Source organism: Taudactylus pleione, unplaced genomic scaffold, assembly GCF_031769625.1.
Source record: "Taudactylus pleione unplaced genomic scaffold, aTauple2 ptg000093l, whole genome shotgun sequence".
In the NCBI taxonomy this organism is placed as follows: domain Eukaryota; kingdom Metazoa; phylum Chordata; class Amphibia; order Anura; family Myobatrachidae; genus Taudactylus; species Taudactylus pleione.
Window position 1 is genome coordinate 36,949,675 of NW_028284495.1, and position 72,089 is coordinate 37,021,763.

Sequence of the window (72,089 nt, forward strand, 5' to 3'; positions counted from 1 at the left end):
CTGCAACTTCAGTGTGTGTGGGTGCCCGCATTCTCCACCATATTGTGACACAGTTAGGTTAGGGGGTCCCTCTCCTGGGTAGAGGACTCTTTCCTTACACACACACACAGCAGCAGGGAAGCAGCACACCAGTCTGGAGGCAAGTACAAGCTGGTCGGCGCCAGTCTTTATTGTACAATGTCAGAAATAACACAAAGAAAACATAAACGTAAATCCTAGCCCTGTCGGGGCACTAACTTCACAGGTAGTTCCCTCACTACCAGAACCTGGCAGGGCCTAATGCCCTCACCAGCAACAAAAGCACAGCACAACACTTACAGTTAGGTTTTCAAGTGTCTCTGAGCAAACTCCCTGTCTGCTCTCCCAGGTGAGACAATCAGCCCTAAACAAACTAGGCTTATATTGGCCATTCTCAGGTGGAAAACTAACAATCCTGTTACCAGGCTGCGAGAACCAAAACCTGGAGTGGCCGTGGGTGGAGCCCTCCCTCTCCTCTCACCCACAACCCCCAGGTCCCAAACCGGCTTTTCAAAAAGCCGAAACTCAAGCCTGCTACACTGCAGACTTTCTCCTGGGGGTTTAAAACACATAAGACAGGAATCTGGGACAAATGTACCTGCCACAGACCACTTTACCAGTGATCCTATCACAATATATATATTTATTTATATATTAGGGATGTGCAGGCTCGGACAGGTTCGAGTTTGCACGCCGAGTTCGGATTTTTCCCTCCAAAAAACGGGACTCAGAAAGAGCCAAAACATCATCTTGCATGGACAAACATCATCATTCCTGGACAAAAGTCCAGAAATGATGATGTTTGTCGATGCAAGATGACGGTTTGCCTCTTTCTGACTCCCGTTTTGGAAGAAAAATCCGAACTCGGCAGTCCAGGAATGATGAGGTTTGTCCATGCAAGATAACCTTTTGCCTCTTTCTGAGTCCCGTTTTTTGGAGGGAAAAATCCGAACTCGGCGTGCAAACTCGAACCTATCCGAGCCTGCACATCCCTAATATATATATATATATATATATATATATATACAAAAGAGAGAAAATCGCACTACACATCAGTGTCCAAATGTAGGTGCAAGGCCAATCCTTGAATACCCATATCCATCCACTGTTCAATGCTCCAATAGGGGCTCAAGCAGAGATGAGGCCAGCACTCTTTCTCCAAAAAATCATGTTTAATGATAGTCTATATAGACACAATGCATGGCAGCATGTCTGGCAATCACTTCAGCATATCATACATTACTTGAACCAAATGAGTCAGCATAACTGGGGTCCCAAGTCATTCCCAGTGCCTGATCCCAACAGCTGTTTCGGTTAGTACCGTCGTCAGGGGAAAAGTCAAACTTGAAGTACATATGCAGCCTATAAGTACCCACATTAATTAAACACAATTCCGCTCACCTGTCAGGTCAGCAACAGTGAATTCCCATCGTAGCCGCCAGACCAGCGTGCAGTCGTGGTACACGTGGTCCATCTCTGATGACGTTAGCCGGTCACACCAGCCCACCGTCATCAGCCTCCACATGACCAAACAACCGCACCACCTGACCAGCGCACACGAGGCATCCCCTCCATGAATCACAGGCTCATGTGTGTGCATCATCACAGCAGACAGCCACTAATCAAATCAGTAGCGACTGTGTGACTAAGCAACCACACCGCTAGCCAAGTGTCCGTGTCAGGGCATACTATCACCATGGTGACCCGAGTGTAAACATACTCTATACAAAATACAAAAACAGCGTATTATTGACACCACTTATTCTATAACTATCCATAAATAACTACACTCTGTGTCTATCCACTGCATCCCAGTGCATTAAGAAACATGGTATCCCAAAACAGCCCAACCAAGGAAAGGCCATATAGGGACCCAGGTCACACAATGCACAAGTTGGGTCAATACTGTTACCAGGCTAAGAGAACCAAAACTTGGAGTGGCCGTGGGTGGAGCCCTCCCTCTCCTCTCACCCACAACCCCCAGGTCCCAAACCGGCTTTTCAAAAGGCAGAGACTCAAGCCTGCTACACTGCAGACTTTCTCCTGGAGGTTTAAAACACATAAGACAGGAATCTGGGACAAATGTACCTGCCACAGATCACTTTACCAATTATCCTATCACATATTCCCCCCCTTTGTTTCGACCTGTGGGGCGGAACAACTGAAGCCCCCAAACAATGAACGCGTGACAATGCGTCAGCATTGGCCAGCTGGCTTCCTGGCCTGTGTTCCACTGAAAATTTAAAAGTTTGTAACGCCAAGAACCATCTCGTAATTCTCGCATTACTGTCTTTATTTTCGGACATCCACTTCAAAGGGGCATGGTCAGTGATCAATTTGAACTTTCTTCCAACCAAGTAGCACCTGAGAGCCTCTAACGCCCACTTTATGGCCAACGCCTCCTTCTCCACTGTGGCATAGTTTCTTTCATGTACATTCAACTTTCTGCTTAGATAGAAAATAGGGTGTTCCTCACCCTCCTTGTTCTGGGACAGGACCGCTCCTATACCTACTTCTGATGCATCGGTTTGTACTATGAATTCCCATTCAAAATTAGGAGTCATCAGGACTGGTTGGGAACACAACGCTACTTTCAACTCCTGAAAAGCTTTCTCCGCCTCAGGACTCCATTCTACCATGACTTTTTGTTTGCCTTTGGTCAGGTCAGTCAGTGGGACTGCCATGGTGGCAAAGTTGGGTATAAACCTCCTGTAGTACCCCGTAATTCCCAAGAAGGCTCTCACCTGCTTCTTATTCAGAGGCTGTGGCCAGTTTTGTATGGCATCAACTTTATTGAGCTGAGGCTTTATCAGGCCTCTGCCAATGGTGTATCCCAGATATTTTACTTCCTCCATGCCTAGACAACACTTTTTTGGGTTGGCTGTCAAACCTGCCTTATAGATGGAGTCCAAAACTGCTTGTACCCTGGGTAAGTGAGACTGCCATTCAGGACTATGAATGACCACGTCATCCAGATAAGCAGCCGCATACCGTCTATGGGGCCTTAGAATCCTGTCCATCATTCTTTGGAAGGTAGCAGGTGCCCCATGTAGCCCGAAGGGCAACATCTTGTACTGAAACAAGCCCTCTGGCGCTGAAAAAGCTGTCTTTTGTTTGGCGCTCTCGGTTAACGGTACTTGCCAATACCCTTTGGTTAGGTCAAGAGTGGTTAAATACCTTGCCGTCCCTAGTCTCTCAATCAATTCATCCACTCTTGGCATCGAATTTTGAAACACTGTTCAACTTTCGGAAGTCATTGAAGAAACGCACACTCCCGTCGGGCTTTGGAATCAACACAATGGGACTTGACCATTCACTATGAGATTCTTCAATAACCCGTAACTCTAGCATATTTTTAATTTCTTTCAACACCGATTCTCTTTGTACTTCTGGCAACCTATAGGGCTTTAGATTAACTTTAACCCCTGGGTCAGTGATGATGTCATGTTTAATGACCGAGGTTTTCCCAGGTACGTCAGAGAACAGCACCCTATTTCTGATCAGAAACTCCTTGACCTCTTGTTGTTGAATTGCCGACAGGGTTTTTGTCACTGTCACTTCGGGAACTAAGGGCCCTGGATTTACTGGAGGCGCTCGGACGGCCGACAGTGCCGTTCTATCTTTCCAGGGCTTTAACAGATTTATATGGTATATCTGTTCCGGCTTTCTTTTCCCCGGCTGGTAAACTGTGTAATTGACCTGCCCCACTCTTTCTAAGATTTCAAAGGGCCCTTGCCATTTAGCCAAAAATGTATTTTCCACAGTGGGAACCAATACTAACACTCTGTCCCCAGGAGCAAAGCTGCGTAACAGAGCATTGCGGTTGTATACCCTCTGCTGTGCCTGTTGAGCCTGTTCCAGGTGCTCTCTCACTATCGGCACTACCGCAGCAATTCTCTCCTGCATTTGAGAAACATACTCAATCACGGTTTTGTAAGGACTAGACTGCCCCTCCCATGTCTCTTTGGCAATGTCTAGTCACCCCCTTGGGTGTCTCCCATACAACAAGTCGAAGGGTGAAAACCCGGTGGAGGACTGGGGAACTTCTCTTATGGCCAACAATAAATACGGCAATAAGTAATCCCAATCCCTACCATCCTTGTCGACCACTTTCCTAAGCATGTGTTTTAACATCTTGTTAAACCTCTCGACCAGCCCATCGGTTTGGGGGTGATAAACTGAAGTTCTTAACTGTTCAATTTTGAACAGGCGACATAATTCTTTCATGACTTTTGACATAAACGGTGTACCCTGGTCAGTTAGTATCTCCTTGGGTATACCCAGCCTGCTAAAGACATGAACTAGCTCTCTGGCAATGGTCTTGGTTGACGTATTGCGCAACGGGATCGCTTCCGGGTACCTGGTAGCGTAATCCATTATGACCAGAATATACTGGTGTCCCCTGGCAGACTTCATTAAGGGTCCAACTAAATCCATCGCTATTCTTTCAAACGGCACCTCTATAATAGGCAATGGAACTAGTGGACCCTTAAAATGTGGCCTGGGAGCATGATACTGACACTCAGGGCAGGATGCGCAAAAGTCAGACACCTCTTTATGAAGCCCGGGCCAGAAAAACCTCTGCATTATTCGCTCAGTGGTTTTCTCTACCCCTAGATGGCCTGCCGTTATATGACCATGGGCCAGATCCAACACTGTTCTTCTGTAGGCTTTGGGAACTATTAGTTGTTCCACAATATCTTCCCCCTTCTTAGTCACCTGATATAACAAATCCTGCCACATTGCCATGTGGGGATAGGACAAAGGACTATCAGGGTCTACGGGTTTACCATCAACTACTTTTACATTCTCCCTGGCTTTTACCAAAGTAGGGTCATTCAACTGCTCCACGGCAAAGACCTCTCTTCTGACCTCTAAATCAGGCAGATGATCACCTGGCCCAACAACACTTCCCACCTCAATGGGAGGCACATCAGTTGGCGGGCCACCGTCACGTTCCGCATTCTCTAGTTCGCCAACCATAGTACAAAAAGGGAATAACTCTGACTCAGAAGAAACTCCCTCCTCCACTACATTGACAACTTTCTCAAATGGATCGGGGTTGTTCACTTCTGGAACAAAACGGCTTTCCCACAACTTCCAGAAGTGAGCAAAGTCTCTCCCCAATATTGCATCGTACACCAGACCATGCACCAAACCCACAGAAACTATAGCAGAGCCACATGGTGTCTCGATGTTCACCTCGGCCGTAACATAATATCGAGTATCCCCATGTATGCAGGTCACACCAACAGTTTTCCCTGTATGCCTCAAGGGGTTCACCAGCTCAGCTTTTATAAGTGTCACCAAGCTACCAGAGTCTAACAGTGCCTCTACTCGGTTGCCATCTACAGTGAGTACACACATGTGCTTATCAGTCTCAGCCTGCCGGTCAGCCGTACAGGCTGTCTGTGCAAAGAAAAACCCCCTGCAGTAGACATGAGCAGTATCACATTGCATAGGTTCAGTTGTAAGTGAACAATTAGCGGCAATATGGCCGAAGCCACCACATCGGAAACACTGAGTCATATTAATGTCTAGTCGTTTACGGGGCAAGAACCTTCCTGGCCTGGCATGCCTGTCTCCAGGTTCTACACCCTCAGTCTTAGGTACATTCCACCGCCCAGCACCCTTCTCCCCTGGAACAGTCTTACCAGTGTCTCTGGGAGTTCGCCAGTGCGCCATTGGGGCTCGGTGGGGCATACTCATCAGCTCCTCAGCCGCCACGTACCTCTCCACCAGCTCGACCAACTGGTCCGCGGACTTAGGGTCTGCATGGCTCACCCACTTGGGCAGAGTCGCAGGTAACGATCGCAGGTACCGGTCCATCACGACCCTTTCCACGATCTGTGGTCCCATCAGCGTCTCGGGCTGTAGACATTTTGAGGACAGATGGACGAGGTCATGCATCTGTGAACGTGGAGGCTTGTCCATATGGAACTCCCAGCGGTGGACCCGTTAGGCACGAACAAAGGTGGTGACTCCCAAGCGAGTTAGGATCTCCTGTTTTAGTTTTTTATAGTCCTTGGCATCAGCCAGGCATAAGTCGAAATAGGCCTTTTGTGGCTCCCCAGACAAAAAAGGGGCCACCAGACTTGCCCACTGCTCCTTGGGCCAACTCTCCCTTTCGGCCGTTCTTTCAAATGCGGCGAGATAGGCCTCCACATCATCGCCCGAAGTCATCTTTTGGAGGAAGTGACTGGCTCGTACGGAGTGAGTGGTGGTGGGAGGACCAGTAGCAACATCTCTGGGCTGGGCGACCAGGTGCTGTACCACTTCTTTTATGGCCTGGCTGTTTTCCGCTAAGGCCTGGCGGGTTTCCTCGATGGCGACCTGTTGTTGCCTCTGGGCTGTCTCCAAGGCCAACAGTTGCACCCTGGTGGATTCCTGCTGAGCCCAGGTAGATTCCTGCTGAAGTTTGTTCGTCTCCTGCTGAGCTCTGGTAGATTCCTGCTGAGCTGCTGTAGCTTGGAGCAAGGCCTTAATCATGTCCTCCATTTTGTCCTGGGGTGTAGGTTGGAAGCTGAACATTGCCTCTCTGAGCATTGGCTGACGCCTCCTCTATGGGACTCCAAGGACAAAGTGTTATTTCCACACTCACAAATTGGGTGTCTGTCCCTTTAATTTTTAAACGGAAAGTTTTCCTCTTGCTGCAACTTCAGTGCGTGTGGTTGCCCGCATTCTCCACCATATTGTGACACAGTTAGGTTAGGGGGTCCCTCTCCTGGGTAGAGGACTCCTTCCTTTCACACACAGCAGCTGGGAAACAGTACGCCAGACTGGATGCAAGTACAAGCTGGTCGGCGCCAGTCTTTATTGTACAATGTCAGAAACAAACATAAAGAAAACATAAACATAAATCCTAGCCCTGTCGGGGCACTAACTTCACAGGTAGTTCCCTCACTACCAGAACCTGGCAGGGCCTAATGCCCTCACCAGCAACAAGGGCACAGCACAACACTTACAGTTAGGTTTTCAAGTGTCTCTGAGCAAACTCCCTGTCTGCTCTCCCAGGTGAGACAATCAGCCCTCAACACACTAGGCTTATATTGGCCACTCTCAGGTGGAAACCCTAACAAGCCTGTTACCAGGCTGCGAGAACCAAAACCTGGAGTGGCCGTGGGTGGAGCCCTCCCTCACCTCTCACCCACAACCCCCAGGTCCCAAACCGGCTTTTCAAAAAGCCGAGACTCAAGCCTGCTACACTGCAGACTTTCTCCTGGAGGTTTAAAACACATAAGACAGGAATCTGGGACAAATGTACCAGCCACAGACCACTTTACCAATGATCCTATCACAATATATATATTTTGCAGTAGATGAGGTTTAATAGGGATAGGAATAGGACATACTGTACAGTGCGATGCAGTTCAGGGATTACATTGGCGTACGCGTGTCCATTATATTAGTAGTTAAGATGCGGTAGAATTCAGTTCAATGATTACACCACTGTGTATACAGGCGTATAGCAGTGTATAATGTATAATAATAGTATACGCTATAACATTTCATGGCTCAATTAAGGTATATATACATATATTTATATATTTGTTCCGATGAATCGCACACATTACATTAGTCAATTTTTACGGGTGCCAGGCCACAAAAATAGTAATAGCTCTCCATCCACTTTTTGTTTTCACAAGGCAGAAACTTCAGCCAGTACACCATTTAAATAGTGTAAACGACATTTAATAATATTGTCCCATTCCAGGGTGAAAACTCATCTCAATAAACACTGACAGGGAAAAAACATCCAATACTTAGCGTATACATTCCCATGTAATCACTGGTGAGTCATGTTCTGAACCCAGCCATACTCGTCCCAACAGCTGTTTCGGTTCCTCCTTCCTCAGGGGACTGCTGTCAATTACCACCTACAAGAACTGGCTTATAAACCCCCACTACTTGAACAAGTAACAGGACTCACCTGTGTGACAATCAACCGCCAAATACGTCACCCAGTAGACTCGGAATCCAGCTTCCCAGGGCAGCACGTCGTAACCACACTGTCCTCTGGTTGCCAAGCAACATGCCGGCATGCGGAACTATTGTGGCCACTCGCGCTCCCAGTGGAAGACAACAAGTATCCCAGCCACCGGAAGTGACGTAACGCTACTATCGTGATGGGGAAGACGTTCACACATTCGATCAATGGGACAGCATACCATCTTAGACACCATATGTGTTGTGAAATGCGGTTTGTGACATATGTGATCATATGCTCATGAAAAAAGCTTTATGTTGGTAAAACGATTAGGGGGCCCTTCGAGTACACTTTGGAATCACACAGGAAGGGGGAGCTAAAGAATGTCAATATAAAAATAAAAAAATAAAAGGTCAGGAGAGTAAAACTTTGCTACATGGGGCGTAGAGGTCAGCTTTGGGAAGCGCAGGACAGAATTGTTTACATAATTAATCAGGTCGTGAAGCGGCAGTAAAATCTTAGGGCACATACATTAACCCTTAGTCATGTGAATTTTGCCTCGCAGTGCAGAAGCCTGGGGAGCAGGTTCCATCACTGTCCTAACAAAGTTTATTCAGTAGTCGTGCCACAGTTATAAAGCGAGACGAAGTGCGACCGGGAGGGAAATGGGAATCGGGTGCGTGATTCAGCTGCAAGGTTGGGAAGTAAGGCGGATCCAGCTTGGGAAGCTTTCAAACCCAAGGGGCCACCCATGTGCCACTGAGGGTGTTGCGGAAGTGCAACAAAAAGAGGGGATTAACTTTCTCATAAGCAGAGAAAGGCCCACCCTAAGCAGGTGGATTAGTCCCCTGGATTGGTAGCAGGCATAGGTGGTGGCCCTGAGCAAGGAGAGCTGTTCGTTAAGACGAAAAGTTGACAGGTCAAGCTCCAGTCATTGGGAATTGCAGCTACGAGGCCCGACCGGGTAAGCTAAAATCTCTTATCCTGCTTAGCTGCATGTGTGAGGGTTTGATGAGACAGTAAGGCTGTGGAGCTGTGCTCACAATATAGATCAACATAATCAGGAGATTCCCAAGGGGCTTGAGAGGTCTGGTATCAAGACAGCTGGAAAGAATGTTGAGGTAGCTAAAGGGGAAACTAGACAACCCCGGCGAGGCAACCGTCATCCAGCAAACTGACATTACGGTACGAAGCAAGTGGGTAGCCAGTCCAACGGAGTGCCCCTAGTTGGCAGATGGATAGTTAGTAGGCAAATGCCTCTCAGGAGGCCCTTGAGTGTTGGTGAGGTTGGAGGTCGCAGGGTGGGACTTTGGTCCCCAGCACGCTGGAGTCCTCGTGTGACGGGGAAAGTGGTGAGCAAGGCATGGAATGGAATCATATGTAGGGGGATTTCAGAATGCCAGGCATATTCATATTGGTGCCAGCTTGTGGCGGTTGGGCCTTACGGGCTTGCGTGCCAAGTGAGGGTAATATGGCGCATGGTAGCTGGTCCCCAGGCTGGAAAATGGGGGGATGGTTTGTTGCATGTCCGCAAGATCGGCCGAGCACGCCCTCACCCATATGTTGTGAAGTGGGGTGGGTTATTGCATGTCTGCAAGGTCAGCCGAGCATGCCCCCCCACAGAGAGCCTTGACACTAATTCTTTCCTTGCCCTGAAATCTCTGGTGTTGGTATTTGTGTGATATGTGAATAAAGCTGTGACCGATTTTGCCCAAAAATGTGTGTGGACTAAATTATTTGGGCAGAGCCAAGACAAAAAGGGGGTCCCAGAGAGTCAGCCTCTCCCTCTTATGGGGGCAGAGGATGCCAACATGGTGACGGTGCCCGGTAAGGGTGAGCGGTGCGAGGCAGCTCCGCAGGCCTGCGACAAAAAAATCTGCGGGGATGGGCAAGAGGGTCCGTCCCCGTTTCAACACCTCAGGCAACCCATGGGCCAGTGAGACAGTGTGGCTGACATAGAGGGGGAAGGAGCAGGGAGACAGTTATAAAGTGCAGCAGGGAAGAAGGGGTAGTACTCTCATGCAGAAGATCCCCGTCCACCCATCCCTTTAGACAGTTGCATACAGTTGTAGTTTTGAGGGAGCAGCAGTAGAGATAGACAGATGCAGTGGCGTAACTAGGGCAGGGCGAGCGGGGTGCGTGCCCTGGCCACCGTTGCACCGGCGGTGCGGGGGGGTGCCGCCGGCCACGGCTCGCCCGCCCTAGTTAGTCAGTGTAGCGCCGACCACAGTGAGTGCGGTCAGCGCTACACATTTACACAGGACCGGCGCTAGGCTTCCAGCGCCGGTCCTGTGCTTCACACCTGAGCCCGTTCCCTCCCCCTGAGCACTTGCCCAATAGCGCTAGGAGGCGGGCTCAGGCTGTGCATAACACACGCATCGCCGCCATCGCTGGCGGCGATGCGTGTGTTAAACAGCAGCCAATGAGAGTCAGATAGACTCTCATTGACTGCTGCAGCACCCACTGCAAGAGCCGGACTTCCGTCCGTCTCCTGCAGTGGGTAATGGGACTGACGTCATGACGTCTGTCCCATAATGCTGAGCGCGCCAGCCCGGGCGGGAGCGGCGTCGCGAGCAGGACCAGGAGCAGAGATTCAGGTAAGTATATTTTTAGATATATATATATATATATACATTATTATTTTTTTTACCTATCTGCACAACAGGGGAGGGGGGTGGCTACTACTGGAGGGACCTCTACTGGGGGAGGGGTGGCTACTACTGGGGGCGCCATTGGGAGGACCTCTACTGGGGGGGGCTACTCTACTGGGGACTACTACTTGGGGGGGAACTACCACTGGGGGCATTATAAAAGGGGCCTACTACTAGAGGCACTGCACTCGGGGGACCACTACTGGGGGCAATAATAGGAAGGGCCACTACAGGGGGCACTGGATAGGGGGGATCACTACAGGGTGCCTGCATAAGGGGGACCACTACTGGGAAAACTGCATGGGGGGGATGGACTACTGCTGGGGGCACTATATAAAGGGCACTGCATAGAGGGGGGACTACTACTGGGGGCACCATATAAAGGGCACTGCATAAGGGGATACCGCTACTGGGCGCACTGCATTGTGGGGACTGCTACTGGGGGCACTGCATAAGGGGGAACACTACGTGGGGCACTGCATTTGGGGGGGGCACTACTGGGGGTACTGAGTAAGGGGAACTAATTGGGGGCTGTATAAGGGGGACCACTACTGAGGATACTGTATAAGGGGCACTACTTTGGGCCTGCATAAGAGGGACCACAACTGCATACTGGGGGTACTACTGGGGTTAAGGTGCATATGGATAGGAATGTTCAGCTCCCTTTTCAAATTTGCTCTGGGCTCCAAATACCCTAGTTACGCCACTGGACAGATGTGTTGTCTGCATTTGCTCTGTGTTCTTTTATGTTTGCAAAAATTTGATCATGCCATTGTATGTTTTGAATATAAAGGAAAAAAACTATTAATAAAACAAAATTGATAAATAAATGAGTACCTAAATATTACAGTTGGCAAACATGGTTATGTGGGTAGAGCGATGATGTGGTCATTTTAGGAATGTCACAGTTAACAAGCAGTGAGGGAAAGTGGTGAGCAAGGCATAGAATGTAATCGTATGTAGCGTGATTTCAGAACGCCAGACATATTCACCAGGAAATAGGCCGCACGCCTGGCGCCAGCTTGTGGCGGTTGGGCCATAGGGGCTGCGTGCCAAGTGAGGGTGATATGGTGCATGGTAGCTGGTCCCCAGGTTGGAAAAGGGGGGGACGGCTTGCTGCGTGTCCGCGAGGTTGGCCGAGCACGCCCTCACCCATATGGTGCGGAAGAGGGGTTGTTGTTACGTGTCTGCAAGGTCAGCCGAGAACGCCCCCCCACATAGAGCCTTGTCCACTAAGGCCCTCATTCAGATCTGCTCGTGTATCGATGGTGGGGCACTGCGCATGAGAAATTCACTCGCTCCAGGGCTCGCTACAAACGGGGCGGCTGTCGATGTTGATCGACAGTTCGCCCCTTTCTGTAGGCGGGGAGGGGAGGTGGCTGGACAAACGGAGGCGTTCCTGATGGAACGCCTGCCGTTTGTGGGCGGTCCTACAGACATCACTTGTGAGCTTCTTTCTATTAGAGCAGGAAGCTCACTGGGGCTTGCGGCAGACGAGACCCTACCACAAGGGTCTCATCGCAAGCCCGATGGTCGCGACCATAACCTGGCCGCTCGCAAAAGCTGCGGGTGGTCACCCACCAGCTTAGCGAGCGGCCAGGAGGCCGGCTAACAAAAAAAAAGCGGCTGCCCTCATTCAGAGCGAGCGCTCGCTTTTTGCGAGTGGCACTGAATGAGGTCCTAATTCTTTCCTTGTCCTGCATTCTCTGGTGTTGGTATTTGTGTGATATGTGAATAAATAAAGCTGTGACCGATTTTGCCCAAAAATGTGTGTGGAGTCAATTATTTGGGCAGAGCCAAGCAAAAAGGGGGTGCCAGAGAGTCAGCCTCTCCCTCTTATTATGACCCTCTCTGCCTCTCCCACAGCAGCAGTATAGTGTATTATGGAGGAACATGCGAGTCTTCCAGATCCATAGAGGGAGCTTCCTATCTGGCAGACAGCTCCTTCCTCTGAGCAGCAGCAGAGATTGCCTTGTGTGGTGTAGTAGTGTGTACAGCAGGATCCAGCCCCTGTGAAACTAGTACTGTACTGCTGCCAGGACGCACCGGCTGCTCTCCCGACTCTACCCCCGGCCAGGACCGACCCCCGACCGGCCTCGCACTGACGTGACGGCGCGGATGTGTTAATGGATTCCAGGCCCGGATACCATCGGGGACTGGGAGGAGGCGGTGGGAGCAACAACGTCTCCTTCGACGGGTCGACCTCCAACTCCCCGGCGCTAACGGGCGCTCAGGGCCGCAGGCGGAAGCAGCCCCCCAGGCCGGCAGACTTTAAGCTGCAGGTCATTATCATCGGCTCCCGGGGAGTGGGTAAGACCAGCCTGATGGAGAGGTTCACAGACGACACGTTCTGCGAGGCATGCAAGTCCACAGTGGGTAAGGCTCGAGCTGTGGGGGTCATTTTCTACCCACATTGTGTTATCAGTCACCCCCGGGACCCTCTCTGTGCTGGAGATGGAGCCAATAAGATCTCTACTTCTGTTTTGCCATCCATAGACCTTCCTCTACTTTGTACAGTTATTATTATAGCCGTCTAACGGTATGTGGGTGGAAGCTGTGACTGTAATTACATTGTTGTTTTGTCATTGCAAACACTGGAATGTGTTATCTATACTAACTACAGTATACAAAGCTGTATACCACAGCCTGTGCCTCATATTTGCAGGACACCATTATATGGAATAGTTTTAGTTGAAGGTCACATTCCACACTTTTATTACTGAGCTCCTGTTGTAATTTGGTACAATAATCTGAGACTTCTATTAATGAGGGCACAAACAAGGCCAGGGGTTTTTAGAAGTACGTGCCCAGCTGGCCTGGTACTCTCCTCCCCCAGTGTCACAACACAACATGAGCAATGCATTGCTGGCCTGCACAGCAGTGCCCTGTTATATGCCTATATCATCGTGCCATGATAAAAATTATATACACAATAACATTTTTGTGAGTAGAAACTTAGGAGCTGATTCAGACCCGCTCGCTATGATGCGTTAGCTCGTAGCTGGCCGATTTTTACATTCTGTGTATGTATCGCAGTGCGTGAACCAGTGCGAGAGACCGGGAAGTGCTCGCTCGCTGCGCATAGACAGCCCAGCAGAGTGAGTGACAGGAGAAGCCGTTTGTGGGTGGTGGCGGGCTGGCCGCTAGAAACGGGAGTGGAGGTGCGAATGCAGGCGTGCCTGAGCGTCCTAACGACATTTGAGCGACATGCATAATTAGCAGGCAGTGTCATAGTACACGTCACCCAGTTGATTTTCACACTGAAGTGATCGTAGTGCTTGCAGTACGGTATGGTCTGCCTCAAGTGCTGCGATCACATTTGATGGTACCCGATGTACCGATGGTTGCATAAACTTCCTGGAGATGACGTGAGCAAGTGGGCGTCTGCATACACAAAGTGATCCCACGCCAAGACATAGTGGGCGTGCTTATGCATTGCCGTGCGATCGCCTGCCTTGCTGGGTGTGTGCCGGATTTGTATATGCTGGCTGCGAGTGTACGCATCTAGCGAGCGGGTCTGAATGAGCTCCTTAAATCATTAAAATATGTATTTAGGAAGAAGAACTGGTTGTGGAAAAACAAATGCCAAAACGGAATATTACCTGCTGGTGTGAAAAAAATAACCTAGCTGATACTGTGTTAATGAAAGGTGTGATTTACAGATCACAATGCAATGTGTGAAAATGTGGATCAAGGAATCACCTCTTCTGTACATTGTACTAAACTGGCACGTGTACTAGCATCATTTTGTGATGTCATACTGGGTGCTACCAAGAGATATGTAATAACCATGTGATGAGATACACAGACAAACTGTCCACTAAAGCCATTACATAATTTTGTTCATGATGTGATTGTTATATCCCTGGAGCGTAGGGAATGTTTGTTGGAGACCAGGCCCATTCTGCATTTGTGGCAGGTCAGATGATGTGGAGGAGAGGTGCCGAATGCAGTGCACATAATAAACACTGTGAGCAGAACTCTTCTGATTCCAGGGGCCAAATGTTTCTCACCCTCCCTGCAATTCGCAATGGCAAAACTCACATTCAGATGTTTTGCCATTGTGAGAATACAATTTGCAATGTAATCGTTACTCGCACACTATTACTTGCCTAAAACTTGCTAAATGATATACCTGCTTCAGGCTAGCAAGTTACACAGAAACATGCCCAAATCTGTGAGATCTGTGAGATCTGTGAATGCTTCTGTGTGTAAAAACCCTGAAAGTGTAAAAAAATAAAAAAAATGACATGGGGTCCCCCCCTAAAAGCTCAACCAGCACCGGGCTTTTCTGAGCCAGTTTTGGTTGTCAACATACAGGGGGGAGGAAGACGTAGGGTTCCCCCATATTTTCATTAACCAGCACCGGTCAGTGAGCCAGTTCTGGTTGTGAAAATATAGGAGACAAAATGATTGGTGGTCCCTGCACTCCGGACTCTTTCTAGCAGGAGTGTAATCCCGCAGCCGTAGGACCTTTTCACCGAGTCCTCCTGGCCCAAGTATTCATCGCCTCTCGCTAATCAGCCCAGGCTAGTGATCCCTAGGGAGGTGGGGACCTGCCAAATAAAGGGGTTTTCTCTCTCAATCGCACCCCAGGCCTGGGCCGATACTTGGCGGTGGGTACCTGCCTGGGCGGTGGGCACTCGGTTGATTGTGTCAAAAAATAGTTTAAATAAAATTGTTTTTTACAAGAATAATAGAGGTCCCAGCAAGCCTCCCCCGCATGCTGGTACATGAGAACTACAAGTACCAGTATGTGGGGCAATAAGGACCCATTGGTACCTTTTTAGTTCACCTGCAAAAGAAATAAAAAATGTAAAAAAAACCACAGGACAAGGACACTGACGGTTGTGCTTTTGGGGGGGCACACATCATTTTTTGGGGGGGATTTTACACTTTTAAAAGTTTTTTTTTTATTTTCAACACACAAACATGCACGGATCTCACTGTGTAACTCGCACCTTGTAATGAAAGTCACATTACAAGGTGGAGGTTTCCCGCAGTTTTAACTTGCATGTGAGTCAAAACGGGACCCTAAAGCTTGCACCCTATTACATTTGCTCAATGTACGAGAATGCACGAGTTTGCCTCACACAGAAAAACTTGCACCCTATTACATTTGTCTCCAAGTCTGTTTACTAATGTGAGTGTCTTTCCCTCAGCAAACTGTCCAGTCCCTAAGGTGGGTTATGTTGCTTTTCAATAAAATATTTATTAATAATAGTTTGTAGCAACTGCAGACCATTACGAAATCAGATGCAATGGGACAGAAAAAATAAAATCTTTGTGGGGGCACTTTTATTTAAGAGGTAATAAAAAATAAAACCGCAAATGACAACATAACACACACATATACACACATGTATGTAAATATAAATCAAATGACCATAATGACCAAGGCAACAAGTCTATTCACTATTTAAAGTTATACAGTTTTTCCTTGCTGCTCATGGATAATTGTATATTGTGTAAATATTTTGTATTTACAAATGTTTATTGTTTGCAATAAATAAATTTATACATGTAGAGTTATTTTTCTGTCCCATTGTATTTGCCTTCAAACTCTAGGGAAGCACCACCAGATAAACAATTATTACCCTTTCATTAGGGATATCCCATTATAGGACCAATATACCTGTTAAATTCTGGTTTAATTATCATATAGCCTGTGCAGGAACTTGTGCTTTGTTACATTACAGAATCAAAACATCAATGATATCTGAATGATCAAAATATAATTGTAGGCAACACTGTCAGTGTGTATATAATTATAGCATATAAACTCCTAACAATCTAATTTTAGTACTTGAGGAATTTGAAGAGTGACAGTGGGTCACATGTTGCAGTAGTGACTGAACATGATACAGTATCATGTTGTGTTGTACTATCTTTTTCATGAAGTCTTTTCTAAAAGGCAAGGCCAACTATTAGTGCTGTGATCCTAACAAATAAGCAAACAAATGCCAGGGCTGTACCAGTCATGAAAGGGATCATACAGCAGGGTTTTTGAACTGTTGTGTGAATTAGAGTAACCAATTAAGGCCTGTATTGAATTTGAGGCGAAAAGTCAGTTTCCGCGATACTTTTTCGCCGATGATGTCATTTTCGCCTGTTTTGCTATTACCCCGTACTCTATTTGAAAGACTTTCCGCCTAGGCGGAAAGTCAATGCAATGTACTAGGCGACAAAGCTTCACCTATGAATAGCAGGCGGAAAAAAGTGCAGATTTGGGGTTTTGGGGTGCAACGTTGCAGGAACCCGCGTGCAGCCTTCAGACAGTCAAGGTAAACTGTGTCAAAATAAAAAAAAAACACTTAACGACACCCCAAAAAATGACTTTGAAAAAGGGGTCGAAAAAAAAAAGTTGGGGTACAAAGTTAAAAACTAGCAAACTTGACTCTGGGGGGGTCCCCAAGTATGCCCCAGGTGTTTTTTTGATTGCAGGTGATTGCGGCAGGTGAATTTTTCACGATTTTTTTTCAACTTCACTTTAGCAACTTTTAAATATGCTGACCCCCATTTTCAAGTACCCCAAATTTGCTGGGATAAGTTATTTTCAGGGAAAAATACTCCTGAATACTATTCTTCACCACGTATAGAAAAACGCTATTTAGCAGCTATTGAGCCCGTTTAAAAACACCAAATACCTTCAGCAAGCCAAATCAGGGGTTACTATAGGGAACCCCCATGTCAGAGCATCTTTTGGGGGGTGTCGGGCTGATTTCCCCAAATTTGACAGGACTTTCCGCCTGTTCAAGTTTGTACGGGTCTCGTTTTCTCGTACTTTCAAATTGAATACGGGGTAAAGCGGGGACGCGCGTGATACTTTTCCGCTTACAAAACAGGCGAAGTGGGCGAAAAGTCCGGGCCGCGAAAAAGTATCGTGGCTTGGCTCAAATTGAATACTGCTCTAAAGCTGCATACATACGTAAATATTTTTTGTCCAACCATCCAACTAGTTGATTGGTTGGAATGAAAATCTGCTAACGTATGGGAGTAAATGATGATCAGCAATTTGCTCCTAAATGCCAGAAAACAGATGAGAATGGTCGTCAGACAAGTTTGTTAAATGTTTGATCTAAACAATTTGTTCAAACAACAGTTTTTATCCATTTTCTGGCATCTGGGAACAAATTGCTGATTATCAGTTACTCCCATACCTTACCAGATTTTCATTCCAAATAAAATCAACTAGTTGGATAGTTGGACAGAAAATCTTTACGTGTGTATGCAGCTTTAGTGTTCATTATAACCTGGACAATATAAAAAAGTCAGCTAGATTTTGGCTGGTGCTGTGGATCGTTTTCATGTCCATTAATAAGGGTTATGGCTAAGCTAAATAGTGGGTACAGGTTGAAACTGGCCATACACCTAAAGATTATCTTTCCAATCACCCAACAAGTTGACTGCTTGGGTACACACTATACAGATATATCTGCAGATGATGGTTGTTCGTACACACTGAACAACCATCATCTGTGCCTGCCGGCAAGTCCCGGCGCCCAGGGGACGTGTTCCGGCCGGCGGGGGGCGTGTCCTGCCCTCCTCCCCACGGCTGGCGCTGTGTGTGTACGGGCGGTCTGCAGACATATCTGTCCATTGGCTGTGCAGCACAGCCAATGCAATATGTCTGTGAACGCTGACGTTCACCGACATATCGCGGGTACACACTGCCCGACAGGCAGCAGATACATTAGGCGATCATTGATCGGCCAATGTATCTGTCAGTGTGTACCCAGCATTAGTAAAAAAAATCTGATAATGTATGGGTGCAAATGACAATAGACCATTTTCTCACAAACACTTGAAAATGGACAAAAACAGACATTCAGACAAATTGGATAAAACCGTTGCCTAGTTTACAATCTAAATTATTAGTTAATTATAATTAATTTGCTTGTGTAGAATGCAATCCGATTACAAGTAATTAACTTTTTCTATTTCTCACTAGCATCTAAATTGAGATCCATGCTTTTCTTTCTTGTATGAGTTGGATTTTATTCAGACGCTTTTAAAGTAATTTCCTCTGGCGTATAGTAGTTCTTCGTCTGACATTTCACTCCTACTCTTTCCATTGTCCCTATTTTACTGCCTAATCACAGTGCTAATTACTCCTAGTTTAGTATAAAGTAATGTAGTGGAAGCATTTTTGTCTGTAGTTCTTTCTCTGTCTCATATTGACACAGGAAGCTGTATAAATATTGGTGTTGCTAACAATAAGGACAGTTTCTTATTTTATATATTTTTTTTTATTATTATTTTTAATTGCCAAAAATAAAAATCAGTCCTTCCACAATCCTGATGTGTGCTTTTTAATATTTACTTTTTTTTGTAGTGACTGGATTAAGTAGGAGCAAGTTTTCCCTAAGCAGAACACATAGGGCTCAATCCTATTAGTTGTGAGTTTGAGATGTGAGTTTGTTTTATGAAACCCAAATACAGATGTGTCCTTTCATCGAGCCTCAATACACCATGCAGCGTGGTATGCAGCTTGGCTGTTTGTTTTTTTGGTATGCTAGCGCCTGGCTTTTTTTTTTTTTTTTTAATGCAGAAAATGCATTGAAGTCACGATGCGACTAGGACGCACCAGGAGACTGTGCTGATTCATTTGATATACGACACAAATTTTTATATATATATATATATATATATATATATATATATATATATATATATATATACACATATACACCAGAAGGTGCGGCACTCACGGACCATAAGCATATACAGAGGTGATTCAAGCAGAATGATGTTTCAGTTTTTTATAATTGTCTTCAGAAAATGCCTTTTCTGAAGACAGTTATAAAAACCTGAAACGTCATTCTGCTTGAATCACCTCTGTGTATGCTTATGGTCCGTGAGTGCCGCACCTTCTGCTCTATATCTACTTTCGTTGTGGGGGCACACGGCAAAGATAACTTGCATTGTGATGAGTGCCGGTCCTGTGCTGCATTATGCTGCAGCAGAGACGAGTGAGGACACATCTGTACAGCACACGAATGTGCACACCCAAGACATGCGAGATCCAATTAAAAATGGAAAAAATGCAAACAAGAGGCAACTGAGTTAGAAGGCTGTTAGTGGCCATAAGGAAAGTACTGGAGGTTTTTAAAAGGTGTTAGATGGCTGATTTTTGCACTTTTTGTTGATTGTTGAATAATGATAGTGAGTAAGTGTTTTTTGTCAAATTAAGGGCCTGATTCAGAGCCGCTCGTAAGCAGCCTCTCGTTCGCTCCGAGCGATGTTTGGCCAACTGCGCATGCGTACGGATCGTTATACGCATGCGCGAACCAGTCAGTGCAGTCGAAATTCATGTGCTCGCAAAATAGCGAATGCCTGATAATTTGAGTGACAGAATGAGGCGTATGTGGGTGGTAACAAGGGAAGGTGCTTGAAAACGGGGAGTGGAGATCAGAACGCAGGCATGCTTAAAGGTCAAAACGGGCGTTTTATGGGTGTGCATAATTAAAACAGCAGCGTCATTGACCACGTCACTGGGTTATTTTATAGCCAGAACTGGTCGCAAGATTGTGGTAGCAAAAACCAACCACAAGAATAGCGAGCAGTTCATACGCTGGTCGATGTACTCGATTAATCTAATAAATAGCGGACATGACGTAGGATGCGAGCGGCCAGGGGACGTATTTTTCAAAAAAACGACCGTAAGTTTTGTTCGCTCGTTCAGACCTAGAGGCGTGAACAGACCGCAAAGAGCGAACGGTTCATTTGAATAGCCACCCCTATTTTCAGGACGAGCGAGCGCTAATTGCGTCCGGCTCTGAATCAGGCCCTAAGTTCTTTCCAGCATTGGGTGACAGAAAAATGGCTGAATAGGAGTTTTTCACCAGTTTTATACACATTTGTAAAATGTTGGAATAAACACTTCTACCTCGCATCCATCAATACAATACCTCCATGTACCTGTCACACATACATGTACCCGTCCCACGTCATTTACACCTCCACGTACCTGTCCCATGTCATTTAACCCATTATTGAGATTTTTAGAGAAATTCACCTGAATAATAAAATGTCTCTATTGGCCAAATTATGCTATTTAAACATCTCCAAGTGCATAAGAATTCATTAGGATGGGTGTACCAGAGGTTCTGCACTGTATCCCAACATTTGTACTGTAAAATAAATATTTACCCTACCTTTTCACCTGCTCAAGGGGCTGCGCACAAAAAACACGAATTTCCTCTGAAAAATCTGTGAGTTTGGAATTGGATTGCAAAAGTAACTTGCAGTGCACATTCTCCATGAGAACATCTCCCAGGACCCAATTCTCACCGTATAGGATTGAGCCCAAAACATTCCTATTACTTTCATTTCAGAGATGATGCTCACAAAATCTGCAGAGCTGCATCTTAGCCCATCAATATTTCTCTTCATATCTATAAAGGTATGAGATCGTTTATATAGAATCCACTTATTCTAACAGAAAAAAGTAACTGTTTGGTATAATGCAATATAAACAGACATGCAGACTAAGGGGGTATATTTACTAAAGTGCGGGTTTTTAGAAGTGGAGATGTTGCCCATAGCAACCAATCAGATTCTACTTAACATTTATCAAGCACCTTCTAGAATAGGGGTTGGCAATAAGCGGCCCCCCAGCTGTTGTTGATCTACATATCCCAGCATGCCTTGCAGCAGTTTCAGCATAGTCAAATAGCAAAGCTGTGGAAGGGCATGCTGGGATGTGTAGTTCTACAACAGCTGGGGGACCGCTTATTGCCCACCCCTATTCTATAAGATAATAGCTAGAATTTGATTGGTTGCTATGGGCAACATCTCCACTATAAACCCACACTTTAGTAAATATACCCCTAAGTGCCTGGTGCGGTTACTGTAAGGAGCACAGCTAAATAAATGAGTATAGAATCTATTGTTTGCTATGCTTGGGGCTTAATATAATAGTTTTAATATACTTTGGCACAAAAGCCAAAATTAAATGTTTAACTGACATTTAAAAACAAGCCACAGTGCCTTGTGCCATTAAATGGTCTAGCAGTGTTCCTCACCATGACTTTAGGACACAGGTTCTCAAACACGGTCCTTGGGACCCCAAACAGTGCATGTTTTCCAGTCTTCTCACAGATTCACAGGTGAAATAATTAGCGCCATCTGTGGATCTTTTAAAATGTGTCAGTGAGTAATGAGTACACCTGTGCACCTGCTGGGTGACCTGCAAAACGTGACCTGTGTGGGGTCCTCAGGACTGAGTTTGAGAACCTCTGCTTTAGGAGAAAGCATTTGGTGAGGGTAATTTTTCTTTAGTTACCATGACTTGAGATATATAAATAATGTGTGTGTGCAGCAAGCTAAACCGAAACTATATTAAAGAGAAGGAGAACATCAACATGCACCTAAGACAAAGCCATACCTTCCAACCATTCTGATTTCATCAGGACAGACCCAGTTAGAGTGCCCTATCCTCTGTCATGATGGGAATGGGGGTAAATATAGTGGCAGAATTGGGGGGGAGGGCAGAGATAGAGCAGCTACTGAGGGGGCTGGAGCAAAACAGCGCAGCTGTCAAAGAATGGTGGGACAGAGGGGATGCAGTCAGGAAGCCGGCGGTCGCAATGCAGACCGCTGGCTTCCCAACTGTCTAATCCTGACAGGGGTCTAATGACAGGCATCGAGATCCCGACGCCTGTCATTTTACCTACGCCAGGAGCCCGGCTTACTGATTGAAGGTAAGGCGGGCACGGACAGCCGCTGGGGGGGAGGGTTAGGTTGGTGGCTCCCGGGGGGGGACTTAGGATTAAGCATCCCCCCCCCCCCCCGGGAGGGTAAGGCTAGGGGAAGGGAGGGGGGGTAGGGTTAGGCACCACCCCCCGGGAGATTTAGGTGGGGGGGAAGGGGGGGGGTTAGGTTTAGGCATTTGGGGTGGGAGGTTAGGGTTAGGCACCCTGAGAAAGGGTTAGGGGGGATAGGTTAGCAAATAGAGAAAATACTTACCTTTAAGGATCTTCACTGCCGGTGTTCCAGCGTCGGGATTCGAACCACCGGTGGTTTTTCATACCGATCCCGGACAGAGTGCGGCGGGCAGAGCAGCAGATGAAGAAGGGTCTGCCTTATCGGGGGCAGACAGAGCAAATTAAATCATTAATTTAAATCCATGTTGTTATTGTCAGCCTAAAAAATCCAAGGTAGACCACGCCGAGTAAAATATACTGCATATCCACTTTTCCTGGTTACATGTCCTGTGCGGCATCCCTGTGCTATCCAGAGAAGTCGCAGATATATAGCTTTTGTGAACATTGTATTTACCAGCTATTAATTCCTGTAGAATTTGGAATGTTACAGATCATATGAAACACCTCTACCATTGCTTGTCATTTATAACATAAGTAATTAGTTCAAGTTGAAGGAGTCCTTGTGGTGCCGTGTGGACTATATAAGTAATGCAGGAAATTACAAAAGTTAATGTAGGTGTCTACATCCTCCTCATTAGGAAGGGGGAAAGGTATAGGGTACATCCCATTAAACTCTCAGGGCCTGACTCAGCAAGGAACGCAGTTGCTTATACGCCTGCAATTGGCCAATTGTTGTGTTCTGCGCATGCGTATGCTTCACAGTGCGCGTACACGAAACAGTCATTGCGATCGGGACTGTGATCGCAGTGACTTCGCAGACCCATCGCAAAGTGATTGATCGGAAGTGCCGTTTGTGGGTGCTGACTGGGGTGGTCGACCGAACACAGGCGTGCCAGTGCATTTCAACGCCGTTGCATGGGCTTGCATAAATTATCCACTGCGATGCCCTACGCAGCCTGAGGCTTCATAGCGTGCGCTGAAGTAAGCAATTTCTGAGTAAGGTCTGACATGCCTTAACTGCGTATGGGTCTGATGTTACTCAATTGTACCAATGACTACGCAGTCTTGATAACTACGGATGTGCATGTAAAGTGGGCGTCCTTATGTAGTGCTGCTGCGGCGGCATTGTGATCGCTATGGATTAGCATACTATTGCACTGAACTGCCCGTGTACGTTATATTTCGTTACTTGTTGAATCAGGCCCCCAGACAGCTCTGGAGTTAAATTAATGGAAAAGCACGGTTTATTTCCACAAGTTACTTATAGTAAGATGTAACTTTATATTTAAAATAATAGTTTGTCAAATAATCATGTATTAAATTGGCAATGTGGCATATATAAGTAATGAATCATGCAATGGATACATTTAATTGGCCTAAACATAAAACCTTCAAACTATTTAAATAGAGAAAAGTTTAAAAATCAGTCATGTGACTTTAAATTTCAAAATCCAAAAGAACAACAAGATGCATATTGGACTTGTCTTATGCTGGGTACACATTGACAGATACATTGGTTGATCAATTGATCGGCCAATATATCTGCTGCCCGTCGGCCAGCGTGTACCCACGATATGTCGGTGAACGTCGTCGTTCACCGACATATCGCATTGGCTGTGCTGCACAGTCGATGGACCGATATGTCTGCAGCCATATCTGTCCATCGGCAAACCGCCCGTACACACGCAGCGGCAGCCGCAAGGAGGGGTATGGGACACCTGGCCACCGGGACACGAGGGCACAAGCAGATGATCGCCGTTCAGTTTGTATGAACGACCATCATCTGCAGATCACTCGATCTGCAGATATATCTGTCAGGTGTGTACCCACCTTTAAATACCAAATGTCCTTGGTTGCACATCCTTTCTATTCCTATGACTAGTGTCCATTCACAATATGCAAATGCCACCTAGGCTTCTGTTTACTTACTGTAAAGTCTACATCTATATATGAAATCTGCAGCTGGGGGTGTCATCTGGAATTTTGAAATCTATTGCAAATTTTCCGCTTAATCTTGCGGCTGAATGTTCTAAGCCCTACTACTTCGGGTAGTGTGTGTTGTCAATACAGACCATGTTGTGTTCAATCATTGTTATCAATCGCATAGATGTTTAATCCCTAACGTTCATCCTAATTAACCACTTCAGTATCAGAGTATTACATATTTTACATATAGAAATAGCCACATTAATCATATCCTACAGTTTGTTATAAGCAATGTTTTTTTTTTATAAAATCGCGCAGTAGAATAAAAATGTAACCACAAAATAATAAAGAATTTCTCTTAACTCACTCAGAAAAATATCAATAACTAGTTTACAAGATGGATAAATACATCTATAAAAATAAAATATTTAAAAAGGTAAACTTATTTCTGAACTAGACACTTGTAGTCGATGCTTTGAACAACAATTGTGATATATGAGTCTTTATTTCTGGATCTTTATTCATAAAAGGAATGGTCCTAAACCAGATTTGATGTTCAAACCATAAGTGGTAAGAGTGCCTAGTTCTTAAGTCAACCTACCTTCCTCTTTAGAAATGTTTTTGTACATTGTCATCACCTCCCTAGTGTTTTTGGATAATTTAAGTCATCACCTGAAGCATCTGTGTTTTATTGCTGGAAAATGGTTGGAAACACTGTTTGTTAATCTCTTTTTAATGTTCCTTGCATGTTCGGAGATACAATTTCCTTATGGTGCTACCTACATATTGTACATATTGGTAGTAGGCTACTCCTTCTGTGTCACATGTAATTTCCTTTTTAATGCAAACATAGTTTCCCATCCTAGATCTCACTTATTTGATTAATTTGTTTTTCTTTTACTCCTCTTTATCTTACAACACATACTGTTATTACAGGAACCCCTCCCCCCCAAAAAAAAAACATGTTGCATTCTAAATAGCCAGTCCTCTTACTCCTTTTAAACTGTGCAATAACAGGGGACCATTATACCAAAATAAGGGCTTAAATATCACTAGGCTTTGGGTTGGTGGTGCTCCCAAAGTTTTGTTAAGTTTCACTAGGCAAAAAGACAAAAAAAAATATTTTTGGGGCACTCTTAGTTTAAAGATTAGATGAAAAAATAAATAAAAACTTAATTTTTGTTACAGTTTGTTACCCTATAAAGGTACAGTGCATCCGGAAAGTATTCACGACGCTTGACTTTTTCCACATTTTGTTATGTTACAGCCTTATTCCAAAATGGAATAAATTAATTTTTTCCCACAAAATTCTACACACAATACCCCATAATGACAATAAAGTAAAAAGATTTTTTGAGATTTTTGCTAATTTAATAAAATTAAACGAAGAAATCCCGTGTACATAAGTATTCACGGCCTTTGCCATGAAGCTCAAAATTGAGCTCAGGTGCATCCCGTTTCCACTGATCATCCTTGAGATGTTCCTACAGCTAAATTGGAGTTCACCTGTGGTAAATTCAGTTGATTGGTCATGATTTTGAAAGGCATACACCTGTCTATATAAGGTCCCACACTTGACAGTGCATGTCAGAGCACAAACCAAGCATGAAGTCCAAGGAATTGTCTGTAGACCTCCAAGACAGGATTGTCTCGCGGCACAAATCTGGGGAAGGGCACAGAAAAATATCTACTGCTTTGAAGGTCTCAATGAGCACAGTGGCCTCCTTCATCCGTAAATGGAAGAATTTCGGAACCATCAGGACTCTTCCTAGAGTTGGCCAGACGTCTACACTGAGCGATCGGAGGAGAAGGGCCCTAGTCAGGGAGGTAACCAAGAACTCGATGGTCACTCTGTCAGAGCTACAGCATTCCTCTGTGGAGAGAGAACCTTCCAGATTGACTACCATCTCTGCAGCAATCAACCAATCAGGCCTGTATGGTAGAGTGGCCAGACGGAAGCCACTCCTTGGTAAAAAGCACATGGCAGCCCTCCTGGAGTTTGCCAAAATGCACCTGAAGGACTCTCAGACCATGATGAGACAAAGATTGAACTATTTGGCGTGAATGCCAGGCATTATGTTTGGAGGAAACCAAGCACCGTTCATCACCAGGCCAATACCATCCCTACAGTGAAGCATGGTGGTGGTAGCATCATGTTGTGGGGATGTTTTTCGGCGGCAGGAACTGGGAGACTAGTCAGGATAGATGGAAAGATGAATGCAGCAATGTACAGAGACATCCCGGATGAAATCCTGCTCTTGACCTCAGACTGGGGCGACTGTTCATCTTTCAGCAGGACAACGACCCTAAGCACACAGCCAAGATATCAAAGGAGTGGCTTCAGGACAACCCTGTGAATGTCCTTGAGTGGCCCAGCCAGAGCCCAGACTTGAATCCAATTGAACATCTCTGGAGAGGTCTGAAAATGGCTGTGCACCGACGCTTCCCATCCAAGCTTGAGAGATGCTGCAAAGAGGAATGGGCGAAACTGCCCAAAGATAGGTGTGCCAAGCTTGGGGCAACATATTCAAAAAGACTTGAAGCTGTAATTGCTGCCAAAGGTGCATCAACAAAGTATTGAGCAAAGGCTGTGAATACTTCTGTACATATTATTTCTTAGTTGTTTTTTAATTAAATTTGCAAAAATCGAAAAAAAAAAATTTTTACACGTTGTCATTATGGGGTATTGTGAGTAGAATTTTGAGGACAAAAATGAATTTATTCCATTTTGGAATAAGGCTGTAACATAAAGGGCCTGATTCAGAGCCGCTCGTTCGCTCCGAGTGATGTTCGCACATCTGCGTATGGGTTTTAGTACGCATGCGCGAACCAGTCAGTGCGGTCGAAAATCGTGTGCTCGCAAAATAGCGAATGCCTGCTAATTTGAGTGACCGGATGAGGCGTTTGTGGGTGGTAACGGGAAGGTGCTTGAAAACGGGGAGTGGAGATCCGAACGCAGGCGTGCCAAAAGGTCAAACCGGGCATTTTAAGGGTGTGCATAATTAACAAAGCAGCGTCATCGACCACGTCAGTTGGGTGTCTTTTAGCCAGAACTGCTCGCATGATTGCGGTAGGAAAATGCAACCACAAGAATAGCGAGCAGTTCATTCGCCTTTCGATGTACTCGATTAATCTAATAAATAGCGGAGATGACGTATGATGCGAGCGGCCAGGGGGCGTTTTTTACAGGCGTCAACAGACCGCAAAGAGCGAACGGTCAATTTAAATAGCCAGCCCCTTTTTCTGGACGAGCGAGCGCAAATAGCGTCCGGCTCTGAATCAGGCCCAAAATGTGGAAAAAGTTAAGTGTTGTGAATACTTTCCGGATGCACTGTACGCCATGAATTGGTGTGCACAATAAAATATTTTTAAAAATGTGCGAGAGTCACGTTAATGGTGCAAGTTAAAATTATCCACAATTGTAACATATTGGTGGTGAAAATATACATATCCTTTATGCAAAAAACATATCTAGGTCAATTAAAGGAAATAATGTTGACCTAGAGTCCCAAACTCTTATCATAGGTCACTATATATCAAATTAAAAAGTTTATAGTAATACTTATCACAAATATGAAATAGTGCTCATTTTGTTATAATAAGCACAATAATACAATTATAGCCAATGTTTGATGGATCTTCTTTAATTAGTCATCAATTGACCAATAATTAGTCATCAATTTTCCGATTGAAACAGGTACAATAAATATCCGAATATATACAGTGTCACAGACCATTTTGTATACACAGGTATCGCGCCTTATCCCCGTCTAAATAGATGGGCGATATTTAATTGCAAGGGTACAAGCAGAACTGTGTGCTCCTGCGGCTATTCACCCCTGAACAAAGCAACAATTACATTGCTTTGTCGGGCGCCCATTACACCAGAGCCGTGCAAAAAAACATTTGAATGGTTCCCAGTAAAACATAAGCAGACTGCAGCAGTTTACCAATAATAGAAAATGTGGTACTAGGTGAATATCAAATTCTATACATTGTAACATAATATTATGCACACAGATACCACATGAATAATTAGACTCTAGCAAGTTAATGCAACACTGTGCTTATATCATGTTTTAGAGCCGGCGACAAAATCAATTACCGATAAGCAGATTATGGCAAAATGATATCTAATATTATAACCGTGTAACCCTCTAATTATTGTGCTTCAAAGTTGTTAATTACACAAAAATCTAGTCGTTTTAGGCGCTAGGTGGAGATAATAGTCCAAATCTAAAACATACAAATGTACTTCAATGACTTTTTCTCTATACACGCAGATGTAACAATGGTTGCTAACTAACAGAGAAAACTACAAAGAATACAAGAACAACGCTGTGGATGAGAAAATCTTAAAACTGCAAATGTGTCCAAAAAAAGTACAATATATTACCTATATACAATAAAAAAGATGCATCTGTAACACAATAATGTAATTTGTACCAAATATAGTATATCGAAAATATCACAATTTGTTGTAGTGATATATCGTCTATAAATTGGAAATAATCTGTATAAAAAAATTGTATATCCACTAAAATTTAGACCGGAATAATCTGTATAAAAAGCTTGTATATCCCAAACACACATAAGAAATTGATAAGGTTGATTCAGTCAACATTCACATGTCTAGCTCAGTAAAGAACTTCACAGAACCTTGTCCAGCTGAAGTGATTTTATTGCAATCCAGTCGTGAGCTAATTTGTCCACTCACTAAAATCACTTATGGGAAAGTGTATAGGTGCCTACACACTTGACGATTTTTTTACACGATTTGCCTGATGACAACAAGTCATGTAAAATATGCCCAAAACCTGAGTTTCCACTCACGATGCCGATGCGCGCACCCGCTGGTCGTACATCGCATCTTCAGATCTGCTGTGGGCAGATTTGCCAATCTCAGTCACGATGCACTGGAATAGTTAGGAGGCACGATAGATCGTTTGTCACATTGTAGGACCCGCTCAGTTTAAAAAAAAAACGGGTCCCAAAGTTCCTGTAGCACGCTATAGCGCGATTTTTGCGAACCCTGGATATATCAGTTCATCAATGCCCTAATGCGTATCTTCCCATAGGTGATTTCCTCATCCCCTCTGAGGAATAGTGTCCATATAAGTTCCTGATACTGTGCATAATATTACATTTGAGGTGGAGAGGAAAGTGAAGAGGGCTGAGACTTAATAAGAACCAAAGATAAAAGTTACATCAGTTTGTTCTGGGATTTATATGAACACCCTACCTACAGAGGACATTTAAGGACTAATTTTCTACTACAGTCTATTTCTGGACTTAATGTGGATAATTTGTGGATATATATGGGACTGTAACACCTTTACACACTGATAAAGTAATCAAAGATACCACACATAGTCAAATCATAAGATAACTTTAAGTAGCCCAGAGCGCACAACGTTATATTTATTCATATAATTTTGTCTAAACAGAGGCAGGGATACCTGTGTTTGTGGAGCTGCTAAGGACACTGACAGATTAACCTAGAGCGCTGTACCCTCCTTCCTTCCTTTTCTATAAGATTGACCAAAAACAACTGGAAAGAAGTTCTAACTAAAATGTACCTGGTAACTAATGGTCTCATGAGGGGTCAAATTCAGTTGTTTATTTGGGCACCCAATAGAGCAATTCAGTTGGTGAATGTGGGTGCCTGCGGCACGAATGCCGCAGGCACCCACATTTCTGCTTACAGCCTCCTAAGGTGGCAAACAAAAATGTGCAAAAAGTCCAGCTTTTGGGCACCCAAACGCTTCGTGTCCATTAGTTTAGACAGGTTTTGCCGCTTTGCGTGATAAATTATAATGGGCGACCAAAAGAATTGAATTGCTCCGTCGTGGGCTCGTTAATTATCATCGCCCAAAAAACAATTGAATCTCCCCCATTAAGTTTTTAAAACTGCTCAATTTAATTATTTATTTTATCTTTGAGCCTCATACCACCACTAGTCACTGATTGATGTCTGGAGTCTGGCTTTTGTTGTTTCTATGTGTGTACACTATTCCTGGTGGTTTTATATGGCCATAGGTTCAATCTAGAAAGCAAGGACTGGTATTTTTCAGTCCCAAGTTTATTTTTTATTTCTTTCTTTTTTTAGTCTAAAAATCACTTTTACAAAGTCAATGGCTGCAACTGACAATTCTTGCTGTGGTAATTTTAAAGTTCCTATTATCCATTGGTCTATATAACTATCCTTAATATCTAGATCTTGGTTCACCCAATAATGATTGTTTGGGGCACCTGTTTTCCCATTTAGCAACACTCCATTGTGAATCCTTCCTATATGACTGGGTATTTCTAGGACTGTACACAAATTGGTATGGTTGGCAGTCATGTTGTGCTCAAGGCAGACTAACCCATGGCCAAGCTCCTAGGCTTTCAGGTATTTCGGCCCCCCTCCGACACTTCAATCTTTCACCTCACTACAGCTGACCGCTTGACCCTGGTATACTAGGGGGTTCCACTGTCTGTATTCCAAATAGTGGTGATATCTCACTGTGACTTCTCTGCAGTGTAACGTCTACTGATAGTGCAGCCACACAATGGGAATGAGATGTATATGTCTCCTCTTCTCGTATGGTGTACACACAATACGTCTCCCTCACTCTGAAGGTGGTCATCAGGGTCCAAGTGTGTGTGTGTCATGGTGGCGTCCCACACTATGCATATACCAGTAGGCTGCAATATCTGTCCTGGTGTGAGCACTCCAGATCTTCAATCCAGTTGGTTCCAACCCTATGCTGGGGTATCCTTGTTTTGTACTTGGTGGTGGTTCTCCAGTGGGTGGTTGGAATCCCGCAAGTCCAGCAGAATCTCCTGTCCCTGTGTGTACTGAGGTCTGGAGGAGAGAGAACTTCCTCCAGGTAGCTGCAGTTACAGTCGCTGTGATGGCGGCGGTCACATGTCCTCTCATGGAGGTGTAACAACCCTGATGCTAGTGCGCTATTGGTCCACTGTCTTCCACTTCTCACTGCTTCAAAACAATCCTCAGCTGACTACGAGTGTGGCTTGCAACATCACCATTCAGGGCCTGTAGGCTTCAGCCTTGTCAGCCTTATGAATAATAGGGCCCTGGTTGTCCTTTAGTGATAGCAACTCTGTTTTTGTCTAAGGTTTTGTTATCTTATTTCTGCATTTGACAGAAAAATCACATCTACACCTTATGGTTTTTCTTCCCTAAATTCCTTTTTCTATCTTGTCTAGTTATAATAGTTTATGTCCTAAGTCTGGTAGGAAGGAGTGGTACAAGGTTATTAACTATTGAGATGTATCAGTGCTAGTTGTTAGTCTGATATTCAAAATTACTATAGTTGAAATGTCGACAAACATTAGGTTGACACAGACAAAATGCCATTAGTCTTGTGTCTACATTTTTAGTTTTGACATTTTGGACCTGTTGATATTTCACACCAGACCCAGATTTATGATGAAGTGACTATAAATGCGACTTATATGTTTGTGATTAATCTTACTATTGGGTTATGAATGTTAGTCACATGACTAATTTTTGTGTTTTTTACTTTTTTTTTGTGTAACAATTGTGTGTGTGTGTGTGTGTATATATATATATATATATATAAGTTTGGTTTGCTATTTTCTAGCAAGATGGTGTTTTGTTTTTTTTGTTAATATTTTCTGCATCCATTAATTAGCATAGAAGCTGAGTTAAATATGACCGCATTCAGAAAATGTTACATGAGACATACTAATGTTACTGGTAACATCTACAGTTGTAAAAGTGAGATTAGCTTCTATATTCACGTAGAACTGAACTGTGCTAGATTTCTAATCATCATTGTGTTGAAGAGCTATCCTGTCATTAGCCGATTCCGATATTTTCTCGGAAAGATTAAGCAGATTGAGTCCTTCAAATCTATAATGTTATTTACCAGATGCAAGTGCGGAAATCTATTAGTAATTTGTATTTTAACTATGTTGATTGTACACTAAACCATGGTGTTATAACACATTTGTTTTCTGAGAATTTGAAAAGCTTCAACAAAATGTTTTTTTAAAAATGGAACATAAATACTCCAGAACAAGGTCAAGGTGTAAGAGAGATATATATATATATATATATATATATATATATATATATATATATATATATATAATATATTATGTTTTATAAAGTACTTGTTGCTCAACATTAGGGGCGAACAAACCATTGTCTGCTCTAGAATGTTGTAACTTGTATTTCAATAATATCTTATAGTGTTCATTCTAGCACCGGTCAACCCGTGCAGTTCCTCTTTCCTGCCTGGGGTGTCGCTCTCTGCTCTGGTGCTTCTAGGACACTCTGGTCTGTATCTCAGCAGTTTGTTGCATTAGCTGAGTATGCTAGAAGCACCAGAGCAGCGAGCGACACCCCATTCAGGAAAAAGGAACTGTATGGGTTGTGACAGGAGCAGGGTGTTAGAATGAACACTATATTAAGAACCACTGGTTACCCTACATTTATTTCCTGTTATGATATAGTATAGATTAGAGTTTCCCAAATCTCGGTCCTCAAGGCACCCCAACAGTTCAGGTTTTAGACAGTTCCAGTAAATCAAATTGAGTGAGGTATTAATTAAGTCACCTGTGAGCATGAATATCCTTAAGACCTGGACTGTTAGGGTACCTTAAGGACCGAGTTTGGGAACCTCTGGTATAGATGGTGCTAGATTTACCTATTTACCTATTTATTTTTGTCTTTGCAGGTGTTGATTTTAAAATTAAAACTGTAGAGTTAAGGGGAAAGAAAATTAGATTACAAATTTGGTAAGTACACATTTTAGCATATGTCTGTGATGTTTTTTGGTTAGATTTACTCACCTGTCTTTAAAAGTAGAAAAACATTTTAAATATACAGTACATTTCCAAAGACACAAACCATAAATAAAATGAGTGTTTAACTTGATTCTCACATTATGGTGTTTTATTGCAGACAGTCCATGTATCCTTAGGGCAGAAGATTTAGGTACAGTTTTGATTCAAGCAGCTATTCATTATTAACAACGTCATTAAGTATTATCAAGATGGTATAGGTACCCTGGTGTCTCTCACGTATGTTTCCCGGGGTCTCTAGCGCCAGTTGGTGATGCATCTAACGCTATGGGTTCCTCCTTACATATGTGGTTCTAGAGATCATTGGTGGAGACACCCCTGTTAATGCCTCCTTCTGGCTCTTGAATAGGATCACGGGCCCCATTTCCTGCTATAAGAGGTCACTCCACAAGCAGTCATTCCAGTTAATCGCAAAATCACTTCTCCACCTAAAATTAGGTATTGGTTCTTTAGACTTGATCATTCTGTGGCTATGGATGACATTCTCTTGTCTGGTACCGATAAGCTTGATGAATTCAGTGAGGTCTGGGGCCTGTGGTTGGTGTTTAGGGAGTCAGAGTTATACTGAGGTCTCCCACTAGATTAGCATTTTTGCTCCCAGGCTACTTATGCTGCTTTACCAGCCTGCTGTGTGCAGGCCCCTTGTCTCGGGTGCATTGCTGTTGGGCTCATTTTGGATTCACATATGCTGCCATTTTGAGTCAAATGAGCAATATCACTGATAATATTGCAGTGCAACCGGTTTAAGGGTCCACTGAAGGAGCCAGGATTATTTAATTCAGTACCTGGCAGTGTTCATATGTGCACTTGGAAAACTTGTGGCGTCACAATTCATGAGACACCACACTCTTTGATGTGAAGGTAGGCGCAGTCAGTAATGGGGGGAGGACAAAATTCAAACTCTCCATCATTAGAAGTTCCATTGTAACCAGTGACTTATAATTCCATGTGAGGTAATTCTGATTTAACTTTTTCTTTCTTAACCACTTGCTTGGTGTGGTCACATGTCATGCAACCACGCAGGACTGGGCTATCCCTGACAGGGTCACATCTGATGCGACCGTATCAGAGGAGCCTGCTGGCAGCCAACAGGCTCAGCTCACCTAGCTGGCCCATCAGTTGCTACAGCAACCTCCCACCAACCTTGTACCAGCCAGGCTACAGAAGGGGGGCGATCCTAAAAGGATCGCCCACCAACAGCTGCATGAAGACAGTCTTCCTGTAGCCTAGGCTCAGGAAAGCTGCAGCTTCCTTTCTCTCCCTAGCTACATGCACCGGCAGGGAGCAGCTGTGATGGACGCCTGCCAGCAAACCTTGCCTGTCCCTGCTCTCTCCCAGCCAGCAGTGAGAGATAAATATAGCCAACATTGTTTGTTTATTTTTTCAAATTATCAACTTATGTATATAATAGCTATTGAACCCTTATTCAGTATAATGTTATTAACAAATCTGCATATTTATTAATACAATTATACTGAGGGTATTAGTTACATAATTTGACAATAAAAAAAAAAACAATATTGAGGACATTTTTGGAAAAATATTAGCCAGCTAAGGTTAAAAGTGTAAGATAAAAAAAAAAAAAATTAAAATGCCCTATGCATCTCTAGTGAAAGTACCTGTAAAGTGGGGTTGAGGACCCAGGGCCTGAGTCAAAGACGGACACTCTGAAAGAGCGCTCGCTCTGAATCAGGGCGTTTTTGGGGGGGTTTTTTGAGCGGCCTCCTGGCCGCTCGCATAGCTGTGGGTGACCACCCACAGCTATAGCGAGCGGCCAGGTTGATGGTCGCGATGGTCAAAACCATCGCGACCATCGCACTTGCGACGAGACCCTTGTGGTAGGGTCTCGTGGCCGCAAGCCCCAGAGAGCTTTCGGCTCTAACAGAGCCGGAAGCTCTCCCACTGACATCACTGGTGATGTCAGCGGGGCCACCCCCAAACGGCAAGCGTTCCGTTGGGAACGCCTCCGATTGGCCGGCCACCCCCCCCCGGCCTGCCCACCAAACGGGGCGAGCTGTCACTCACCATCGACAGCTCGCCCCCTTTGGTGCGAGACCCGGAGCAACGGAGCACCCGTCGCTAGCCGGGTCTCGCGCATGCGCACAACGGAGCCAGCTCTGTTGTGCGCATGCCCAGTGGGCAAACATCGACCCGGTTGCAAGCGCTCAGCGCTTGCGACCGGGTCTGAATCAGGCCCCCAGTCCCCCACCTGTTCCTTCTCTATTTTCCTTTCTACACATAATGCTTTTGTTTGTATTAGTGTCACAGGGCTCTTGGCCCACATATAACAGCTAATTTAAATAATGCCTGCAGCACAAATAACATAGACAGGGCTTATTATAACCGATTTTCTCAAGAATGTGGTGTGTGTTACTAATTACAGTTAGGCTTTTTCTCGGAGTGTGCTATGAATGTTAATTTTTCACAACTTCTTTACATGACAGGTACACTAATTACTAGGAATGAAGGGACGTATGATCACTTTTAAATGATACAATATGATGACATTATTATATTTATGCAGGTTCACTCATTCGGCCTGATTCTGAGTTGAGAGAAAAGCAATAAAAAAACAGGTAAATTTGCTCCCTGGCAGCAGCGGCTCCTACCCTCTTAGATGAGTGGGGCTGCCGCTGCTCCGACCTGCAGTTCAGGTCAGGGAGAGGAGGAGACACTGTAGTGCTGGGCTGGGTGGCCGGGTCCCAGCTCCCGTGCAATGGATCTGGCAGGCCTCAGCGAATGCACACAAGCGGCGGTGGTGCTGCTCATGTGCATAACACCGGCTTGTTTTGACTGCATCAGCTGCATCCCCTAGAAGCCGGGTAGGGCTGCCCGATAGGCAGAGGAGTGGCTCCCACTGGAAGCTGCGCTCTGCGAATCACAGCCTGGACTGTCAGTCCCAGGGGGAGAAAACACCTCCCCCTGAGACTGCCTGTCCTGTTTGTGACTGGCAGGTAGTGCTTTCAATGGGAAGCCACTGACAGTCACAGTGTAGCAACTGCAGTCACTGACTACAACTGGGTCGCTGAAGTGACAGGGTTCAGGCCTGCAGCCCCTAGGTAAAATCCGCCACTGCATCTTGGCAAATGCATGTTGCACTGTAAGTGGGGCAGATGTAAAATGTGCAGATTTAGATTTGGGAGGGGCTTGTCCAAACTTAAATCTAAATTGCAGTGTAACTATGAAGCTGTCCAGTATTTGTGTCCACATACCCATCCTCAACTCACGCACAGAGGGGAAAGTACCGATGGCCGGGATGCTGGCCGTTGGAATTCAGTGGAATCCCGAACCGGGAGTAAAGAGAGGTGTCAAAATCCCTATCTTTAGCCCCACGCTGAAATCCCGACAGCCAGCATCGCGAACAAAGGTAAGCGGGGACAGGTTAGCCTTAGGCATGAGGGGGGTGGTTAGGTTTAGGCAGCCCTGGGGGGACTTAGGGTTAGGCACCACCCTGGGAGTTTTAGGATTCCCACAGAGGTGCTTTTGCGTTCCGGTCAGACAGCATCAGAATTGTGGCGAAAAGTGAAGGGCGTTCCTGGGAGGTGGCTAGTATTGCAGGCGTGTTGCGGGTGTGTCAATGCAAGCAGTTGCGTCAACTGATAAGCATAGAAGGCCATGGTTGTGGTTAGACGTAAAAATTGCTCCTTCTAAGGGCTGGTGCATGTTATAATGGTGCGACCGATGGTCAGGTATTACAACGCACACAAGTACTAAAATTGACTGTCTCAGACCTTGTACATTCAGCCGCACAGATGTACGTAAGGAAGGAGTTTGTAGCAGCATTTGCATGAGCTCGCAGGTGGGCGTCCACCAATAGACGCTGTTGCTTTTACATGTGACTCAGAATCAGACCCTAAATGTACACACACAATATTTTTTCTATGTGGGTTATGTTTATAGTCCAGCTTGAAAAATCTTTTATAGGTACAGATGATGCTCTCACCCCTGAAATGTCCATCATATTACATCTTGGTATCACATTGAGACTTCATATCTATATTCCCTTTTATTGACATTTGTTGTTCACATGTTTTAGAATCGTAGATTGAAATGACAACCATTACTGTAAATTGCATTCTTCATCCCATCATGTTCAATGAATACTTATTTTCTCCATACTTTGTTTGACAACCTCTAGTGCAACGGTGCGACTAATTCCGTGTCCTGCCCCTTGTTATTAATGCTGTGTAGTGCTTTCCCATTGTCTTACTGCTTTTTCATCCACTCACGGTTTTAATTTTAATCTCCCCATCTGCTTGTTTTACCTCCAACTGACTAAATTGACGCTTTCTCAGTGGCTACACCGGTCAGCTAGTGCTTGAATGTATGTGCCATGTCTTGGTCGTTCATCTGTGTGTCCCTATTTGGAATGCTGTAGCCACATAACTGGTTGTCTATCACCACTTGCTAGAGAAGATGTCCTGCTGGTTCATCACGAGGTAACACATTACTTATTACTATACTTTCTGTCACGTCTACCACTGCATTAATATTCCTTAGCATGCAGAGCACGCACTTACTGTCTTTGTTTTATGTTTCATGTGTGAGCGTATGCAGTTCCAACAACTCTTTACAGGGCTGATTATAAGAGATTCTCATAGTATAATGCACAAATACATTTCTTCTCTTGGGACTTGTACAACTATGTTTGTATGCTGCCGAACATAGATATTTAGCTCAGACATTGTTTTCCTTTCATTTCTTGGGGTGTGTATTTGTTGTTCATTGTCAGCCCAGTAAGTATAATGTGGAGTGGAGAATTAGTATTCTCCCACCCAAGCCATGAAAGTGACACTGGAAAATAATGTCCTTTATCTAAGCAAACAAAGGATAATCGCAGTGTTTCAAACCCCTTTTACGTTCTATTTTATTACAAACCTGTTAAAATGGTTATGGAGAGCTGTCTGGTAGAAATACTCAAACATACTGTTTATTGATTCATAACTCGTACCAAGATCTAACAGGAGTCTAAAAAATGTCACTAGAGTGGCCTCTAACTTTTCATTCCTCTAATGACGGGATTTGGACAGTACATTATTTACCTATTCCTGGTTGCCCTATGCAATTTCTTGACTTCAACTTAAAATTGTGATTGTTGGTACAAGATACAGATGTGTCCTCATACAACTGGCCTCAATACGCCAAGCAGTGCGACTTGCCTGGTGTGAGTGAGCTGCCAGGTCCTGTGCTGTTCTGCTAAAGACTGGCGTAGTGTTTTTGCTGAAAATGCGTCTAAATCATAGTACAACTAGGACGCACCAGCAGACTGTGCTGATTAATGTGATATGTACTTGAGTCTGTATATGAATCACAATGGAATTTAGAATGAAAAAAAGCTGCAGCCACTACATTGTAGCACTTCGAATACACATTCAGAGACTCAGTCGCACACAGATATACAAGTGGCGCATATCAAATGAATCAGTCCTAGTCGCATCACATTACGATTTAAACGCATTTTCGTAAAAGAAAAAAAAACCCATTGCTATCAGTATCTCATGGGACCTGCATGCTGAGGAGGGACCTGCATTGCAACAGATGTATAATGACACATCTGTAGGTCAGTCAGTCTGCTGCTCAGTAGTGCTTTAGTTTTCAACATTCACTCTAGTGGTTCAAGCAAGCATTTATTATTTCGGCTAGACGTTCTGTGGTATGTGAGGCATGGACTTGAATGGACTAAACCCTAGTAGGTGTAATTTTGCTGCTTCCGAATAGTTACTGTCAAAGTACACCTTGCTTCACAGGCAGAATTCTTAATTCAATATATCTTTAAATTCTAATGGCACTACCAAAGAATGGGAGATAAATATGATAATTAGGAGTTGTAAGAAATTATAGATATCGCTGGGAGAGCTTTCTAATGGACTTTTTAAGTCCCATAATTATGCTATTAATAAAAAGGCGGCATACATTTAAACCACTTTTTAAACTTTTTTTTTCTGTGCCGAGATGTTTCGGCTCTTACAAATTGGGCTTTGTCTGACATTGTGAGTAGGTGTGATACTGACGGCTTGTGCTGTTTATTCTGGTTCATACTGTTTTCTCTTTGTGTTTTGTAGGGACACAGCCGGCCAGGAGCGATTCAACAGCATTACTTCAGCCTATTACAGGAGTGCCAAGGGCATCATATTAGTTTATGATCTCACCAAGAAAGAGACCTTTGAAGATTTACCCAAGTGGATGAAGATGATAGATAAGGTAGCCATGATGGACTTTTCTATTGTGTTTTCTTGTTCATACATAATGTTAAGTCCTGGATTTTATTGTCTACCTAGGTAGCCATAACAATATTATGTATCTTTACACATTTAGTGACTGTAACAAACCTACTGGGAATACCTTATACCCTTTTGCTTGTGAATAAACAATAAATAAGGACTATTAAAATAAAGGTCATCAAACAAAACTGCTATTGAGGTAGCTGATTCTGTATTGTCTGCCCGCTGTCTTTCGTGTAGTGCAATGTTTCTCAGCTCCAGTTCTCAAGTACCCCAGCAGGTCATGTTGTCAGAAACTCTATCTAAAATTACTTCCCCACCAAATCTCATCTGTCTTGACAAATTGTATCTTCAAAACATGATCAGTTGGACTTACATTCAGGGGATGCCCTGTGTAATAGGGAGGTAGTTGAAATCCAGGCTGGCATCCTGAATAGTGTGGTTAGGTAGTAGTGTGGTTAGTTAGGAGGAGGGTTAGGCATTAGGGGGGCAGGGTTAGGTTTAGACACTAGGGGGAAGGTTAGGTTTAGGGTACAGGGAGGGTTAGGGGTAGGGTTAGAATACTTACTGACATGTGTCTGTATCCTAACCCTGTCAGGATACCAGCATCGGGATTCTGACCGCCGAGATCCTGAGTGCCGCTTCTTGTACCCAACCCATGTAATCTAAATCAAGTTTTTGCCATAGAATAATTGCCTAACCTGTGCATGCATTGTCTATTTAAATATCCAGGAGAGCATGGAACTATAATTTAAGTGTCCGTGTTCTCCCCAGAAAATGTTTCCAGCCGGGTGGCATCAAGATGTAGCCGGATGGGGGCCTTCACAATAATAAAATGTTTAAAAACTGACCTTGTAATGATTTAAATTTGAAATAACATTTTATATATTAATTCTCATCTTCTTCTTAGAGGCCCAGTCGTTTGCAGCTTTTTAATAATCAAAGTCTGTAGGATCTGGTCCCTCTAGTGAAATCAGCATCAGGTTATTTAGTGCTGGCACCACTGAATTAATTTTTTTTACAGCTCACAGATGCAGTGTCCCCTCTTGCAGGCACCACAGATACTGTCCCCACTTGCTGGCACCACAGAATTTTTTTTTTACAGCTCCCAGATGCTGTCCCTACTTGCAGGCTCCCATATACTGTCCTTTTTTTTTTTTTCAGCTCGTACACAGACAGGGAGTGGACGCAGGACTATTATCTTTAATGTGTTCAGGCGACTGTTTCTGTCCGAACAGCGCGCCCTTACTTTTATACAGGGGGATGGATCTCTGCCCTCCAGCCTGACACCACCCTGTACTGTGACGTGCCCGAGCTGCACCACCCGGCAATCTACCCTGCCCCAATGTGCCGCATCCCCATATAACCTACTGCCCGGCACTCCCCCAGCCTCAATGCGCCGCCTCCCATTGCCCAGAACCCTCACTAACGCGTCCTTATTGCCGGCGATGCCAGACGGACTGGGAGCCTCCGATGGGAAGAACATGTGACGTCAGCTCGGCGTCACATCCGTGTCCGTCACAACAAGGACACATTGAGGGTGACTGGGCAAAAGGGGACGCGGCGCATTGGGGTGGGGGGGAAGTGCCGTGCGGTAGGCTGTTTCTTGCCGGGATGTGCGCCCGCAAAAAACATCCTGGGGAGAGTGAGAAGAGTGTGCTGTATATAGACGTACCAATGATCTTTATTATTTTATTTGCATGCTAATTTAATATATGCCTTTCCACATAGAGGAGTAAGATGTTTTTCCCCTCTTGGCTGCTGCATTTCATAGACCAAATGGTATGAAACAGCCAACAAGAAGAGCTTTGTAATACTGCCCACTGTTCAGGAAAAGAATTAATAACATGGGTTTGGCCTTTGTTTAGCAGCATGCTTATAGTGATTGGAAACATTTAAATGTAGCAGTTTTTATACTACATAGCAGGCAGAGAAACATGGGTGTTCAGTCCCATCAGGTCACCTCAAGGGGGCAGAGCATACTATACTCACATTCACAGTTATTCTACTAGATGGGAAGGAAACTACTGATAGTGATGATGCAGTTACGGTTTAGTATTTCTTTCAGGTACAGACCTGTGAAGACTACTCCAACTATGTCCGATGGTTTAGCTCAAGCCAAATCATGGTAGCATCTCTGTCTTGCTAAGTCACGCAGTTTAGTTTTGGTCCCAGAAAATGATATAAGTAAAGTAGAAATGAATTACTGGATACTACGAAATAATAAAACCTGCACTAAGTATTGCTTTCATGGGTTTACATTCTAGTTATTAAATACTTTAGTAATGACTGCTCTTGATTGTTGTAACAATGTAATAAAGTGTAAATGATTAAATTGTATCTTATGTAGTATGCATCTGAAGATGCAGAACTCCTCCTAGTTGGAAATAAGTTGGACTGTGAAATCGACAGAGAAATTACCCGGCAACAGGGAGAAAAGGTAAGTAGCACTAACAAGACTAATTATATGAAAGGGAATCAGTTGGGATTGGCTTATTATTATTATTATTATTATTATTATTATTATTATTTTTGTTGTTGTTAACATATATCTGTTTAGTGCCAACATACTAGAACAGTGGTTCCCAAACTGTGCGCCGCGGCACCCTGGGGTGCCTCAGGTTGGTGGTCCAGCACCAATTCAAATTCTTTATGGTCAGTGTAATGTAGATATGTGGACAAACAGAAGCACAAACCTGTCCACCACCACCACCACATAACTGACCCTAAGGATGACAGGTCAGCACAATTTACTTCACTTTACTACTTTTTTTTTTTTTCTGAATTTCTCAATAACAAACTTTTGGCTTTGGGGTGCCGTGAAAACAATTCTGATGCACTAGGGCGCCATGATTCAAAAAAGTTTGGGAACCTCTGTACTAGACAAATCTTTACAGAGAATGTTTATTCATTCCAGTCCCTACCCCGGTGTATATTATTTAACACACACTCAATATTATCTAAAACTCACACACTAATGTAAGATACTAGAATGTTTTTGGACTGTGAAAGGAAACGGGAGCTCTGAAAACTCAGGAACGTTAGGCAAAATTGCAAACTCCACAGTGATAGAGCCTTTGTTGAGATTGAGCTCATGGTCCCAACACTGTGAGGAATAAATGCTAACCACTGTGCTACCATGCTTCCCAATAGAAACATGGGACCCTATGTAATAGCCTGCAGTATGCAGGAAGTAGCGCAATTTAGCCTGTAAATTCAACGCAACAATAATTTAAAAGACAAAACCAAATTAGTTTTGCTTTCAAAATTATTACCACATTAAATCCATGTGCTAAATAGCAACTTTCAGGCTATTACATACAGGCCATGGTCTTTGTTACCCTGTTTACCCAGGAGGGGCCTCCTTGTGAAATAATACCCTCTTTATGCCAATAGCTTGATTCATGTTCCAAGTCAAATACTGTGCTATAGTCAGCAGTTACTGGTTACAATTGCTGCCTCCCTCTATTTACAGTATATAGACTGTATCTTTCTCTTGATAACAACATTGGACCTACTATACATGTATGTTTATGTGCTGGCGGTAGAGAATATTGAACACTCCTCGGGGACAGGGACTAATACTATAAATGAACAGACATGCTTTTTACAGCAGTATCTAGTATCTGTTTAAAACCTCTCTTTTCACTTTTTGTGGTTGCATTGTAATTACATGCAGCAGTGATAACTGTAGTTGCGTTTAGACTTATATCCTGGGTAAAATGGGAGTCATTGCTGGGTATTAAATAATATAGGGCAAACCATAGCAACAATCAGAATTCAGTTTTTTAATTCAGTGTAGTGTTTTGATAGGAGAAGTTTTCAGTATCACAGCATAGGATTTACTGTGATGGCCGTCTACACTTAAATGTTATGGGAGAAGTTTGTAATTGAGGGTGGTGGTTGAGAACTCTGGAAGATATATGATAATTTAATTCACATACAGGAAGTCCCGAGTACTTTTTTAAAACATGGACATAGCAATCAAATATATATATATAAATACATGCTTAAATAATGAAAAAGCCAGTTTACTTTTTTTGTGCCCAAAATGTGAATTGTAAAATGTACTGAGTCAACTATGTAAATATAGCATTATTTCAACTATAACCTTGTAAACATGAAAAGTATGCTCCAAAGTTGGAATCTGTTAAGCAGCGTATCCACTAGGCGATTAAAATGAGCGATTGAACGATATCGTTATCATTCAATTGCTCATTAATCGTTCACAAATTGGGGATAAAAATGTCAAATGACCAGCGATGCGCTCTCCCGCTAGTCTTTTTCGAACATCAATCATCGCCTGAACATGCTGGTCGATCTGCCGATAACGACAGATTGAGCATGCTCAGGGATGGGGGAGGGTGCCTGCACTGAACAACATATCGTTCAGTGTAGGCACTACAGGGGATGAGAAACGACTGTACGATTACTATCTTGTAATCGCACTGTTGTTCCACTATCTGCAAGTGGATACGCAGCATTACTATGGATGCAACCTAAAATATAGTTACAGATGTGTCCTCATACACTATTGCCGCAGTTGCGCCCAACAGCCCTTCTCAGTCCTGTGCTGTGATTTTGTTTCGCTCGAATGTGCATCTTAGTCACAAAGCGAAGCAACAAAACCAATTCACAAAACTGCACTGATTAATTTGATATGCGATACTCGTACATCTGTGTGCGACTGAGTCTGAATCTCTATACGAAGTGCTACAATGCAGCGGCCACGGCTATTCTTCACGCCAAGTTCTGCTGTACAGATTCAGACTCCATCGCACACAGATAAGTGTCGTATATAATAATTAGTATAGTCTCATGAAGCAGTGTTGGCACATTGCATTGCAACTAAGATGCACATGTGAGCAAAAAAGACGTTGCACTGATCGACGCAGCTCACTCACACCGCATGGCGTATTGAGGCTAAGTGTATGCGGACATCTCTGTACGTGAACAATTTTATTCTGGTTGTATCCTGTGTGTCCATAGTTCAGCTTACCACACCTCCATCTAGATGGCCTTTTATTTATGTTTTTATAATTCTCATAGAAATGTTTGTGTCCTAGTTTGCGCAACAGATCACCGGGATGCGGTTTTGTGAAGCAAGTGCCAAGGACAACTTTAATGTAGATGAAATCTTTTTGAAACTGGTTGATGATATATTAAAGAAGGTAAATGTATTTTGTTTGTGGGTTTTTCCATTAAAAGTAAAAGTGTATAGTGGATAAATATTAATGGAAATATGTATTTTTGTCAAGCTAGGATATAATGTATAAGATTGACTGACCTATGTATGAAGCTTTTTTTCATAAAATTATGTAGAAACTGCAGTTTCTGCGTCATTTTTATGAATTGTTGCTATGTACTAATAGCACAATGCAGGAGATTTTTGGAGTTTGGCCCCAGTAATTTACACCATATTCAGATGGTGTAAACTGCTTAAAGCCTATGGAGGCTTATGAGTAGGAGAGAGATCTTCTGATCTTCCTCCAGCAGCCTCCGGCTGGCGGTGGAAACTGGCACTGTGCGCATGTGCAATGTCAGCTTTCCCTGGAGAAGTGAAAGACTTCAACAAAATGCTGGGGATGTAACTTGTAGGAACAGTGGTTACCGTGACCGTTGTCCCTGCGAGCTCCCAATTGTACATAGCGGGGATGTTTTCATTAAAAATTAAAATATCCACCATGATACGGATCCTTAAAATTTGCAGCAGTTCTGTGATTCTTGATACCTAGAACCCTAAGTATCTGTTTTGCTTTGGGTTTTGAGCACCATGCCTAAAATTTACAAAAACAGTTTTAAAAAAGATTCCTTGTTTTTTTTCCTCAATATTGCAATACCTCCTTATTAAATCATCTAGCAGAGATCTTCATAGCAACTATAGAAGGGAAAATTGAAGCTTACAATAGAAGAGTAAAGTCAAAAATTAGTGTCAAATATATGGAGAACTTTCCCTATATTTTTACCACTTTTTCTGTGTCTGGTTAAATGTAAATAAATGTGGGAACCCTTTAAGTGGTTGAGCAATTTTGTTTTTATTACAACTTCTGAGCTGTGGGTAATAGATTATACATAAGTGGCGGAGTAACAATGCGGTTAGTGGTGACTGTATGTTTGGCTACTGTAAGGTAGAAGCTTTATCCTCCACCAGTATTAAAATCAAGAATTAATTTGTGCCATGTTATACCTCCATAGATGCATCCATTTGATAAACCTAGGTGTACAGTAATGAATGCAATTATTGCACATATGTATATACATGTTATGCCTTTTTTTATATATATATATATATATATATATATATATGTTCTTATATCACTAGTCTAAATGATAATACCAAATGTTGTATCTCACAGATGCCCTTAGCTATAATGCGAAATGAGTTATCCAACAGCATCCTGTCTCTTCAGCCAGAGCCAGAAGTTCCACCAGAGCTGCCTCCTCCTCGGCCTCCTGTCCGTTGTTGTTGATTCTCTTCTGTACTTGACACAGCAAAACAGTGCCGCTCCGTTCCTGTGTCCTGTAATACAATCATTAGGTCCCATTTTGCACTTCTTTCTCAGAAAATACATTTAAATATATGAGCAGCAAATGAGGGGTAGTCTTCCTCTCCATCTAGAGTTTGCACACTAATTTCGATGGACTCTGGATGGGAAGGATTGGCCCATTGTTCTAAGCGCTGTACTGCAGTGGTTCCTGCAAAGCACTTTAATTCAGGCTCCACCAGTTGTGTAGTATGTAGTGTTGAAATCATGGCATTTTCAACATAGATCTTTCATCAATTTATTTTTCTTTTCTTTTTTTATTTTATTTTATGGTATCTAGACCTATATATGGTGCTTTGCTGATTGTATTATAACTCCAAAATATTTAAGTATTTAAGGTCGCCAAGAAAAATGCTTCCATATACAGCATTATATTTAGTTTATTATACAGAGCAATTTTCATTTTTAATCTGTAGCATTAGATGTTTACTGGACTTGCCATGAGTATTAATGTTTGTTCCAGTAGTTTATTTTATTTTAAGTATTTATTAACATTTCAGTAGATGAAGGACATTTGTGTTGCATATTTTTTTTGTTTGGCTGTCAGAACTGTCAGTTTTCCCCTCTCTGGTCTAATGCTCCTTGCACAGGATCCTTTTGTGCGGTTGTTATTAAGGCACACTGATCACGTTTATCAAAGTATGTGATTAATGAACTCTGTAGAGACTTGACTGCGCACACCGTTTATTGGGCTTACTCGGAAATAAAGGCAGAACTGGCTGCTAGCAATGCATAAGCAGCACCACTTTTCCATTTGGGTTCACAAGAGGACTGAAAATAATGTCTCTTTTTTTTCTATTCACTTACTAATCTGTGCATTTAATCTCGCCACTTTTTATGGGAGGGTGGATATATATTTTTTTTTTAGAGGGAAAGTATGACCTACACCTACATGGCACATACTGGTTTTTCTAATGATGGTGGTTTTGTGACTTACGTATTTGATATATCGCTATTAAAATGCACTGTATTTTTCATTACGGGGAAAACAGTGACAGGTATGCATTTGAATAAATGTGTGTCCTTGTGTTATTTGAAACAACATAGTATTTCTAACTAATGAAGTGAAAATAAACTTTTTTTTATTTATGGATGGCTGTGTTGGTTCTTCTTTCATTCCCAATAGGTGTCTATATTGTTTTATTTTGTAATTGTGATTCTTATTTGAAAGTTGATCTGAAGACATCTCTGAGAGTGCAGCGTCATTCAGGCATGCCACACAGGACCCTCCTCCTTCTCTCCTTTTCAATATGTTAGAACTGATTCCATAAACTATGGGGGTGTCACACAAATAATTTTTATTGCTTTATTTTCCTCCTAAGAAATTCTACTAAATTGTGTTGAACAGCTTTTTAATAACGGATTGAGCAATGCAATTTTTAAACAACTTAGAACAATTAGCCTGGTGTCACATCAGAGTGGGTGAATGCAATTTCTCTATAATTACACATTATAGTAAAACTGATAGCTGATGAGCTCTCCCCCTTTTAACAAGATAATTTTAACTCTTTGCAGTTCGCGTCAGCTGTTCTTAAGGTTTGTCAGCAGTCCATGTTCGGGGTGTATGTTTTACAAATGTGGCATTGGATTATTATGTTATATGGCCAGATTACGATGGAGTGTCATTATGGTACAGTGTTTGGCTAAATTACGATGGGGTGTCATTATGGTACAGTATATGGCCAGATTACGATGGAGTGTCATTATGGTACAGTGTTTGGCTAAATTACGATGGGGTGTCATTATGGTACAGTATATGGCCAGATTACGATGGAGTGTCATTATGGTACAGTGTTTGGCTAAATTACGATGGGGTGTCATTATGGTACAGTATATGGCCAGATTACGATGGAGTGTCATTATGGTACAGTGTTTGGCTAAATTACGATGGGGTGTCATTATGGTACAGTATATGGCCAGATTACGATGGAGTGTCATTATGGTACAGTGTTTGGCTAAATTACGATGGGGTATCATTATGGTACAGTATATGGCCAGATTATGATGGGGTGTCATTATGGTACAGTATATGGCCACATTACGATGGGGTGTCATTATGGTACAGTATATGGCCACATTACGATGGGGTGTCATTATGGTACAGTATATGGCCACATTACGATGGGGTATCATTATGGTACAGTATATGGCCAGATTATGATGGGGTGTCATTATGGTACAGTATATGGCCAGATTACGATGGGTTGTCATTATGGTACAGTATATGGCCAGATTACGATAGGGTGTCATTATGGTATATGGCCAGATTACGATGGGGTGTCATTATGGTATATGGCCAGATTACGATGGGGTGTCGTCATGGTGTATGGAAAGATTACGATGGGGTGTCATTATGGTGTATGGCCAGATTACAATAGGGTGTCATTATGGTATATGGCCAGATTACGATACGGTGTCATTATGGTATATGGCCAGATTACAATGGGGTTTCATTATGGTATTTGGCCCGATTACAATGGGATGTCATTATTTAATATGGCTCTGGTAGTCATTCCTTCAGACTGCCTAGGCTAATGCATATTTATAATCCTCCATAGTACATCATTTCAAATCAGTCTACTGGTGATTGTTCTTTGTGTCCGTCATGCTTAGTTCATCATATCAATCAAGTTATTTTTCTTTAATTGTCAACTTCAGGTTTCTCTCCCTTGTCCTCATGAGCTAACAATAATAATATAAGTAAGTACATGAGAAAATTTATAAAGATTTAATTAGTTGGATAAATAAACCTGGTTAAAATTCCATAATATTTACAGTACTGTGCAAACATTTTAGGCAGGCGTGGAAAATATGCTGCAAAGTAAGAATGCTTTTGTAAATAGAAGTGTTAATTTTTTTTTATCAATTAACAAAATGCAAAGTGAATGAACAGAAGAAAAATCTAAACCAAATCAATATTTGGTGTGACCACCCTTTGCCTTCAAAACAGCATCAATTCTTCTAGGTAGGTACACTTGCACATTTGATAAAAATAAACTATTAACACTTCTATTTTTGAAAGCATTCTTACTTTGCAGCATTTTTTCCACACCTGCCTAAAACTTTGCACAGTATTGTATATCATGTGTTACACAGAAAATCATTTATAATATATATTTTACCAATTTAATCCTATTCTCTAATACTTAAAATATATATATGGTTGAGTCTCCCATATCCAAATATTCCAAAATACGGAATTATTTTGGCATGACTGAGATAATGAAACATTATGATTTTTGATGGTGCAATGTACACAAACTTTGTCTAAGGCACAAATTATTAAAAAATATTGTATAAAATTACCTTCAGGCTGTGTGTATAAGGTGTATATGAAACATAAATGAATTTTATTTCTGTACACAAACTTTGCTTGAGCCACAAAAATTTTTCAAATATTGAATAAAATTACCTGCAGACTGTGTGTATAAGGTGTATATAACACACAAATGCATTGTGTGTGTATATTTGGGCCCCATTCCCAAAATATTTAATTATGTTATGCAAATATTTCAAAATATAGAATATTCTGTTATCCAAAATACCCCTTGTCCCAAACATTCTGGATATGGGAGACTCAACCTGTGTATACACAGCGTGATCCTGGGTTCAGAGTGTATCACAGACTGAGAATAGTCCTCAGTTGAATAAGTCCTCCTTAGGGACAACAATTCGTCAGGTGTCGATTGGATCATATACAAAATTTCTTGTGGTCCTCCTTAGGGACAACAACTAGTCAGGTGTCGATTGGATCACACCCAAAAAATTATTTTGGTCCTTCATAAGGATAATATTTCGGCATGTCATCCAGTTTTATACTGGATGACATACAATTTGGGTATGTACAGTATTCTTCTCATTATAGGCACCTTTTTGTAGTAAGACCCCAATTGTTTATTTTGGACTCGCCTTGATTGTTCATTTATTTTAAGATGTATATACCTCTGATGAAGTCCTAACTGATGAAACGCGTTGGGTTGTGATTCTTAAATTCATTTGTCAGAAGGGAGAAACCAGCCGTGAAATTTTACCCTATAAGGGGAAACAGCAGGACAACTAAATGCTATCTTCCATTGCTTAATCTATGGAAAATTAACTGTGTAAGCAATTTTAAGTATTTAATTTTTATATCAATTGGACAGTCAATTGTTTTAATAAATATATTATTTACCATACCTAATAGTAGGCCATTGGGCCATCTCTTGGGTGTTCTTTTCTCGGTTAGTGGGTCTTTTTTAGAAAAGCAACTGTTTGGAGCCTATGGAATCTACTATCAACCGTGTTTAAAGTTTCTATCAAAGTGAAGAGTTCTATCCAAAAAGACAATATTGGACATTAATTCCTCTAAAAAGAAGAGGTTTATCTAAAAGGACAAATTTGGACATTATTTTATAAACCGAGTAATAATATCTGGATGTGTATTGCGCCCTCTAAGTATTGTTTGATATATATATATATATATATAATATAATATAATTAGTCCAAGAGTTGGCACAAAAGCCAAAATCAGGGCACTCACCGCTTGTGTATATAGAAAAATCCACTTTTTATTAATCCAACATTCAAAGAATATAGTCGATGTTTCGGCCCCGGAGGATCTTTGTCCAGACAAATTCATGGGAGACATCCGTTCAGCATGCAACAAGAGAGCATACTGTATATATTGAGATAGTATTATTTTATAATTGATTCTTTGCAAATGCCAGTCAATAATGTATATACTTTAATCCTGTGGTCGCCAACCTCAATTGGGATGTGAGCTACTCGAAAAAAATGAAACCTCATGAAGAGCTACTAACAATTTAAAAAAAAAAGATTCTGACTAATAACCGATAAATTAAAGGTCATTTAATGAAAATTAAAAAATGTGTCATAGAAAACAACAATGCATTTAATTAATACAGTGATATTGTTGCACATTTAACTTTTAATTACTGGCTCCAAGGAGGTAAATACAGTAGAGGAGCAAAAGATATAGGCAGGGCTGCTGTGTGATTTTTCGGGAGGGCTGGGCGGGAGTCACTTGCCCCAAATGCAGTTGACTCCTGTGATGTCCAGATGGTGTCTGTCACGCATTGTGTCGTCCTAGGGCAATCACCTGACGTGCTTCCCTGTCGCTCCAGCCACGGCTTTGTCAGAGGTCACTTCCTCCTAGTTGACTCAGCAGTACTGCAGCTAGACGAGCTACCCAATTACGGCCGCGAGCTGCCGGTAGCTCGCGAGCTAAGAGTTGGAGACCACTGCCTTAACCCTATATAATGTTGTTATTTTATATTGATCCTTGTAACTAAAATTGTCAGTTCTGTCTTTTCTTCTTTGGCATGGTACCAATTTATCTTTGTTAGTATTCTTCTCAACTAATTAAATATAAGAGAAAAACTTCAAGGACAAAGCACCTGCTATTGATATCAACAATTCAGAGCAGATAACATGTGAATGCAATGAGAAATATGAATAACAACATTTAATTGTGTTCATAAAATTTTGTGTTTTACACAATCTATTCTCCAATTAAAAGATTCTTGTTTTAGAACTAGCAGAATACTGTATGTGGAGCAAAGGTAACTTAGTTTTGACATGAAAAAAAGATGGAGTCTCATAGGTTTAAAGGCTTTTTGTATTCAACTATACATAATTAATATGTTAATTTTCCATTTTTTTAATAGCAGAAATCTGACTTCGATTGTTAATTTACTAAGAATAAATATATATTTCAGGTAACAGGTAACATGTTCATCATGCACTCAGCAGCCTCTAGACCAGATATGTCAAACATGCGGCGCAAATGCACATTTTATGCGGCCCGTGACAGTGTCACGTGATGACACGGTGCGCTGCCAGGGAAAGAGATGCTATACCCCACAAGACCTGCACTCCCAGAATCCCACCTTCCTGCGCTAGCGTGCTGCCGAGGAGAGACGCCACACATCACAAGGCCTGTGGTCCTGCAAGCCCGCCTTCCGGCAGTAACGCACTGCTGGCTAGAGACGTCACAAGGCCTACCACCGTGCTCCCAGCAGAATCTCTGTTGCACACCCAGACCTCTGTACAGGTGCCTGTGAAACAAGCTCATCCACCGGAGACTGGAGTCACTCATTATATCACACCTGTAAGTACTTCCTGGTGCTACCATGCTCTGATAAGTGCCACTGTCTGTGCAATGACACAGCTGCTGCCTACCTTTCACAGTTATAGAATTGGAGACTGTGTGTGCGTGTGTGTGTGAGGCTATGGATGCAAATGGAAGTAATTGAGATTCAATGTGATTCAAATTTGAAACTCAAATTCAGTGAAGTTGGTGTACCTGACTTTTATAAGTATTTGCCTGCTCGATTTGTAGAAACTCACAAGTTCGCATGTGAAATCATTTCCATGTTCGGAAGTACCTACCAGTGTGAGCAATTATTCTCATTAATGAAAGGAAACAAGTCTCCTGCAAGGTCCAGATTGACAGACTTTCATCTTTGGTTACGTTTTGTTATCGTCTTCAATAAGATTTCTCCTGAAATTGGAAAAGATGTGGAATATCTTCCAGGTACATGACATCTCTTTGCTTAAACTTTATTGTTGCTTTTTCTTAATAAACCTTTCAAAATTGCACATAAGACTAGCTAGGTCCAGCTAATATATGCTTAAATGTGCTTGGCTTATATTTTCACTTTAACATAAGTATTATCTAGTTTCCCAGTCAGATATTTACAAAACTATTATAGTTTTCATTAACACCCAACAGGTCTCAGGGCTCACTCTTTTAGATGTCATAGGGCCGTATTCAATTTGAGGCGAAAAGCCATTTCCGTGTGTTTTTGGCGAAAACTTTTCGCCGATTACATCATTCTCGCCTGTTTTGATTTTACTCCGTATTCAATTTGAAAGACTTTCAGCCTAGGCGGAAGGTCAATGCAATGAATAGCAGGCGGAAAAAAGTGCAGAATTGAGGTTTTGGGGTGCAATGTTGCGGGAACCCCTGTGCAGCCTTCAGACAGTCCCCTAAAGGTAAACTGTCAAAAAAAAATTAAAAAACACTTAAGAAACCCCAAAAAATGACTTAGAATTTTGGGGTGTAAAAAAAAAAATGTTGGGGGACAAAGTTAAAAACTAGCGAACTCGACTCTGGGGGGTCCCCAAGTATGCCCCATGTGTTTTTTTTATTTTAGGTGCTTGCGGAAGGTGGATTTTTCACAATTTTTTTCAACTTTAATTTAGCAACTTTTAAATATACTGGCCCCCATTTTCAAGTACCCCAAATTTTTTGGGATAAGTTATTTTCAACAAAAAAAACCTCCTAAATACTATTCTGCAATACTTAATAAAAACGTTATTTAGCAGCTATTGAGCCCGTTTAAAAACACAAAATACCTTCAGCAAGCCAAATTGGGGGGTACCATAGCTAACCCCCATGTCAGAGCATCATTTGGGGGTATCGGGCTGATTTTCCCAAATCTGACAGTACTTTCCGCCTGTTCAAGTTTCGCCGGGTCCCGTTTTCGCCTACTTTCAAATTGAATACGGCGATACGAGAGCATGCGCATGATACTTTTCCACCTGCAAAACAGGCGAAGTAGGCGGAAAGTCCAGGGAGGCGAAAAAGTATCGCGGGTCCTCTCTAATTGAATACGGCTCTGATATAGTCGCTACAGTACAACATCATACCTCCCAACATGACCCTCTCCAGGAGGGACACAATGCTCTGGTCCTGGGATTCCCTGGTAATTTATGATTGGTGGAGGCTCCAGAGGTGGGGTTGCAGCACAGTCCAAAATTCAAATAGGGGAGTCACACCAACTGCCAGTGAGTCCCAGCCAGTTTGCCATGTTTGGCAGCGTGTGAAATGACAATTGGTGTGGCTCCCCTAATTGAATTTTGAGCTGCGCTGCAGCCCCACCTCTTACCAGGGAAGTCCAGGACCAGAGCAGTGTCTCCCTCCTGGAGAGGGTCATGTTGGGAGGTATGTAACATGAAGAAAAGAAGTAGATGCTACAGTATACAAAGATTATATAGATAATGAGTAGAACTGTGGTATCCCACAACTGTGAGGTACCAATCCATTGGTTTGCCGGAGCTACTCAGGCCGCTGCAGCCATAATGGACTACTGCCTCACAATTTACCAGGCTCATCTAGGGCACATACACAGCCTGCAGTTACAGAGAAGACAGTTGGTGACGGTTACAGTAGAGGCAGAGCTGGACAAAGGAGGTGCTGGGTGATCTACTCATCAAGGTGAGAGGGAGAAAGACAGCTCAGGGACTTGGCAGTGGGATTACATACAGCCACTTAGGGGTATATTTACTAAAGTGTGGATTTTTAGAAGTGGGGATGTTGCCAATAGCAACCAATCAGATTCTAGCTATTATCTTCTAGCAGTTGCTAGATAAATGTTAAGTAGAATCTGATTGGTTGTTATGGGCAAAATCTCCATTTCTAAAAACCGGCACTTTAGTAAATATACCCCTGAGAGTAAGAAATAAAGGAGAGATCAGTGAACATACAAAGGAGGAGTTTGAAGAAACAGCATAAAGCAAAATCGGATCGGGTTGCAGGGAACTCTGTATCCAGAGTCCCTTAAGCCGCATATCTACTAGATGATTAAAATGAGCGATTGATTGATTATGACATCGTTATCGTTCAATCGCTCATTAATCGTTCATAAATCGTGCATTAAAATGTTGAAAACGACCAGCGTTGCGCCCTCCCTCTGGTTGTTTTCGACATCAATCATCGCCTGAACATGCAGGCCAACCTGCCGATAACAATAGATTATGCATGTTTGGGGATGGGGGAAGGTGCCTGCAGCTGAACGACATATAGTTCAGTGTGGGCACATTATCCACTTCACAGGATGGAGAACGATTGCAGGATTACAATGTTGTAATCATACAGTCATTCCACTCTCGTGTAGTATATACGCACCTTTACAGCTACTGTAGGGAGTCTGCAGTTCTTATCATACCTGTCTTTATACAATTTCAGAAGGAGAGCTGAATCACTAGTGATACTCAATACTAGGTGAGAACGTTCCAGATTGTGGAATAAATAATGTTGTTAGATTGCACCTGAACTCTGCTGCATCTCTGTGTCTGGGGAATCCTTGCCCCTCTGCTGGGGTGTGGCTTTAGTGAAGAGCTGTTACTGAAAGAAGACTTCCCCACCAAGGTAACTGATCTGTACACGCACCGCACAATTATCACCCTTAGTACATTGGGGTATTACTTTTGCATTGATAGAAAAAAATGGTTTTGATTGTATTTGTAAATAATGTACTTGTTAAATAATAATGCAATAACTCTAAAAAACAATTATATATTGTGGAAAATATTGTGAAGATTTATGTAGATTAGGTAATTGAAGCAAAAACTGATATATGCATACAGAGCACAATATACAGTTTCAGAAATGAGCAAAACATACTGTACATGTGTTAAAAAGATGAATAAATGGATAAACAATGTTAAAGTACAGATAAATAGTAAAACTAATGTAATCATAAAAGTTCAGATAAAGGGCCTGATTTACTACGGATCGATTTTGTATTGCAGCTGCCATTACGCACACAGGTCTGCTGCGAAAATATGCTAATGACTGGCAAAGCCGTTGCACAGCCAGCATAGAGACGCCCACTACCGCCATCTCACAAACCCGTAATACCTTGCAGTCCTGCATATACATCAGGAACATTGAGTAACATCGACCCTACACACACGGGACCTCATTCAGAGCCGGACGCTATCAGCCGTTCGCTCGTACGCATTCGATTGTTTTAAACTACGCATGCGTCAGGTTCTCATTGCGCATGTGCGGCCGGATCATTGCGGTCATTTTTCGATCGCTCGTATACACAGCGAACAGGAAGTGACCTATGTCATTTGACAGAATGTTCCGTTTATGGGTGGTAACGGGGGTGGAGATGAGAAAACACAGGCGTGGCAAAGGCGTTTTTTGGGCGTACATGTATTATCTTGTGCGAACGTCCAATGTGGACGCTATTTTGTACACATCACTGTGTGATCCAATTTCCATTAAGACTTCTCGCTCAGCTTGTGGTCTGGTATAGTCTACCGCAGTGATGATGGTCTCTTCGTACTTCCCTGGACTCATCGATTGTGTTGCGATTAATCAAGTGAGGCAACAAAAACAATTAACTTTTAATTGCTAAACTGCTTGTAAGGTGTTTAGCAAATAGACCTTTTTTAGTAGCTAAAAACCGAACGCAGGTGAACTACTCAGCTGCTAATTTCTGGGGCATACAATCAATTAGCTAACAAATGTTTGTGTTTTTTGTGTGCTTTCTACATATTTCTAAGTGTTTATTTTTTAGGCAAACAATATTGTACGCATGTTTGGTTTTTCTCATTTTTATTTTTTGACCAAGAAACCAATTGTCCTTTTGTTTTTGGATAATTGTTAATTAAAACTCATAAATTGTTTTTAACCCTTGTTTTTTAAACAAAATATTAAATGTTTCTATTTCTGTTGTATTGTTTGTAGGTTTGTTAGAGGGATTACCTTTTAACCAGTTTGTGAATAAATCAACAATAGAATGTTGCAAATTTGGTTCCAAAGCTTACCAATTTTTTTTTTTGTTTTTTTTAAAGTAAACATATTTTTTTTCAGGGAACAAAATGTAGAAATCATTTTGGCCACACACCAACAAAATAAGTGGCATTTGAACACAAATAAAACAAATAAAAACAATTCACAAGAAAGGAGAGGGAGGTTTTTGGCATGCAGGAATATGGGGCAAACACAGAGATGGATTGTGGGGAAATTAGCCAGTGCTGTCATCGCCTTTTAGGCCGTTTTGCCGGGGGTTGGAGGGAGCCTGAACGGGTCCGGGAAGTCCTTTGGCTGGCCTGGCCAGAGGCAGATGTTGTGGCCTCTGGACTAGGCATAGGGCTAGGCACATTTGGAGGGATGGCTGTTGTTGTGTCAGAGGTGGAGGGTCCTGATGTTCCGGCAGGAAGGGAGGCCGGCTCCAACATGTGCTGGCGAACGAGCTGCTCCAGGGCATTTGCTATTCGCACGTTGGCCCCAGTATTTTCCGCCAGGGCCTTAGCAATGGTCACGTTGGCCGCAGAACTTTGCTCCAGGACGTCCGCCATCCGTAGCAGATTGGCGTCCATCCTCAGCAGAATCTCTGTGTGCTGATCCAATTTAAAATTGAGATCAGTGAGGAGGGTCACTGCCTGCGAGGGGGAATGCCCTGGACTGTCTGCCACAGAGTCCCCAGCTGGATCTACTGCTTCCTCCCCTGCAGAGCCAGAAGAAATTCTGCGGCCAAAGCTCACCTCTAGAGCAGACTCATCCGCCTGTGTCTCTGTGAGAAAAAAGAGAAAAGAGTAAAATTATAATCTAGATATTTTAATAAACACATTTCTGAGTTGTTAACATTACAACATTTAGCTGGGGCAACATGAGGAGCCGCAAAGTCTGGCATGTCGGTATCCATGTTTGACACGCCAAACACCTCCTCATCCTGCACACACCCCTGGGCCAGCTCCTCCAAATCTGTGAACTCAAGTGACACAGGGGTGGGACCCCCACCTTTTCCCCCTGCATGCCTAGCCCTATCAGCCATTTTTTGTTTAAGCCGATATTTGAAGTCGCTCCATCTGTTGGTTAAAAAGTAGGCATTATTACTGCAGTATTTGGACCTGTAACCATTTTTTAATCAAATGTAGTTTTGACGTACCGGCGTTTGACCTCCCGGGTTGAACGTTCAAACTCACCCACACCATTGACAGCACTGGCTATGTCGTCCCACAGTTTCCATCTCTGTGTTGCACCCATATTCCTTGGTGCCTGTGCCAGGTTGCCATTGCACATTTGGACCAAAACCTCCATCTCCTTCCTTGTGAATTGTGGCTGTCTTCTCTTTTTGGCCCTAGTTTGCCTACTAGGCCCAGCAGCCTCTTCAATGGCATCCTCCACACCTTTTTTTAAAATGGCAGAAAATATTAAAAAGTTAAATGTTTCCAAATGTAATGTTAAACATAGGCATTTTCACATAATTTTGTAAATACTTACATGGCGCCTCTTGGCTAGTACTTTGCTGCTCTGTACTCATTGTGTTTTCGCAATGTAGCAGACTGATTTAGGTCGTCAGTGACGTTTTTAGACATGCGTCAGCATTATTCGGCCGCATCATTCCTTGTGCGCTCCTATTGTCCGTCCTTAATTTGAGCGGGAAAATAAAGCCTATTTATGGCTTGGTGTGACTCCATTCGAGGTGGCATTTTTGGATTGTTGGAGGTTTTGCGGTGTAGTGGTTTGTTAGTTCTTTGCTGGTTTCTGGAAGGAGTAGTTTGTATTTTTTTGACGTTTGGTTTTTTTCTTACTTTGTTTCTTTACGTTAGCATTTTTGCAGTTTTTTTTTTACTCTTTTTAGTTATATTTTTGAGTAAGTATTTCCACAATTCCCCTAAAAAATTAATAATAAATAGTTTACATTTCATTTTTTATATGTATTTTTTTTCAGTTATTTTGGCAGTGACCACAAGTGACCTTTTCTAACTTTGGGATATTTGTCTGTTTTTGGTAAGTGTTTTTGGTTTTAAGAATTAACAAATTCGATGCGTTGGTCTTAGCATATGTTTCGTTAAGTAATGTGTGTTCTTTTCAGTGTAAAATCATGTCTTAACTCTATATGTAGCGTACTATTTTGCAAACTAATGTGTGTTCTTTTCAGTGTAAAATCATGTCTTAACTCTCTATATGTAGCGTACTATTTTGCGAACTAATGTGTGTTCTTTTCAGTGTAAAATCATGTCTTAACTCTATGAGGGGTATTCAATATGGGAGCGATAACATCGTTTTTGTGTTAATATCACACTTTTGACGTCATTATCGCAGATTTGACTTTTACACCGTATTCAATTTCAAAGACTTATCGCAGTTTTGAAAAGTCTTTGATAAAAAAGCGGGGATAACTTTTCACCATTGAATAGGTGTCGAAAAAAAGTGCAGAATTGGGGTTTAGGGGTGCAGGCTTAAAAAAAAATAGCCTGCACCCCTGGGAATGACATTTAAAAAAGAACTGTGTCAAAAAAAGTAAAAAAAAAAAAATAGGGACACCCCAAAAAATTAATTTAAAAATTGGGGTGAAAAAAAAAATGGTAAAAAATTGTTTAAGAATAGGGAAATAGGTTCAGGGCTATTCTGCAAGTATGCGGCAGGTGTTTTGAAGAATAGAATTATAGCGGCAGGTGCACAAATGCAGAATTTTGAAAAACTTACTTTAGGGACATAAAAATATGCTAGTACCCATTTTCATGTACCCCAAATTTGATGGGACCACTTAAAAAAATGAAAAAAATCACCTAAGTGCTCTTCTGCATCACTTCTTCAATGTCTGGAAAAAAACACCTGCTGCGGCTATTTAAATCCCCGACTTTCAATTAAAGGCTAAAACGGGGGTACCCATAGTGATCCCCCATGTTTTTACAACTTTAGGGGGGTCTTACAATTTTTTTAAGGAAAAATTCGTAACTTTACGCAAATCCAACTTCGGAGTTTCCCGTTTTCGGTAATTTTATATTGAATACGGGGATAAGCGGGAGCGCGCCCGATACTTTAACGCAGGTAAAAACTCTGATATGAAACGTTAACTTTGACAGTGAAGTTAACGTTTCATATTGAATACCCCTCAATATGTAGCGTACTATTTTGCGAACTAATGTGTGTTCCCTTCTCTAAATTTTCCACAACTAGATTTGGCTTAATTCCTAGTTTTTTAAATTAATCGAAAAAATATTTTCGTCTTTTGTAATGTAGGTTTCTTTTCACATGACAGGACCCAGGCCTGTAAGAATCTTTGGTTTGCTTTGAAAAGATAAGTATATTTTTCTGAAACATTTGTCTAAAACAATAACTACCTGGCTTAACATTTCAGGTTGATGTTGGTCGTATTATATTGGCTATGGTTCCAGAACCCGACCAACCTCAACTTCGTCCCAGACGTAGGCCTCGTAGGCGTGCAAGGCCCCAGATATATAGAACACGTGTCACCCTTTTTGGAATGCCAGATGATGAGGTGTTAAGGCGATACCGTCTTCCGCCACAAATCATCATAGATACTCTCTCATTAATAGAGAGTGATCTTGAACGGCAAATTGACAGTCCTACAGCAATACCACCACTTACGCAATTAATGTCGGTGTTACATTTTTGTGCCTCAGGATCCTTTCAAACCACCGTCGGAATAGTGGCAGGAATATCCCAATCCTCCTTTTCAAGGATCCTGAGGTCAGTGATGGAGGCACTTTTAAAAAACACCTCCATCATTTTATTAAAATGCCATTGGATATGGGTTCCCTTAATGTGGTGAAGGCTAATTTTTACCAAATTGCTGGCTTCCCACACATCATAGGGGTTGTGGATGGCACTCACATACCACTTCAGCCTCCAGCAAGGCTGGAGGCTATATTTAGGAACCGAAAGCACTTTTATTCGATGAATGTAATGGTGGTATGTGATGCCTCCCTCCAGATCCTGTCCCTGAATGCCAAATTCCCAGGCAGTGCACATGATTCCTTCGTCATCCGGCAATCAGGGATTTGGCACAAATTAAACAACCTACAAGCTGGTGATGCGTGGCTTCTGGGTAAGTTGACATTTTCTGTTGAAACCAATGAAAAGCTTGGTACACAATGTTCCTGATTTTGTTTATATTTTTTCACAGGAGACAGTGGTTACCCTTGCACGCCCTGGCTGCTCACTCCTTATTTGGTTCCCACACCAGGGCCACAAAGTCAGTATAATTCCGCACTGAAAGCCGCCAGGCAGGTGGTGGAGCGCTGTATCGGCCTTTTAAAAGGCCGATTCAGATGCCTCCACCGCTCTGGTGGCGACCTCATGTATTTGCCGGCTATGGTTTCCAAAATTGTGGTCCTGTGTGGGATTTTTCACAACATCGCCATAAGGAGTGGTGTCCCAATGCAGCCAGAGGATGCCTTGCCTGAGGACAGCCCCCCTGAGGTTGGTCGGAGGTCAGTATGTGGGGGGGCCATACGCGATCAAGTTGTTGCAAGATTTTTTAGGTAATTATTTCAACAAATTTATTTAATTGACACAATGTAGACATGTAATATTTTAATGTACACTTTTAACTTGTTTTTTTTTTTTGTTTGTTTTATTCCCTAAAATGACCATACAAATCCATGCATACTACCTGATCCACAATTAGTGGCGCAGGATGGCCAAAAGATGGTCCATTGCCACCAGCATGGCAATGACATGCCCCCGTATCTCGGTTAATCCTGCAGCAATGGCCTCGTTACGCCTCTGTTCCTCTGTGGGTTTAAAAAATTTGCAGATTACTAAAATGACACCTTCATTTAGATTATAACAACCAACCAAAATTTCAGACTATACCAAAACAATAAAACAGTTACCAAAACATGTCCAAAACAAAAGGAATGCAAAAAGAAAAGCTTTAAAACAAATAAGGTCCCAAAAAGACTAAAGAAAATCATTAAAAAAAAAAAAAACTAAGACATTTGTTGGTAGCATAAACAAGAAATACACAAGTGTGAGTGTTTGGACATGTGTCATATGTGTTAAGGGAAAACATCCTTGACATTGTTTCACAAAGATATATTTAAAAAACTTTGGAACTACTTTACTATTTTGAACTGCACAGGCAAAAGGACAACATCAAACAAAATAACAAAAACATAACCAAAAACCATAGTTTAAAAGGTAAACATACCGGGAACATTGCTGACTGGGCCTGGAGCCCCGAATTCCGCCTCATCAGAAGTGGGCCAGTGGCTGAGGGAAGGAGGAGGGGTAATATGGGATAAAGTGGAGGGTGAGGAAAATAGAGGGGGGGTTGGAGTGGAGGGGGAAGTTTGAGGGATGTTAATGTGAGGAGAGGGAGGGGACTGATGGGCGGCAAGGTCTGGGGTGGAGGGGGAATTTGGGGCAGAGTGGGCAGAGGATGTTTGGGTGGGAGTGGGGGATAGGGGTCGAGACACACGTCTGCGCCATGTGAGTCTCCGCTCTGCCCCTAAATGATGGCGAAAAACATGAGTAATTACAATTTGCCTTTTAGTCTTTTGATTTTACCCCAAAAATTTGTACACAAACAGGGCTATACTGTAAACATGCACACGCAAGTATGAGAACCCAACAACAAACAGGGCTATACTGTAAACATGCACACGCAGGTATGAGAATACAAAAACACAAATAAAAAAATAACCATACACAGAAACACTTACTATGAACTATTTGGAGACGCAAACGGGCCAGCAGGCGTGGGGATCTGCGCCTCAGATCGGTCCACCTTCTTTCAAGTTGGCCGATATTTCTGCGGTAGCCGATCGAACGCAGGCGGCGCCGCACCTCCGCGTAGGCCAGCCACTTGCGGAGGTTAGTGATGGGGCGCAGATAATTTGTGATTCTCTGGTCCATCATTTCAGTGAGGACCAGGAGTTCACGGCGACAAAAAGCGGCGGCTCTTATGATGGCAATGATTTTTTTTACACAAACCAGTTTTAATAAAGGTCCTTGAAAAAATTTGATTGGCTAATGTACTTTGTAAATTAACAGGAACAATTTTATTGGTTATTGTATGAGTCATGTGACCTACACCCTCACAAATATAATGTGAGTTATGATAGGCTTGATGCAGTGACATGCGTAAGCTAATTTAAATATCAAACAAAGTATTTAAATATGCCTATAAAAATAAAAACGCAAAACAATACCAGCATTCTAACAAACTATTAATTTCGAAAAATCATCCCCTTGGTCAAACCGTACGTATTCTGCGGAAGAAATTACACACACTAACAAGAATAAAGTTTATTGACAGTTAAAAAAAATAACCACGATTGCAAACATGTGAATAACAATTAAGGTAATTAATATAGTGATTGCCAGTAATCGATTCAAGTATGTTTGCAGAATGAAATAGCAGGTAATCGAAAACTGACAGGGCCACTTCCGGAATTGACTTGTGCGAGCGCTCAATGCAACCAAAGAGGAGACGGACGTTCGCTATTTTGAACGCTCGCTAGCTAGAGGAGGGGTTGAGAGAATATGGGGCGGAAGGTTAGCTACGAGCGAACATACGAGCGAGCGCTTAAATTTAAAAATTTTTCACTCGTACGGCGGACGAGCGAGCGGCCACTTGCGTCCGGGTCTGAATCAGGCCCACAGTTACAACAGGTCTGACCTTACTCAGAAATTGCTAATCTCGTAGCACAGTGAAAACACAAGCTGCGTATGCTGTCGCAGTGGCTAATTTATGCACACCCAAGCAACGGCGTTTCTCCAATCACTCCCCCAAACGCTGACTTCCCATCCCTCATTCTGCGATGTTTTTGTACCTGCGTAGGTATAAGAGCTTTCATGTCAGCGGGGCATTCTAAGAGTGGAAAGAGCCAAATTAAGGTATATGGGGACCCAGAGCAGTAACTTATGGGGCCCATACCAATACAGTTATCAAAATGGTATACTGGTGATGTTATTAAAAAGTATAATGTGTAAATACTTCCATCACCACAAACTGTAATGCCCCCCAGTTCACATTATGTGCCACAGTGCGCCAGTCCATATTATGTCATATACTTTTCTTTGGGGCATATTCAATTAGGTGCGAGAATAGCAAAAATCCCACACCTGGGGTTTTTCTTACAGGTGCAGTATTTTTTATATCTAATTAGGTGTGGAGTTTTCAAGTTTTTGAGAGCCGGGAAGTTTGTTTTTTTTTTTACACCTCCAGAGCACGACCAATTTTTCCTAAACTCCATATTTCTTTTTATGGGGTATAGGTTGTACCTGGAGGACCAGACACCAACAGCAAAGCTTTTTTCTATCCCAGGATGCTCCGGTCCTTTCCCCTGTACCCTGTCCACAGCCTGAAGGCAACTCAGCTTCGTTGGTGTCCGGCAGGAGCTGGATCACCGTTGGAATAGTAGGCCCAAGCTTTATTTTTATTTAAATTTTTTACTATAGAGCAAGCAGCGCTAGACAGTCTTCTGGACATCTGCACTGTTGCTCCATCACCCCTCTGCGGCGCAGCGACTCCAGCCATCAGCTAGGTACTCTCAGTGGGGCTCCAGGGGTACCTAGCTAGCAGGGCTACTCGGCCCCTAGACTGTAGCCAGCACTCAAGGGGACAGGTAAGGCGCAGTCTTACCTCTAGTCTCAGGAGACAGACCGGTTGTCGCTTGTGTGGACACCGGTTCGTCCAGGACTCCAGTAGACCACCAGGGCATAACACAGTCCTCAAGGCTCCCCAACAGTTCAGGTTTTAAAGATATCCATATATCCATAGTTGAGCACAGGTGGTTAAATCAAATTGACTGAGGTACTAATTAAGTCACCTGTGCTCAGCCATGGATATCTCTAAAACCTGAACTGTTGCGGAACCTCTGGCATATCCTATACTGGTGCAGGGGACAGCTAAGGCCAGGTATCCAGTGGTTGATGTTAGCATAGGGGAGAAGGTCCTCTCCCTGCGGTCCCTCCCACAGCTCACTGACTTGTGCTAGCACTACTGTCTTTATTTTTCTTAACTGTCAGCTTTTACCTTTCCGTTTCTCTCATTATAACCCTGGAATACTGAGGTATATGGGATTCACTGTATCTTACATCTACCTGTATTTGTGAGGGCTATCACATACTGTATATTGGTGTTGCGCACTACACTGTGCCATATTGTACATATATCTGGGTTACTCACTGCACTGTTGCGGATTGTGTGCTTTATTATCCTTGCAGCTATGTCTAGCAAAGACAAGAATGACAAGCAGCCTGCTGCTCCCACTCTGGTTTCTTGTAAGTCTTGTTTAGCAGGCTATGCTTCAGAGGACCTCATTCAAGATGGTCTATGTGCATCTTGTTATACGTCACCTGGCTCATCAGCCGCTGCATCCTCTCCTCAGGACCCCCCTTGGGCTTCTTTTTCACAGGTGTTGGCAAAATTTGTGGACCGCCTAGCGGTCTCTGTTGTAGCTTCCCTTATGGGATGGCCACAGCAGGTACTCCCTGCAAATCCTTTGCCTCCCCCATGGATAGCCGTAGTTTCCTACTCAGTGCAGAGTCTGGTGGCTACCTCTACAGCCTTTCAACAAATGTTGCAAAAAGAAAGACCCTTACCTAGTAAACCTACTAAGCGTGCTGTGTTATCTTCCCAGTCCACCCAGATATCAGATTCTGAGTTATCATCTGGGGAGGCAGAAGACTCAGACCTCTCTCACGCTGACTCTCCCTCGGGAGAGGAGGAGCCCCCCTCTAAATTGAATATACCTGCACTTGTGAGTGCTGTAAAATCTATTCTTCAAATAGAAGAGGTAGAGCCCACTTCTAAGGCAAAAGAAACACTCTTTAAGCAACAGAAGGTAGTTCTGCCAGAGTTTCCTCACTCTGATCAGCTATCTAATCTAATGAGTGAAGCATGGAATATGCCAAATAAAAGGTTTCAGCTGCCTAAATGCTTGATTTTCTTTTACTCTCTTCCAGCTACAGATTGCACTAAATGGGAAGCTACCCCTGCAGTGGATTCCCACAAGACACGCCTGGTTAAGAATGCTACCTTACCTATACATACAGCAACCTCCTTAAAGGAGACTACAGATAGAAGGATTGAAGCTTGTCTGAAGTCTACATACTCCCTAAGAGGAGCTATTACACGTCCTGCCAGGGCTACGGCCTGGGTGGCAAAAGCCATTGAGAGTTAGATAAATTTCTCTCTGATGCTCGAGGGAGCAGCTGTCCTACATCTCTCACATTAGGGATGCAGCCTCCTATTTAGGAGAAGCAGCTTTGGATACTGGTCTCCTAGCTTCCAAGGCATTTGCTACTTTCATGGTAGCCTGCCGTATCATTTGGCTTCACTCATTGAAGGCAGACTCGGACTCTAAAAAGACTTTGGAGTCTCTGCCTTACTCTGTGGAGATCCTGTTTGGCCCAGAATTGGACAAGATTGTGACTACCTTGGCAGCTTCTAAAACACCATTCTTACCCTCTCCATCTACTATGAAGCCTCGGATGTCATCCTTTCAGTCCTTTCATCCCCAGGGAAAATCTAAAGGACTGTCCTTTCCACGGCAGTCGGCATCCACAAAGGCCTCTAAGCCTAGGACGTCCACTTACCAAATCTGAGGGCAAGCCTTTAGCCTTACAGGGTGGGCCTCTTCCTGGGGGCTCAGAGAGTGGGAGGCCAACTTCTTCAGTTCACACAGTCCTGGTGTCAGACCACCACAGATGCCTGGGTACAGGAAGTGGTCTCCCATGGATACCCCTTCTCATTCCTGAGACAGCCCCCCAGCAGTTCTTTTTCACAGGACCTCCATCGGATCCAAGCAAAGCCCTGCTACTCCAGAAGGCCATTCAGTCCTTGCTGCTCTCGGGGGTAATAGTTTCAGTCCCCTCATCACAGCGAGGGATGGGTTATTCTACTCTTTTCTTGGTTCAGAAGCCCAACGGGTTTCATCGGCCTATCCTCAACATCAAGTCTCTGAACAAGTTTATCAGGATGCCCAGGTTTTGCATGGAAACACTAAGCTCTGTTGTTCTGCCTATGGAGCCTGGGGACTTTATGATGTCTCTGGAAATTCAGGACACTTACCTACATGTACCTATAGAACCTTCTCATCAGCAGTATCTCCAGTTTGCTGTCCTAAAGCAACATTACCAATTTCAAGCTTTGCCTTTTGGGCTTTCTACAGCTCCTCGGGTCTTTACCAAGATCATGGCAGTTATGGCGGCCTATCTTTATCGTCACGGGTTCAGACTGCTCCCATACTTAGATGATCTCTTGCTCTTAGCAAGCTCCCCAGAGATTCTGCAAGTAATCATTGCCTTTCTACAAACGCACGGTTGGCTGATCAATGGGAGAAAGTCCTCCCTGACCCCTTCTCAAAGAATGGTACATCTGGGAGCCTTCCTGGGCTCTCAGGCTCAGAGAATCTTCCTGACAGCAGACAAAATCTCTGCACTACAGCACAGAGTGTGCAGATTACTCCACAGTCGCTGAGTGTCAAGTCACTCTGCATCGCAGACCATGGGATCCATGATGTCCACCTTTGACATGGTGGAGTTCGCTCATTTCCACTCCAGGCCCCTACAACACCTGATCCTCTCCAGGTGGAATGGGCTGCTCTATCTACTCAGATCCCAGGTGATGGACCTCCCTCTGAAGGTTCGCCTGTCTGCATCCAGGGGGCTACAGACATTCCACTTAAACAAGGGTCGCTGCTTTTGGATTCCGGAGTGGGCATTCCTCACCACGGACGCAAGCCTCCTCGGGTGGGGCACAGTGATCGGCCAGCACGCCTTCCAAGGCTGCTGGACTCCAGCTGTGACAATCTTACCAATCAATGTCCTGGAACTCCGAGCCATCTACAAAGCCCTCACTCCTGCTCAGGATAGTCTTCAGAGCAAGCCTGTACAAGTCCAGTCTGACAACGCCACAGCAGTAGCCTACCTCAATCACCAAGGAGGCACTCGAAGTCTGTCAGCAATGGCAGAAGTGTCCCGCATTCTCACATGGGCCAAACGCCATCTTCCAGCCATCTCTGCAGTGTTCATCCTGGGGATTCTCAATTGGGCAGCTGATTTCCTCAGCCATCACGACGTGTATTCAGGGGAGTGGTCTCTTCATCCAGAAGTCTTTCAGCTACTGTTGGACAAATAGAGTCTACTAGACGTGGACCTCATGGCCTCACAACACAACCACAAGGTTCCAGTGTACAGGGCCAGGACAAGGGACCCCAATGCAGCCTTTGTGGACGCATTATCTGTGAGGTGTACCTTCCATTTGGCACACCTCTCTCCTCCAGTCTCCCTTCTTCCTCGGGTTCTTTGGAAGTTCAAGTAAAAAGGGGAGCATGGTAATGTTGGTAGCTCCGGCTTGGCCCAGACTAGTTGGTACTCTGATCTTCAAAGTCTCTCCATAGACGTTCCTCACCAACTTCCTCTACGATCAGACATGTTGTCTCAGGGTCCCTGTCTACATCCGAACCTGGCTTGTCTGTCTTTAACTGCCTGGCTCTTAGGACATCCCCCCCTAAGGTCTAAATGGTTTTCTAACTCTGGGTTCCAGACCATGCTCAGAGCTTGTAAACCACTGGCCTCTGCAAGGATTTATCACCGGGTGTGGCATACATATTTCCAATGGTGTGCTACTAGAAACTATGACCCCCCCCCCCCAGGTTTTTAGAGCTTCTAGAATCCTTTCCTTTCTTCGAGCTGGATTGGATCTCGGACTTCGCCTAGCCTCTCTGAAAGTGCACGTCTCTGCTCTGTCCATCTGGTTCCAGCGCAGAATTGCTCCTCTGCCGGATGTTCACACCTTCCTGCAAGGTGTTCTCTGTATACAATGTGATCAGTAAAGAGAAAGGAAAGTGTCGTAAGTGATGCACTAAAATTAAAACATAACTTTTATTATATGCATGTTAAATACCTCCATATTGAAATAAAAACAGTGAAATATAAAAAAATAATTGAATTGTGTAATAATTAGAAAAGAAAATGATGTTTATTAAAATTTCCGACCACTTGGAGCTCTTTTAATGACCTGAATTACTATATTTAGTTATTAATGTGAATCCCTGTTATGACACAAGAAAAAGTAAAGACAAATCTTTTATCACGTGTGTAGATTTGTACTATCAGATTCTCTAATTATTTATACAGATACTGTTTACATATGTTTAAAAAAACTATATACTCAGGCAAAAGTGTTCCTCTCTCAATAATTTCATGTGCATCAATAAACAAAGTATCCACGGTTTTGTATCTCTTTGTTATAAACCAATAAACCATCTAGGAAAACAATTTGTAGCTTGTCACTATTCCAATTATTCCATAAATGGTTCTCTTAGGTCAAACGCACTAATTAATATTTCTAAATATGCTCCCATTCCTTATTATTACAACCCTGTAAATGAGTTAGTGGGTTTATTTGAGATGTACAGCATCTTCTGAACTATGTTTTATTATATATATATATATATATATATATATATATATATATATATGTAAGCTGTACATAATTCTAATATAGACATACAGTATATATTTATTTTCTACTGATAATCACCTTTAATCATAGGGTAATCTGTGTAGTCACAAAGGCATGTTAATCTAAGCATTTCATATTCAGGATGGATGTCCTGTAATATTATGCTTCAATAAAACAGGGCAAGATCATAATACATATAGAATATTGTTATATATATCTAACCACTTTTCTATGGTACAGTTGTATTACTTATAAAATATACTGTATAAAGACTAGATCATCCTTTATTTAGCGGCTTAGTGATAGAGAGCCTCAAATGAGACATCCTACATTCGGCTGCTCATGTATATAATAGTAGTATACTATATAAACAAAAGTGGACAAATAGGCTGTAAAGACCTGATTCTGAGTCGGGCGTGATGCCGATGTTCACATAGTTGAGCAGTTATTTTCTACTGTGCATGCATGAAAAGTTCAGAAAACCCCTTCGGCGTATGCGTAACCCTGAGTGTCGCCCAAAGGTTCTACTGCAATCTGGACAAGCTATAGGGGACACTGAGGGCTCTATTCAGCATCACTTCATTTATACAAATGCAGGTGAAATTTATTATTTTTACCTAATTTTGTATAAATTAAGCGTCAGTGCTATTTATTATAAGGTAACACAGGAGATGATAATACGCAGAGCCGGATGGTAAATCTGGCAAATTCCAGAAGGGCTGGTCCGGTGTTAAACCCTGGTCGAGCAGCTCCCCCTCCTGGAGCTCTGCCCGGCCAGGATACTGAAAGATGGGGGCACGCACCAGGAGACGTAACCACGACCATTTGTAGCGCGGCCATGCACCTTTTGCTTGTGCATGCACACAGGGGGACTGCCAAGGCTGATCAGCTGCCCCACTCCGTCCCTGATATCACGGATATCTTCTGGTTACCTTTCACTCCCAACCTGTCCCGCTGTACCCATACACTAGTATGGGGGCCTAAATTCATCAAGCTCCAAAAATACAAATACAACATTTTCAGAGCTTGACTGCAGGAACATTCTCCATCTTTAGATGGTGTTTGTTCCCGCACTGCTGCTGCTTAACTTTGGGAAGGAGACCAGGTCATGAAGAGGGATCCATTCACACACTGCATCAGATCACATAGAACTCTTAATTCAATGGAAAAAGTACTTACATTGGATTTGGAACACCGATGGTTGCAAACCTTCGGCTTCTGATGTCCATCTCTAGTAGAGATCAACCAGTAGACATCATCATCTCCATCATTGTTTCAAGGGATGAATCTGCATGTCAGTGACCTTACACAATTTGTGTAGGTGAGAATATGACTGTATATGGCAAGTTCATGATATGTGGATCGGAATGGTTTTAGGAAAAAGCCACAGATTGAGTAATAAATAGTGGAAGGAGGAGGGACCCACAACAGCACAAAACAGTGATATCAGGTTGCTGTTGAACTGAAATTGGAAAATTGTGGTGTAATATATACCTCTATATCACAGATTCTCAAACTCGGTCCTCAGGACCCCAAACAGTGCATGTTTTCCAGGTCTTCTCACATAATCACAAGTGAAATAATTAGCTCCACTTGTGGATCTTTTCAAATTTGTAAGTGAGTAATGAATATACATATGCTCCTGCTAGGTGACCTGGAAAACATGACCGGTTTGTGGTCCTGAGGAAGAGTTTGAGAACCTCTGTTCTATATAAAACAATGGCCCTCATTCAGAGCCGTACGCTCTGAGCAGAGCGCACGCTCTGAATGAGGGCCGGGCTCCATTTTCATGGAGCGTCCTCCTGGACGCTCGTATAGCTGTGGGTCACCACCCACAGGCTATACGAGCGTGCATTGTGATGGTCGCGATGGTCGAGACCATCGCGACCATCGAATTTGCGAGCCGGAGCCTGTGGTTGAGGTTTTCAACCGCAAGCTCCGGAGTGATTTTGGCTCTATCAGAGCCAAAATCACTCCCACTGACATCACTAGTGATGTCAGTGGGCCGGCTTCTGACGGGAGGCGTTCCCTTAGGAACGCCCCCGTCAGGGAGGCACGCCCCCGGCACGACCACCAAAGGGGGCGTGCTGTCAATCAACATTGACAGCACGCCCCCTTTGATCGGACACAACGAGCGAAGGACTTTCCTTCGCTCGTCGCGTCTGGCGCATGCGCACGACGGAGCTCCCTCCGTCGTGCGCATGCTCAGTCCATAACATCGACCCACTTGCGAGCGGACAGCCGCTCGCGAGTGGGTCTGAATCAGGCCCTATGTCCATACATCTAGCTTGGGGGCTGATTATAATACTGCTGGTGGGGCAGATGTAAAATGAGATTAGATTTGGAGGATATTTACCCTGCATGCAAAAATAATAAATGTATTTGCACCACTTGCATTGCAGCATGGTTTGTACAGGTGCACAGTTACTAGCTTATTTTTGCTGTGCTCTCAACTCAGAATCAACCCCTTATTTCACACCGTTCAAAGGGCTAGCCAGTGCAGAGCCAGTCTCCTTAATCCTGTTGATTTAGTGCTGTGCTCTCTTGTAATATTTATAAAGAAAAACAAACTGCTACAATTGTATTCTGCAGTAAAACATTATTAAAAACAAAAGGATCCTGCATTAGTATATTATAGATGTTAGGAAATTATGAGAAACCTGTTCCTAATAAAATTATGCATTATTCCACACACACAAAATAAGTGCAACATGTAAATCTTACCACATGCATTTTCTTTTCAGTTATGCAACATATCTCCACTAGAGGTCAGTAAAATGCAGGGAAAGTTAACAGCCACAGATTCCTTAACAACACACAAAGGGCAAAATATACTATAAATCATGTTGGTGATGATATTCAGTGATAAACCCGTGAGTTTGCAAATCGGGAGTTCAGTAAAGAACAACACTTATGGTTAACACTTGTCAAACACTCCAAATCAGATTTTTGTCCAATACGAGTGAACTTGCACACGCCACAACACTGTGAGTATCACCATCAGTGATAGGCAAATTCACTTCTTCATAAATGTGTGATTTGCATCAGAAAACGCAAAAGAGCTATTATTAGGGATCACACATCAACACTATTCTTAGTAAATTTCCCCAAACTCTCAATTTACACCACAAGTTATACCCTGTCCCAGTGATTTTT

The 72,089-nt window shown here is 43.0% G+C and overlaps 1 protein-coding gene across 1 annotated transcript; it reads left to right on the forward strand.

The window, feature by feature from the left end:
- Window positions 1–12,444: 12,444 nt before the first annotated feature.
- On the forward strand, window positions 12,445–47,050 carry RAB12 (RAB12, member RAS oncogene family). The gene is made up of 6 exons (XM_088469678.1): window positions 12,445–12,972; window positions 33,065–33,125; window positions 39,254–39,392; window positions 41,763–41,852; window positions 44,479–44,583; window positions 45,769–47,050. Exons 1-6 carry the CDS (start codon window positions 12,723–12,725, stop codon window positions 45,880–45,882), a joined length of 759 nt encoding a protein of 252 aa, XP_088325804.1. The 5' UTR covers window positions 12,445–12,722; the 3' UTR covers window positions 45,883–47,050.
- Window positions 47,051–72,089: the final 25,039 nt, after the last annotated feature.

Coding starts and splice junctions, on each gene's coding strand:
- RAB12 (XM_088469678.1), top strand. CDS start 12,723: ATGGATTCCAGGCCCGGATACCATCGGGGACTGGGAGGAGGCGGTGGG. Junction 33,126..39,253: donor AAAATTAGATTACAAATTTG/GTAAGTACACAT, acceptor TGTGTTTTGTAG/GGACACAGCCGGCCAGGAGC. Junction 39,393..41,762: donor GGATGAAGATGATAGATAAG/GTAGCCATGATG, acceptor TATCTTATGTAG/TATGCATCTGAAGATGCAGA.